Here is a 67,393-nt window from a genome sequence, read left to right on the forward strand (position 1 = left end):
GGAGGACAGTGTGATAAAATGAGAAACAAGCAAGGGAAACACCAAAACTCATTTTCTTGCTAGTTCAAGACAACAAGAAAGATCTACTCCTTCTGTCCAATCTTCATTCCACTTGGCTTAACCAACTATCTGTTTTTTCCATTCCCAAAAAGTAGAACTCATTCATAAATGGAAAAATCAACAAATTCTAAAGTCAAACTGATATATAAACTCCTATTACTATTTACTACTCCAATACACTATTTTAAGATTCACATCATTTCACATATATCAGCTGAACCCTGAATATAATACCTCATTTGAAACATTTTTTAACTAAATTCTGTAACAGTAGACTATACAAAATCGGACAAAGGAGATAGATAACAGACAGACTGAGTTACATCCTGAGCCCACAGGTCCTATAGGCTATAACATGATGCTCATCACAGTTATAGAAAATACACCATAAAGTAACCGAAGTGCAACAGCTAGAATACCCAAAGGGATTGATAGATGCAGAGTTGTGCAGAGATGAATTGACCTTCTTTCACATTACATGCATGAGATAAAACCAAATGTATAAAGGAGAGAAGGAAAAGTATGTTATCAAAAAGAAAACGAGGAAAAAGTACATGTTGGAATTCAGACAATCCCTGTAAATCCACCCAAAAATATATAAAGCAAGTCGATACATACTTGAGTCAACCGAGATAGCTGATATGAGTGAACCATAATGTCCCCTAAGAGGAATGCGGGCAGTGCCCTTGCCAGCCCAATAAAACCGGATCTCCAAGACACTATCTGTTACAGTAGCATTCAAGGATCTGATCACAGGCATTTGGACTCCACGAGCTTCTTCTTCAATATTAAAGTCTTTCCAAACTAGTTTCTCCTAAAATCAAAAGAAGATCATTCAAGAATGTGAATCAGCTAATAACGCTAAAGGGAACTTCATCATTCAAGATAAGCACCTGGACATATATATCAAAGACGCGCCTTCCGAGACTGTTATATGTACCGTCATCTTTAAATATTATCTCAGCGAAGTGCAGACTAACATTATAACTCCCATTCTCTAAGCAATAACGGAAATAAGTAAGTGAAAGTGGAGAAACCCTTGCTCTACTATAGAGTTCAGACAGGTCAGTTGATGGTATAGTCTCAATAAAACGTGTATTCTGATCATTATCATCATCCATGAAGTCTCCAGTGCTACTAAAACCCCAGTACTTATCACTGCGGAAATTTCTTGCAGAACCACCTTCAACCTGAGCATCCCCATCATAATCAATCAATCTATTATTTTCTTTAATAGCCACATCATTTCCTCCACAATTCACATGCAAGGAACACCCATCTGCCATAAAACCAAATGGACTAGCATGGTTAGAGAGAAATCTAGAAACCATACTCCCAGACCTATGTTGCTCGAACTCTTCAAAAATGTCAGCGGGTGCGCGTCGGATTCGCCAAAAGTAGTTTATTTTTGGAGAATCCGACACGGGTGAGGCATCAAAAGTGAAGAGTTCGCACAACTTAGTCCCAGACCACCGCAATCCCACACCACTTCTTTGGCAGTATGATTGGTTTTAATAGAAATGGAGGAAAGCAGATGAGAAAAGGCAAAAGAACTGCAATTTCAGAATATGTGAAGGATTGTTCTTTCTTATGTATTTCTTGATAAATTGTCGGCGAGCACAAATGTACTTACATCTTGGACAAGTTACATCCTCTGCACATGGAAGAACGTTCTTACTGTAGAAGAAAGCACAAGAGAGATTCACCTTAGATATATGCTCAGAAGCAAAGAAACAAATCTTAAAGTAAAGCATTCAATAATCTGTTTAGTTAGCTGAAAAAGCTAAAATGACAAACAAAAAGTATGAGAGGAACCATCTTACAGAGTCCCCGCTGCTGCAGAGCTCTTGTACAGGTTTATGTAATAATTCCTGTCATGGAAACAATTATCAAAACCATATGATACATTGTCACTAAAAGACATGAAAGAGATACGAACAGAAGAATTCACTGACGTGTTTTGCCGACAAGCTGGTTGTTCAGGGCTTTGCCAAGTAAAGTTATTGTAGGAAAGATCACTGTACATACAATTCAAATTCTTAGATGTCATAATCCGAAGTACTATAATGATAAGAATGCAATCCATTATCACTTAAGAGGTGAAAAAGACGAAGAAAATGTGGAACTATACACAGAAATACTAAATTAAAATCATAATTTCTATGAGATTTCTACTTAACTGTGTTTCTGAGAAACTCATACTTCGTACGTGATATCATGAAAGTTTCTACACTTTCATCTCAAGCCAATAAGAGACACAAATATTTAATAAAAGAGAATAAATATATATTACACATACACATTTATTCCGTTCTTCAAGATTGCGGCAGGTATATTTCCGCTGAGCATGTTACCAGATAAAAACCTATAAAAGCAGTATGATAGTTAAATAATTATAATGCACGCAAATAATGAATGTAACTTTCCATGCATTGTTGAAAAAAAAAATCCATCTTAAAAGTACTTGAGAAAAACAAAACCTGATATTATACTCACACAAATTTAAGCATACTTCTTGCACTTATGTCATCTGGAATCGTTCCCATGAGCTTATTGAAACTAACATCCCTGCAGTAAGTTCTGTCACACCACTTTTTTTAACCAAAAAGATATAATTGAGTTTGAAAGGGTTTTTATTATTAAATGACAAAAAAAATGAAATTTTTTTTCGAAGAGGTTTCGGTCCGCGGCTCTGTCATTACATCAAAATGAAAATTACAAGGTCAAACACGGAACACAAGAAATAAGAAGTTATTTTCTGTCTGATCTTTGGAGTCTCATGAAGGGGCAAAGGAGGAGGCCCATTTATACATCATAAAACTTTGCAAGAGTTACATGAATGTTATAGTACCTTACTAAAACTAGATTAGAGATGGCGGTGTATTATACAGACCAAAGGCAAACAATAGGACACAAAGTTTAGTTGATATTGAAATGTTGCCTACAAATGAACTTTTTTTTTTTGTTTTGTTTTTGATAAGGATGCTGAAACTTCTTTTATTTGCTTACGCCCTGTAGATACTTACTCACCATTCTTCAAAATGTTTATGGATTGTGGCCTTGTGGGTCACATCTATGATGATTGTTATACACATGATTCAACTTCTATCTAATCAAAATCAAAGCTATCATGCTCCAAAGAAAACCCACAAAATAGTAAACTGGGCCCTTGCATTCTAGCCCCAGCAACTATGGCTATTAGAATTGGGAGTATTCACTAGCTGACTAGAGCTGAAATTGTATGAAGGTGCTCAATCTTGAAGATTGTGTTTTGGGTTTCTCAATGCTTGTTAGTTGTTATATACGGGCAGCACTAGAAAATATTTTTTTCAAAAATAGTTCTATGATGCCTTTTGAGTTCTGTATATTTAACAGCATTGAGCTTTTGACTATCATTCTGTACCTTTCAGACGCGGGAAGACAAATTTGATGATTTTTAAATCTCTGCCACTAGAAAATATAAAGAAAATAGCTCTATGATGCCTTGTGAGTTTTGTATACTGAACAGCCTTGACTTGTTCCACTCTTTTCGATGCAGGAAATGAGAATTCACAGATAACCCAGAAGAAGACAGTATAACCAGCTTATAAACTCCTATTCTGTTTTGCTTTAATTTGGATTCAAGTCCCAATGGGTGCAAAGTAAAATCATAAGCCAGAGTCTTTCAAGCTTAAATGTCAATCCCCTTGGGTTAAGCGAGTCACATGCTATTAGGATGGACATCACTCGACATTTCAGGAGTAAAGTTATTAGATTTAAGATTTACAAAAGGAGCCTCCTCTAGAGTTCGCCACTTGACAATTGTGGAATGGCTCACCACGACAAGGACTTTTTCAGAAGAGGTGATTGTGAGGCCCTTAACAACAAAGAACCATATTGGTGGAGGAAAAGAAGTGCTTGCTTATAAGATTAGAACTGAGGTGATTGTGAGACCCTTAACAACAAAGAACCATATTGGTGGAGGAAAAGAAGTGCTTGCTTATAAGATTAGAACTTTAGCTTTGTAAAACTCAAAGGCTTTTTCGCCAAATGGAAGGTCCAGCTATAAGTACAAATTTTTCAAGGTTGACTGTCAGTACTGTCAAGGTTATTGCACATCACATGGACACAGTTTACCACTTAGACATGTCGATAATGAATGTAATGCAGACAAGGGAATATTCATTTTTACAAAATTACATGTGAACTACTTACAATGTCTGTATAGTTTTCAGTTTCCAAATATATCCTGGAATTACTCCAAAAAGGTTGCAGCTTCTCAATACCCTGCCAACGATTAAACAGCACTAAGAAGAGATCCACCAAAATTGAGATGCTAATAATTCTTTGGAATCAACTCCCAAGCAGCTTACAGTATCTCTAGGCCTGTCATGTTAATTAGAGGAGGAAATTCATGCATTGGTCCTTTTATGTCGCTAATCCTCCTGAATAAGAGGCTAAACATGAGAAGCCTTCGTGCTGTAAAGAGATTCATAAACTAAAAGAAAGTAGATTAGGTATATATAAGAGTTCTTTACTCACAGATCGGTTAACATATTTAGATGAGATATGCTGGATGGAATGGGACCCTCTAAACCGGTGGCATGCAGCTCTCTTCATTGATTATCCCAAAATAAGTATTAAATACTTGAGACTATGAAATTATTCTGTTATCAAAGATCTCTCAAGATCCTCGGGCATCAAAAGAGAAATTCTTACAATTTTGTTAGTTGTTTCCATTTCTCTATAAAATCTGGAATTGGCCCACTGAGATTGTTATCACTTATCCTACTGCAAACAAAAAATTGTTAAACATAGTCTTCAAATGAATAGCTAAAGAATAATTGCTAGAACCATGTACTTACAAATCTGCTAAATTTTCAAGTCCAGATAGTGATATTGGCAGCACTCCCTCCAGTTGGTTGGAGGATAATATCCTGAAATTAAGATGACTTTTACTCATTGGATATTCAGGTATCTATTTATCCCGCAGAACCACAACTCATATGGACAGATCAAAAAGAGAAAAGGAAACGAAGGTTCTTACAACGTCTTTAAGTTTTTCAATTTCCCTAGTTCTTGAGGAATAATGCCTGAGAATCGGTTCCCTTCGAGGTTTCTGGTCAAATATTGCTATATGGATTAGTGCGCTGCTGAACTTTTTGGGAAAATGATGAAATAAACAGAATTGAAAATGATATAAAGTTTAGATGAATGAACAGGAGCATATTCCGACATTGCATCAAAGAGAAAACCAAACTATAGCATAAAAGCAGTTAAGCGCTACATTAATTATACTTGAAAAGCAAATTTAATAAGTTTAAAATTGGAAAAAAGATTATTTCAGAAACTTTCCTCCAAAAGCTGTCCAAACAGATACATAAGAAATGAAGATGAGAAATCAGATAAGATAATCAAAATTTGATACATACATATAGGTAAGGCTGGTAATGTTTCCCAGTTCCTTCAGTATTTCCCCTGACAACCGGTTCACAAGAACAGAGCTGGATCAAAAATTTTGCAGTTACAATTGATGATTGACAACCTTCATAACAGCTGTTTTAACAATATCTTAGATGGGGCTTACATGAAATTTAACTTGGTTGACGCCCATTCGGTTGGTATACTACCACTGAGAAAATTGTATGCAAAATCACTGAAAATTGAGAATATGTGAATTCAGTTAATTATGCTTATCAAAATTTGAACATTAAATAAGACTCTACGGGAAATAAATTAAATGTAACAATAGCATTCAAAAGGTTCTTACACTTTTTGAATGTAAGGAAGCTTTACCAGTTCAGGTGGAAGAACTCCAGGAAGACTTATACCCTTAAGAGTACTGCATAAACAATTTCAAGAGTCAACAATATAATTTAGTTTATCTAAATACTTTTAACAGATGTCCTATTTCTTTTTAGAAAATGAAACCAATTATAGTCACATAATATTGATAGGAAGCACTCTAAGATTGTGAGGTATATAATGCAATGTACACGAAAGTGAAATTAGTCAATGACATCAACTTGCTCTCCGTACATCTCAGGAGGCCATAAATTTCATCAAATATATAATGCATTGTACACGGTTTCAAGCCACAAAGATAAAAGAGATTTTGTGCAAAGGCACAGCTTATATATTTGGAAAAAATGAAACTGTCTTTTCTCCAAGGGAACGGTTCCCCTTGGAGCAATGGTAAAAGTTGTTGGCGTCTAACTAGGAGATCACAGGTTCAAACCGCAGAACCAGCCTCTTGCATAAATTTAAGATAAGATTGTGTGCATAAGATCAATGTGATCCGAGCCTTCCAGGACCTGCAAAAAATGGGAGCTTAGTGCACCTGGTCTGGCTCCCCTTGATCCATAACTTCCTCCAATATCTTATTCCTTTACTTTTACCAGGATTTAATTTTAAGGTAGTTGCAAATATGTAGGAAATGGAATGCTAATACAACTTAATTAAGCATGGTTATGGCTTCTGTAAGAGAAATGGCAAGGCATCAGTAACTTAGGACTTAATAGCTACTTTCTCCAAATCATCTATGCTGGCTCTCCAAACACATGAAATGCTATTACCAAAGTCGAACAAGATGATGAAAAATTACATAGCTACTATGTGGCAGGCAGTATCATTTCCTATGGTGCAGTTACATGCAACATCAGTTTCGGACCAACTTGGCTGATCAGTTGTCACCCTGACTGCTTCAATCTGGCAAAATTCACCATTGAACTTCCAGTGTGTTGCTCCCATTGTAGTGGCGATTTGTTCCAGAATGTCCACTGCGAAATTGCCAAAGCATATATCAAATAACAGATTGTTAGTTGAATTATGAAAATCTTAGGGGATAGTTGCAAAACAATTCAAGGTGGAGATAATTGCAAGCCCAGTTCAAATGCAGGAAGCAGAATTCCTACATATTCTGCCAGCCTTTCGTAGACTAACATAAATGATCAAAAGCTATGTCCTTTTCGTTCATGCAGGTTCCTCAAATGTGGTAAACTACATATCAATATCCACAAATGAAGAATAGGGTAACTCAATTTCACCCAACCTCAAAAGCAGTGTATGTAGATGCATTGTCTAATATAAGAGAATACGAAGGAGGCTGACGAACCCTTTCAAAAAAAGTGATGAAAAAACTACTAATGCATATTATATTTAGCAGTACGTGAATCGCTATGCTTCAATTAGTGGCTAGGCTGGAGAGGAAACATAGGACTTAATTACTTTCCAAGGGATGGAGGTAGACGGGAGAATTCCTCATGGTAAATTACCAAGATTAGAATTAAGTAAAGAAGTTCAAGCTCAGTGCCAGCAAATCACCCTAAATAGTTAATATCAAATCACCCTAAATAGTTAATATTACCTAACAAATCGGAAATTTCAAACAGTGCAACCGCCACTTCCCTGCCCACATTTTGGAGTTAGGCTACAAGGATGCAGCAATTCCCCCTAGCAAATGTATAGAACCGAGCATCACTTGAACACTCTATGTCACCAGATTGCATTAGCTCCTAGACATAATACTAAAATTTCCACGTCTGTTGCTTTTGTAAGTCAAAAATTTCCAACCATAAAGTAAGATTCTATCACAAGGAAGGTCTTTTAAGTTTCAAGTAGTGCACTACACTTAAAACAAGAATTTTAATTAGAGTCCCCGTAGCATAGAATGATCAGTCATTTGAAGACTAGAATCACTTTACAACAAAACTACCACTGCTCAAACTAATCACTCACACAGCAAGATTAACAGTGCCAAACCTAACCAAAAACCAAGCAAAAAGTGGAAAGCATGCCCCATTTTTTTACTATACAAAAAATTTTAACTGAGGAGAATCTTTCTACTCTTCACTTTACCTCTATTAGAGACTCAAAAATTGATCTTTTCTCAAGAAATTTACTGAACAGGAGGAACAAAAAGAAACAAGTTCAGAATTCTTGCACAAAATTTGACTTTGTAGTAAAATCCCATATACCCTTTACGCACCATCCACTCAACCCAACCACCAAAACTTGAAAAAAAAAAAAAGTACAGAATTTTACCTTCTTCTTGAGCCACTCTTGACTCACCCAAATTCAACAACGTGAAGTAGTAGTTCACTACAAGAATCCATGAAAGTACAACTCTTTTTAGTGTCAACATTTTTTCCCTTCAAGCTCCAAGTGTTATACAGTGCTCTTGTACGTACAAAATGTACAGCTAAACTTTCATACAAGAAATAATTGAACCTGAAAAATAGTTTGTTTTTTCTTTTTTGGTTCTATGGGATGATTCAAAACAGTGTACCATATATATATATATATATATTATAATAAAAAGTGAAAACTATATAGTACTCCATGTGTGTAAATTGAGCTAGCTGTTCACCAACTTCCTATACATAGACAGAGTTTGTCTGATTAACAGAAATTTGTAAATGGGAAAAATCTAACAGTCAGAGGAGAGACACGTCAGATGTCTTAATCTTTATGTTAGGCGTGGACCCTCGCGCCACCCACTTGATAATCTACTTTATGACTATTCTCTTTTCTTTTTTTCTTTTTTTTTCGTAGAACTTTATGACTATTCTCTTTTTTTTTTTTTTTGGTAGAACTTTATGACTATTCTCAGCCTACAGTTTATGTGATATTATTGGTTGACACAGCTACATTAATTTGAATGTAATACTTAGACTATTAAAAGGGTAGTCTCGAACATTAAAGTTTTCTGTATGTACGGAGTTTGAAGAAGAGTCTCACCACATGATGTATTATAAGAGTAGTCTCGAACATTAAAGCTTTCTGTATGTACGGAGTTTGAAGAAGAGTCTCACCACATAATATATTATAAGTAATATTATTTTGTATTTTTATCAAATATTATTTGACGATAAATTTACAAATTGTACTTAGATTATTCTCATCTTAAAATTTATTAAATGCTAACTTTCTGATTTAGATAATAGTTTGACATTATATACATACAAACATTTAAATTTGACGTAAATTTAACAAGTAAGCATTCTAATTTTAAGATGGAGTATCTCTAGACACTTCAATTTATTTCAGTTATGTCAGTTGAACACATCAATTTATTACGTAAATGATAATCTAGACATCTTTAAAATTTATGTATCAACATCTGATGTCCACGAGACATAATATGAATAAGTTGAAGTATCAGTGTTGGGCATCCACGAGACATATGGGAACGATTTGAAGTGTTTAGTTGTGACTTATCAGTTAATATTAATTAAGGTATCTAGATGTACAATCTGAAAATTAAAGTGCTTGTTTTATCAACTAAAATTAACTTCAAGTATCTATTTATTTATTATCTTATACCAATAAAATTGTGAAATTTTTATTCAAGATAATTGAATTATTTTAAATTATTTATATGATTACAAAATTACGTAAAAAACACGTTAATTTGGCAATACAAAAAAAGTAACTGTTGAATGATCCAAAAAATAATAAACGTCATCGTATGAATAGGACAAATAAAACACCAAATCCTAAACTTGACGCAGCATCTTTCATTTCATTCCGTTCAAGTGATCTTGTTTTGACTGCACCATGCATTAGAGATTTATTTATTTACCTTTTAAGAAAAAATAGCTTATTCACATTTGTTATCAAATATATTACTGATGGTTTATTATCAGTTTCAATATTTTTATTTATAAACTGAAATTTAAATTCAAAAGATATTTTTAGACACATAAATATAACATGTAATTAGATTGATATGCATTGTAATTATGGATCTAAAAATCTTACTTTTCAATTCCAAACTCTTATTTAATTGCAATCCTAAACTTTCTTTGTGTATAATAATCTTATAATTGCATTGAATTTTCCTCTCGCACATCCTCAACCCCCATCCCCCACCTCCCACCCCCACCCCACCCTTCCCTCAAATTAAATGAGAAAACAACAACCCGATTATGTCTAACTGATGAAAAAATAAACTTTCTAGATAACGAAAATAAAAAAGCATAACGAACTCAAAGTCAAAATTGTAAACCTATCATATAAATTCAAAATTATGTTAGCTTTATTTAAAAAAAAAAAAAAAGAAAAAAAGAAAAATCAAGAGCCAATATTTAATTCTGTTAACCATGAAAAGAAAAATTATTTGACTTTTAACAACAAATTTAATTCTTTAATTTGAAAAGAATCTTAAAAAATATGTACATATAATTGAACCATCCACACGAACACTACCTTAATTAAATGTAAACATTGCAATCGATGGCTTCACATTCTGCAGGTTTTGGAAATCGACAGACTTTGACTTTTCCATTATGTACATTATTATTATTGTTTTGCTAGCTTTTTTTTTTTTTTTTTTTACAAACTATTTTATCGGGGTCCGCTAAAAAGTGGAGTAGAATTATAATAACGCTCAATACGACTAATTTATTTATAAAGGAAAAATGTGTGAATAATATGTGTACTTGCCTAAATTTATAATTGCGCGTATCGAATTTTGCGGGGTCCTATAATCCCCTAGATTTTATTTTTGTATTTAAATGACATATATCTGTCCACTTAGATCACTTAGTCATTCAAAGGGCGATGATTCACACATGACCTTTCAATAAATAATTATTCCTCTTAATTATGTTTTAACTCCTAATTATATAACCCTGAGATAATATCAGGATGGGGTTTTGAATAGTAAAAGTCGAAATTAAGAGGAATAATTATTTGTTGAAAGGTCGCGTCTGAACCACCACCCTTTGGGTGACTGAATAAGTGGTCCAAGTGGGCAGATATATGTTATTTAAATACGAAAAAAAAAGTCTAGGGGATCATACCCCCCGCAAAGTTCGGTATGCTCAACTGCAAATTTAGGTAAAGTACAGATATTTTTGGAATTATTATCCCTATTTATAATCATAAATGTCATGAAACTGACCTATTTTGGCTGCCTAAGAAAATTACTGTCGATAAAAATGATAATATGCCCTAATAATGACGAAGTTTTCAGCTAGTATATGTTTTTCTCACTAATAAATATTGAAATAAAACTTAAGGATATGATTAAACTAGCTAACCTATGCATAAATTTAAGAAACCAGCTATTGAATAAAATCATTGGACGATATATACTCGAGGTCTTGTAGATAATGATTTCACAATATTATTATTTATTCATCAAGGATAAGACCTTCTGACAAATCAGAATGATTCAAGTTAATCTCGACATTTGTTAGTGCTCAAATATTTATGAGTCAAAAACAAACAATCTAGTTGAAAAAAACAAATAATCTAGTATCATTGACTTTATATAGTATGTAATAAAATTTGGATTAGGCAGTAAGCCATGATTGGTACCTTTTTCATGATATAATAGAATATTCTAAATTGGTAACTATCCAACTAACCCCCACATAAGTGTCGTACACTGTTTTGGGTACAACTTTTTATTTTGAGTTTATTTTATGTACACTATCACTCTATCAGAGCATCTTTATATATTATATTAAGTATATTAATCCTATTTTTAAGGTAAGGAATTACATATTTTAGATGCTCTTTGGATGAGTAATAATATATCCACCATCAGAGCATCTTTATCTATTATAATAAGTATATTAATCTTATTTTTAAGATTAGAAGTTGCAAATTTTAGATGCTCTTTAGGTGACGTAATAATATATCAAGAAATATATATATGTTGACAGTAGTATATATGACTTAATTCAATCATTGGGTACTGTTTTCAAAGGATTTTCCAGACAAATTTGTATAAGCAAAAGGCATATTCATATTCTCAAATAATGATTTCACATGTTCTAGTAAATAAATTATATTAAAGGACAAGGACAAAGCTTGTTAATAAGGATGGTTTTAGATTAATCTCCTCAAATACCCTTAATTAGTATTGTACAAGTTAAGTAATCTTTCTTTACATTTAGTTAGAAGTCAATAATGTGAGAACTAGGTGGTGTTTGCTTGCTTAATTTGCAAGGCTTAAAATGCTTAATATAACTTTAGTTATACTACATCCTTTCATCTTTACTTGTCTATTTTTCTATTGACACATGAATTCAGAACCTGAAAGATAGAATTAATTTCCCCATAATATCATTTGAATGTAATAAATTTAATGCTTTAGAAAATGCATTAGATAATGAATCGTATTTAATATTAAGGGTAAAATGATTAGAAACGGGTAAATTATCCATTGATTTTATAAACTGGACAAGTATTGTTAGACGTTTCAAAATAGAAAAGTGGAGAAATAAAGATGGACAGAGGGAGTAATAAAATCTCTATAAGTTGATTAAAGTTAATTTAGTATGAGAATAGGAATAGACTTGATGATTTTTTCTTAATGAATCTTCTGGTTCCCAAAAATGTAAGAAAATGTGAGAATATGCTTGGTAGATAAATGGAAGTTAGATTGCTAAACAGTTACTTTAATATGTAAAGCATAATACAACAAATACAACTTATAGGTTTGTCAATAAGGATTGTGTATTCCAAGCTATGTTGCTCGGAATCTTTAAATATGTTGTTGCACCCGTGACGGAGGATTGTGTACTTCAAGCTATGTTGCTCGGAATCTTCAAATATGTCGTCGCACCCGTGACGAATGTCCAAAGTTGGTAAGATCGCTTATCAACTCAACTTGACACTACACTTAACAGCAATCCAAAGTCTTCTCAAACCCTATCATGAAAACAAGAAGGATTCAAGACAAAGGGTTGTGAGCGCGTGCACCTATGGCCGTAATCGCATCACATGAGAAGGACATTGAAGCCATCTGTTCAAGTGGCAAGAAGCCAAGTACGGAGTGCTCGGTCATATGGAAATGTTATCCTCCAAAAATGCACTATTTTGAAGGATCCAATATGCACCTGATGACATTTTTGAAGAGTCCGAGCAATATAGATTCCAAGAGATATAGTTTGGTTTGAGACACAAGCTATGTGTTGTTACTCACTTTAAGACAATTAATGCAGCATCTTGACCAGATCAGATATAGTTTGGTTTGAGACACAAGCTATGTGTTGTTACTCACTTTAAGACAATTAATGCAGCATCTTGACCAGATCAAAACTTAGTAGGTTCTCAAAATTGTTAAGAGTTTGTGACCCAAATTCTGTTTATCTGGCCTTGAAAAATTTGCGGTGCGATCCATGTTTGTGATTTTTTGTGGGATTTGCCCGAAGTCCCCGTGGTATGGACCTGCATATTTTTGGGCCTAGAATTTATTTGTAAACACGTATTATATAAGTACAATTTAGTGGGTCGTTTTGGACGTTTTAAATACGACATTGTCCTCATTGTATTCTCCATCCATCATAGTGAATTTCTCCTCCTCCGCCCGTGATTTTTCCCGTCAAGGGTTTCCACGTAAATCTGTGTGTTCATCTTGTTTTTCTTTTGCTTGTGGTATTGCTTATTCCCGCCCGTTCATAACAAAAGTTCTACTAAAAATTTCCAATCTTGAAGAATTGGATAATTTAGATGAGTTGAAATCTAGATAAGAGGTGCAAAAAGCTGAGCTGGAGAAATATAGATCCTAACATTTTTTCTTGGGATGTTAATTTATGTACATTTTATAGAAATCTTACTCACAAAAGAATTGAACAAATAGTTACAACAACCATACCTCGATGAGGGGCTTTGAACCAATGCGGTCCCTCATGAACCATAAGAAACAGCTACACCGGCAAGAGATCAAATAAGAATATGCGATAAAGAATCAGTCAGATCTTGATTCTGGATTGTAATCACAGAGATCAGAGGCAGTTTGACTGCTTGCTAACTGAGCTTGAGTACTTGACGCGCTTTCATTTTGTCTCTCTCGTTGGAAATCTTTCAAGGCTTTAACTCTTAAATCGTCAGTATACATACTGGCTTCTGGGATATCATCAGGGACATCTTGTTTTCCTTCAAGCATGCGTACAACCTCAGACATTACAGGCCTGAGTGATGGTGTTGCACTAGTGCATAATAGTGCTAATTTTACAACCCTTTCTGCTTCTTCTTTGTTGAACTGCAAACCCAATTTATCATCGATGAGCTCCTCTATTTTCCCATTTTGTAGCAAGTGACAGGCCTGCAGTAACGTTTTATAAGTAGCAACTTCAAATGGAGACGAAAGAGTTCATGGTTAAAAAAGTTGAAGGATTCTTAATGTTAAAACTTAGCAGACTGGTCTGTCTTTGTTTTAGAGCATTAACAGAAAAGGTAAAGAACGATACCCAATCTAAAAGACAAATGAAATTGTCGGAAGGTGCATAGTTATAGTTGTTCTTGCCGCTAACAGTTTCCAGGAGGACAATCCCAAAGCTGTAGACATCTGCTTTGTAGGTCAAATAACCCCATAGTGCATACTCGGGTGCCATGTATCCTCTGCATTTATTAACATACAATTATGCTACAAATTTTATCCAACCACACTTCTGAAAAGATAACGACAAAAAAGAAGATCTAATTTGAATTGTACGTTTAAACTTACATTGTTCCAGCAACTCGAGTGCTAATATGGGTATTGTCATCTTCAGTAAGTCTAGCCAGCCCGAAGTCCGAAATTTTGGGATTTAGATCTCTATCTAGCAGTACATTAGTCGCTTTAATGTCTCTGTGTACAATTTTAAGGCTTGATTCCTCATGAAGGAAGGCCAGACCTTTAGCAATTCCAACACAAATCTTGAACCTTGTCGGCCAATCAAGTATCAATTGACTTTTGTCTGAATCTAAAGTTGTCCAACATACTAAAATGTTAATGGACATTTCAGAGCTAGTAGTAGTTTGGAAAACCTTTTGAAAAGAGAGCGAATAGCTTACTACATAATGCACGAGCGAGGCTATTGTAAGAGAATGAATAACTTACTAAATAATGCGCGAGCGAGGCTATTGTTTTCCAAGTATTCATATACGAGCAGCAATTCAGTCCCTTCAATGCAGCAACCATGCAGCTTTACAAGATTTGGGTGTTGCAAACAAGAAATCATGCCAATCTCATTTAAAAATTCGCGGTTCCCCTGTCTTGATTGACGCGAGAGCTGCTTTACTGCAACTGAAGTACCATCAGATAACTGGCCCTGCATCAAATATATGGTCAGAGTTCACAAAACAATAATGATAAAGAAGATACTACATTACTATTGTTACCAGAATGATACCTTGAAAACTGCGCCAAAACCACCTTCCCCTATCTTGTTAGAAGCATCAAAGTTATTAGTGGCAGCCTTTATTTGCTTTAAAGTAAAAGAAACGGTCTGCAGCTCCATGTCCTCTAAATCTGTCACGTAAATAAAGAGACTTCACCCGTTAGTCATCTATTTACAACACACAACTTCTGGATATAGAGTTTTCATTGATTATCATTTCAGTAGAATGTGCTCTTTCAAATCAGTAATGCATGAATCAGCTTGCCCAGTCACATAATTTGCTAGTTAAAGTTACTTCTTTCCAATGCCCATTAGTGATCACCTTTTCTCTGTTTCTTTTTGCATTGAAGATATCCTTTCCACCATAGTGTGCTCATTACCAACAAGAAAATGCATGTAGCCACTACTCCAACAATAACATAAACAGTCACACTCTTTTTATCTTCCTCTGAACAAGATCCAAAAGCTGCACAGAAATAAAGACGATTGTTACGTGTATGCAGCAGTGGCAGGGGCAACAGAAAATAAGGTTCAACCAGCTAAGATTCATCCAGCTAATTACAAAAAAATTCAACATGCATGTCATTCATGGGAAAATAATAACAAAGCGAATACGTGGGTACTCATCCAACACTCCTTCAAACTGAGAAGAAAGATTTCTATTTGCTAATCAACCAAACTTGTAAAAATGGATTTCCTCAGCCATATAGAATGACCCTTTGAATTAGTAACCAAAAAAAGGAGAGGAAACAGCTATAAAATGTAAACCTACATTGGACATATCAGGAGAGATGTAATTCTACCATGAGAGATTTAATTCCTACTTATTTTTTCAGACGAAAAGAAAATAGCAATAGGAAAGGAAAAGAAATTTAGAGCTTAGAACTATATATTGGAAGGCTGAAAAGAAGAGCCTAGTTGAAATAACCACAATACAAATATTCTATCACCTGAGTAAGTAAACATCTAAGTTTATGGATGTTCATTGAGAGCTAAAGGTTCATCGATATCTCTCAGATGCTATACCAAACATACCAGCAGTAGAAGTAATTTTATTTTTTATTAAACTTGGTGTCCAGGCCACTTGCACGCACCTCAATTAATTCCACGAGATACCTGCTACCTCCCACTAGCACAGGTGGTAACTCTATCTTGGGATTTGAACCTGAGACCTCATGCTCTCAACCCAATTCAATCTAAACCATCAGCTTACAAACTTTCACATGGATATAAATATTGAACTTCCCCCCTTGACATTACTACTGAAAATTTACCGCCTTCAACTCTTTTATGCACAGATTTCAGAAAACATATTTGTGTTGTATTTAAAGTTCTAATATAGTAATATTAGCATCAAACTTGTCTGCTGCAACTCCGAACTTGCAAGGACAAATTACAGTTAGTTTCGGATTGTCCATAGTTCATACAAACCAAGAGCTGGAAAGAGATGTAGTCCATGTATACAAGAGAGGTAAACAATTTCAGAATTCCAGGGAAATAAAAGCTACCGTCATCAAGAACTGGAGGCTTGTAGAATCATAAATCAGCAACATACTAATACTTATAGTTGGTACAAAACCACAAGCAGATCAAGCCAGGTACGTATCTTAATAGCCTAGTTCAACGCAACTAATTTACCCAATAAAAAATTAGACAAACTATTGAAAAATTACTCTTTTGATAACTCGGAGCAGGCTAATCAAAGGAACCAAAGTGATAAGTGTAATAGTACATATACTATGATGTTCCCCTTAAAGTGATGAAGGTTGAGGAAACTTACTTGGTTTGAGTGAAATAGCAGATATTAGGGGACCGTAATGCCCCCTAAATGGGATTCTGATAGTTCCTTTGCCAGCCCAGTAAAATCGAATCTCCAAAGTATTATCTGTTACACTGGTGTTAAAGTGACTAACCACGGGCTTTTGAACTCCACCAGCCTCATTCACAATATTGAAGTCTTTCCAAACTAATTTATCCTGAAGTAGAAAGAATAATGTGTAGGTATCTTGTTGAAAGTCAGGAAATCAATTCAGTGAGATGTTAGAATATATTCTTCCTATTAAAAATCCTCAGTTTTAAAGAAAGACAAATAAGCCTGATTGGATGAGCTTATAGCTTTTGGCTTGTTTTTGTCTTTTTGGCTTAAGAACGAGTGCTTAAAATTACTTTTTTATTTACCTAAAACCTATTAAAGTACTTAAAAGATATTTTTGCTTAATAGCACTTAATAAGCCAATCCAAACAGGCTCGAAGTTTTATGTTCTAGTAATCTAAACTCCTATATAAGGAGACTACTTTCTTGTTACAGATCTAATAGCTTCCATTTAGCTGCCTGCCAGAAAGTTTTTCATTTTTTTAATAATAAGGCTTGTCTCTTTCCACATCCAGCACCACTTTTTTCCTCTCTCTTCCAGGATCCCGACATCTTTTGGGCAGCATGTGCCACATAATAAAAGTTCACATTGGGTTGATATCATCACCCCGAAACTGTTAAACTGTCAGTCAGTCTATATCTGTCCAGCTAGCTGATGTGTCACCACCCAGACAGCACCATGTCGTTTTCTAGAGAATGTTTCTAGTTGAGTTTAGTGCTTGTCAACACATGTTTAATATATCATCACCAAGTTAAACACCATGGATTGTCATCTATCCAACCAAGCTGGCACAGTGCTTGCTTCTCTTTAGCCATCTAGATAAGCTGGCAACACTAATGTCCTCAGATTCAATCATGACTACTACACGATTTTGTCCGAGTAGCATCATGTCACTTTTCATTTTTAATTTGTAAATGCAAGTTGTTGTATCACCTTGAGTTTGGAGGGCGTGTTGAGGTAGCATTCATGCAGCGATGTGTGAAAATATATTCTTGGTTAGTAGTAGAGAGCATTTTTTCTAATTCTGTATGGGTAATCTACTTTATTTAATACCTTTTCTAATTTCATTTAGGTTAGTTTACCATATTTATAATTGTCTGAGCTTCTACATGCGGAGGCATCTTGTATATCATCTACAATTAAATTCTATACAAGTTCTCTCTTTTTTCCTCTACTTTCACAGATCTAACGTAGTATAACAGTGTAGAAAGTTTTTCCTAATTGACATACCAACCTGGATGTATATATCAAACACTCGCCTTCCAAGACTGTTAGAGGTGCTGTCATTTGTAAAAGTTATCTCAGCAAAGTGCAAGCTGACATTGTAGCTCCCATTCCTCAAGCAATAGCGGAAGTAAGTGAGTGAAAGTGGAGACATCCGTGCATTATTGTACAATTCAGAAAGACCTTTTGATGGTGTACTTTCAATAAAGCGTGCATTTTGATCGTTGTTATCATCCATAAAGTCCCCAGTGCTACTAAATCCCCAATAATTGGTGCTAGCTTTGAAATATCTAGCAGAACCACCATCAACATCTGCATCTCCTGCATAATCAACTTCTCCATCGCTCTCCTTTACAGTAAAATCATTTCCACCACTATTAACATGTAACGAACACCCATCTGCCAAGGAAAATAACAGAATTCAATGCTCAAAAATATTGTCACAACTCACAAGTAGGCAAAATGATCAAGCAGAAAATATTTCCCGTGATTAGGTTGTGAATCCTCAAATCACCTAAAAACCTTTAGATACATGACTTTAAGACTGAATCCAGCCTTAGAATGTCTCTCTGCTTAATACCAAAAGGAAATTAATTTGCTTCAGTCTCTTGCATAGTTGAGCAGTTTGCTATTTGAGTTGAGGATAAGGCCGTCAAATGGCTAAAGACATATTTTCGTATTCTTGCTACTGTTGGGTTCATATTCTATATGAAATTGAATAACCGTCAGGAGAAGAAAAGAACATACTTACACCGAGGACAAGTGAAATCCTTCGTACATGGAAGAACTCTCCTTCTGTAGAAGTTGAAGCATAAAGCAGTTAGACCCAAATCTGAATCAGATAGGAAAGCAACCACTTCGGTTTTGAACTTTCCTTTTTCCCTCAGTTTCATCATAAATCAGAATTTTAATGTTTCAGAATGATAAGAAGAATCATCTTACAAGGGGCTTACTGCTGCAGAGCTCTTGTACAAGTTTAGATACAGATTCCTGTAGAAGGAATAATTATCAGAACCACATATGCTTATCCAATAAATAATGTAAGAGCATGAATTAACTAAAGTGAACCAATCCTTACATGTTTGGTTGACAGGCATGTTGGTCAGGCCCTTGCCATGTAAAATTATTGTAGGACAGATCACTGCATGCAATAGACACTGTTAGATGCCATCTTTCCGATTAGGAACCAAGAAGTTGTGAGATCCACTTGAGACAAAACGTGGAAAAAAATAATGCCAACATGAATGAATCAAAATTGCTTTGGCATGCCACTGCATAACTACTATGTTTATGAATAAAAATTATGACATGTTCCGCAAAGACAGTGTCCATCATACACCAGCAGAAATTGTTTATGAAATTAGAATATTAACAAACATACACTTACACATTTATTCCATTTTTCAAAATTGAGTCTGGTATATCTCCACTGAGCATGTTGCCAGTAAGAAACCTATGTATAGAACATAAAGCAGTTAGGCAAGAGCAAATCTGGAAGTATAAGAACATGCTATACACTTCATAGTCGAAGATGTTCAGCATGAAAGAAGATTGAGAAGAGACTGCTCTAACTTGCTAATAGAAAAATAAAAAGTACATCACGCTTAAGAGAATCCACTTTTAGTAATTCAACTTACACAAACTTCAGCATACTTCTAGCACTAATATTGTTTGGGATTTCTCCGACTAACTTGTTGAAGGTAACGTCTCTGCAGAAAGTTAAACAGAGAATCATGATTATAAATTTACCATTTGAACTCTCTCAGAAGGAGGAAATTGAGGAGATGAATCTGTGTGCACAAGCTATTACAACCGACACATGTATATTGTAGAAGCAAAATGTATAAGAGCCAACTCTATATGTTAGACTAAATAATGAACTGGGACAAGAAGAGGAAGGATGAGAAGTTCAATGAAAATCAAAGAGCAGGCATGAAACCTCTTAAGAACCAACACCTTGTTTCTCGATCAGCCTCAATTATCTTTCAAAACTGGAAATGCTAAACATTTTTGTAAAGATATGACACCTGGGCCTAGCTCATGAGGGGGGATTGCCTAAATTCATATAAGCAGACCACCAGTCCATTTCCCAAGCAATGTGGGACTCTTAACACCCCCCCCCCCCCCCCCACCCTTTTTACCCCCAGGCCCAACTAGAGCATGGACCGAGTGCTCAAACAGGGATAAGCCTGACTTAGATACCATGCAAAGATATGGCACCTGGGCCTAACTCAAATCCCAAAATCTAGCTCACGAGGCGAAGATTGCCCAAGTCCATAAAAGCAGACCCCAATCCACTCCCAACTAATTTGGAAATCTGACCCCCTCTAACAATTTTCAAGTCACACGGAGCAAACTAGCTGTGATGAATTTCAACCTTCCAAACAAAGACATTAAATGGGGCTTTATGTTTCTACAGGAGTTCTTGGTAGAGACAAAATGATCTCCAATGTAGTGTTAACTGAAAGAGGCACCAATAGAGGACAGTAAACAGTGCGACATAAGAGAATCCAATGGTCATGGACGTAGGAGGAAGAACAGAAAACCATGTAAAAGCTTTCTCTCTATTTAATGCCACGTAATTTGGATGTGGCGGAGATGAGGATGTTGCGATGGATGTGTGGTCATACCAGGAAAGATAGGGTGAGGAATGAGATTATTCGGGAAAAGGTGGGAGTGGCTTCGGTGGAGGACAAGATGCGGGAAGTGAGGTACGTTGGTTCAGGCACGTGATGAGGAGGGGCTCTGATGCTCCAGTGCGGAGGTGTGAGACACTGTCAATGGATGGTTTTAGGCGGGATAGAGGTAGGCCGAAGAAATATTGGAGGGAGATGATTAAGCATGATATGGAGCAGTTACAGCTTACGGAGGACATGACCCTTGATAGGAAGTTGTGGAGGACGCGGATTAGAGTAGAGGGTTAGGGGGTGGGAGTGCGTCGGTAATAGTAGGGGAGCGTTCTTTATTTGTGTCGGAAGTTTCTTGTTCGTGGTGTTGAGCGACGTTTATGGTTTCAGATAGATAGTTTTAGTATTAGCTTGTGGCTGTAGTATTATCTTGTGGCTAGCGGTGTAGGTTTATTTTGCATATTTTACTAGTTTATATACATCTATATTTTGTGTTTGTTATACTGTTATTGGTCCTAAGCCGGGGGTTATCGGAAACAGCCTCTCTACTTCAACTGAGGTAGTGGTATGGTCTGCGTACTCTCTACCCCCAGACCCCACTATGTGGTAATACACTGGGTATGTTGTTGTTGTTGTAATTTGGAACGCAGCTGAGGAAGTTTGAATATTAGGTGGAGAAAATTAAGTCCATAACTTACAATGTTTGCAGATCCTTCATCGCCCAAATATATACAGGAAGCTCTCCAGAAAGGTTGCAGTTTCTCAATACCCTGTATCCATATTTAATTAGCTCAAGGAAAGCTAGAGTGCTTAATAGCACACAGTAACTGTACAATGATTTACAGTATAATTTGACATACAAGTTATGCAAGCCCATGATATCACTCAGTAAAGGAAATGCCTGAGCTGGTCCACCTATGTCACTGATCCTCCTGTATACAAAATTGACTGTGAGAGAGCTGGCAAAGAGTAAAGGCTCGACAAAAATCTAACATAAAATAGTTGAGACAATGTTGAAAGGTTCTCCACTCACAAATCTGTTAACTTATTCAGAAGAGATATGTTTGATGGAATGGGGCCCTCTAGTCCGGTGGCATGCATTTCCCTTCATATATTGTCAAGAAAAAGTTTAGCAACACAGCCAATTCTCTTTTTTGAAATTAAGAAGGTATTTCCAAAGATCTTACAGTTTGGTAAGTTGTTTCCAGTTCTGTATGAAATCTGGAATCCGTCCACTGAAATTGTTATCACTTATCCTACTGCAAAGTTAAATTATACTGTGAGATATTCTATTTCCTGAAAATGATAGGAGCTAAAAAGGGCTGGGGTAGAATGTATGCTCTTACAAATCTGTTAAATTTATGAGTCCAGAAAATGAAGTTGGCACCTCTCCCATCAATTGGTTGGAGGATAAAATCCTGAAATTAGATAAAGAATGAATCACCCACTCGTCTATGCATCAATCATTCAGGTGCCAAATGCCAATTTTTCTTCAAGTTTTCTTTAGGAGAATATAACAAAGTGGCTTTGAAAAGAGGTCTTACAGGGTTTGCAAGTTGATCAGTTTCCCTAGTTCAGACGGAACCCTGCCTGAAAACTGGTTTGCCTCGAGATTCCTGGTTTAAAACATTTTAATGGATAGAATAAAGAGAGCAAATTGGAAAACATAATGAGAAACTTTTGTCTAGTTAAGAGAATCCAATCTCCAGACAGATAGCATATAAGTAAGTTCAAATAGAAATTCAATACATACAGGTACAAAAGGCTGCTGATGTTTCCCAACTCCTTTGGGATTAGCCCTGACAACCGGTTTACAATAACAGAGCTGGATCAAAAAGTGTGCAATTACAATTTGCAAATGAAGCCATGACAAAGAAAGCTGATCGGCCAGAAAGAAAGTAGGTTATTACATGTTAGTCATCTTTGTTGCGGCCCACTCAACTGGTATACTACCACTGAGATAGTTGTATGCAAAATCACTAAAGATGGGAAAAGAAAGAAGAAGGCAAAAGATTTAGTGACTGATGTTGATATTGGCATGAAAAAAGAAGCTAGTGACATCAATTAGGAAAGGTTCAATTGTGAAAATGGTAGAGAATAGCTCTTACATTTCTTGGATGTAGGGAAGCTTTACTAATTCAGGTGGGAGTACTCCTGGAAGACTAAGACCCTTTAATACACTGCATAAGTGAAAATAATATAAAAGACATCAATTATGGAACCAATTTCAATAGAAATAAAAAATTTGCGACACAAATGAAGAAAAACAGAATGAATGCTTGTGATAAAAGAAATAAGACTATGAGTGGTATACTTAGTCCATTTGAGACAGAAGAGTTAGTACGAAGTCGCTAGAAGGAAACTTTTGTATTGATATGGCTTTACTAAACCCGATAAAAGCATAACCTATATTGTTTCTCTTTACAAGCTCCCGGAATACTTAAGTTTGAATAAGCCTTTTAAGTAACCATATATATTGATTATGGGGAAAGGAAGTTTATGAAAAATCTGAAAACCTCTTCACTTCCGAATTCCTTAAGTTTGTTCATTCAATTTTACTTCTGACAAACATCAAGTAGGATTTTCCCCAAGCTGTCTTTGGGGTGATAGTTGATAGTCATGTGGATATTGGTCACGCTCATATCTCTTTGGGGTGATATTTGATAATCACGTGGATATTGGTCACACTCATATCACTATTGTTGCACTAGAAACAAAGCATGCATGACAAGCTAAAAGGTTAGAAACAACTTAATCAATCTCGATATAGTAATAAGGAGTAAAGGCCTCACATTTTACTGATGTGGTGGACTTCATCGCTTCCGTTGCCAAGATGACATCCAACAAATTTCTCAGACCACTGTGGCTTACTGTTGACTATAACCTCTTCAATTATGCATGAATCTGCATTGAAACTCAAATATGTTGCACCCATCGTCTTGGCTATTTGTTGGAGGACATCCACTGAAAAACAATCAGTAAGGTTGAAATCAACTAGTATAGCTTGCACTATGCAATCTTCAATACTATTTGACAATTACAACTGGTAATAACCAAGAAGTTCATCAGTCGAGGAAGTTCAGAAAAATTGATTTCTATTTTGTGCTTCCATCAAATTGAGAAGAACTATATAAACTACTGGACACTTTCTATCTGTAAGGCAAACAGAAAGATTCAAGATTAGGCTGCTCAAAAAAATGTTTCATCCCTTAATATGACCTAGATACTATGAGTGTAAGCTGACTATCCACCCTGACAACTTACACCTACAAAAGAGACCTAGATGCACTCAATCAGAAAAAACTACTGAATACATCAAATCTTTCAAGAGAATAGGGGGACATGTAGTACATTTCATGCAAAAGTAATCATATAAGAAAAAAAATATCCTCTTCATGCACTTGATGCTAGTCTAAGACTTGTTATTTTTTATATCGGTGGTGTCAGAGCCAACTTGCATACAGTTCAACTATTCCACCAGTTCAGATGCCAGGCAACTTGCATTCTCTGGACCTCAACTTTGTACTTGTAGTTCAGGACAGAAATGACTTGTAAAATAGTGCAACTCCAGATGTAGAATACAAGGCTCAGCCCTAGAGGGGCTTTACACACAAACGTCACCAGCTTTCTGCGCATAATTTGTATGTGAAAGATGGTCACATAGTATTCGTCAACCTTACAACATAATCTGTTTCACTTTCTGTAGTTTATTTCAGATACAGCATATGAATCCTAAGATTCTGGCAGCCTAACTTCTTGTTAGATATCTTCTTTTCGAGAATAACTATTTAATAATTCAATTGCACAGCTAAAAGCTTGCACTGAACATGATCTATATCAGACTATACCCGGTCCACGGCCATGATGCTACCCAAAAATGCCTAATAACAGTACTACAAACCATTTGCACTAGTACAGTCTACAGTTGAGAATACTTGAAGACACTGCAGAAACTGCAGCCTTAAAATTTTAATCCACTGGACTATAGTTGAGCTACAAAACTACAATTTGAATAAATTTCGACTAAAAGGAAAAGAATAATAAAGCCAACACTTCCATGGCAAAACAAACAAATCAGAATACCACCTAAATTGGAAGAATCCAACTACTAGACAGAACATTAAGTTCAGGAAATTAGTAACTAACTTCAATAATATATGATTTTATCTACCTGAAAACATTAAAGATCACACCTTTTCAATATAAATTCACTAAATTGAAGTAATTCCACCTATTTCTCATCTTTTTAAAACTCAAAACTCCTCGTCCTTCTTAAGGTTATAGCAATAGAGAGGGAGCTGTACTAAGAATTTATTACTTTCTCAGTTCCATTTTACTTGTCCACTTTACTAAAAAAATAATATTTGTTACAATTTATGAAGTCAAAGAGAAGTTTAGCATTTTTCTTTCGAGATACAACACTATTATCCCTGAACTGTAGTCAAAGTTGCTACGACACACCTTAACTTCACGGGGTCCTATTAACCCTAAACTCAATTTCACAGCATTATTGTCCATCTTCCGTGCTTACGTGGCCTAAAAAAACTTGCACGCTCAATTTCACAGCATTATTGTCCATCTTCTATGCTTACGTTGCCTAAAAAAACTTGCACTTAAGGTGAGTAGTAAAAGGTGTCACGTAAGCACAAAAGGCGCCACATAAGCACGGCGGACAATGATACAGGTAAATTGAGTTTAGGGGTAATCGTGTCCTATAAAATTAAAGTGTGTCATAGCAACTTTAACTTTAGCTTCGGTAGGTAATAGTGTCTTTATCTCTTTTTCTTGATTATACTAAAGTACCCCCTCCGCACCCACCCACCCCTCCCTACTTTCCTATGGAGTATAAAAATGTCTATTAAAGAAAGAGAAAAGAGCAGCAGCATACCTTCTTGTTGAGGCACTTTGGAGTCTGTAAATATGAAGAACAAGAAGCAACAGTGTAATCTCAGAATCCAAGCTGTGATGCTGTTTCCAGATGAGTACATTTTTCAAGATTCAACAATGTGGAAAAGAGAAAAAAAAAAGAGGATAAAAAATGCACTTCACTAGGAGGAATATATGTATGAATCCCACAATAAGATAAACAGCAGAAAGAATAATAAAAAAAGAAAGTGGGCATCAAGTTGGAAAATGAAAAATGATTGGTGCTGGAACTGTAGACTAGTAGTAGCTATGATATGTTCAGAGAAAGTAGACGTGATATTTTATTATTTTTTCCAAAACGGATTGGACAAGGAATATTGGAGGCATGCATACATATATATATATATATATATATATATATATATATATATATGTGTGTGCCATTATTCCTACATCAATCAATCAGCAAAATCCGTCACTAATCTTATTAAGCAACAAATTACTAACAAATTATCAAAAAAATTGTCTGCGAGCTACAAGTGAAATTCATATGGCTAATTTTGAAATTTTCTTTATAGTAAGTTATGTGATTATAAATGTATTTCATTTAAAAAATGTGTTATTTTTTAACGAACTAAAAGAAATACGTATGTCACTAAATAAAATGAGTGAGCACATTATTAATTTGGTTGAACTACTAGAAAAAAAATTATACTTCCATAATTATATGCAGAGTTTGGTAGGTGTATTATGCCGGAAATTATAAAATATATATATTATGTAAGTATAATGTGGAAAAAAGAACTAGGTGCATTGAAAATGCCAATGTAAATTATCCGTTCATAACATTGCACATATTATAATTTTATATATATATATATATTCTGTCAAACCCTAGTTTTACAATTATTTTATACCGTATATACTACAAAGTTTAATATTCAAAAATGACCCAAGTTTACTTTTTGCCACAAACTGCTGTGTTAAGAGTTAACAATGACCATGTAATGTCGTGTACAATATATTATTTACGTATGAATATTCTTATATTATTTCAGCTAATCAACGCATGTGTCTGGTGAAATTTCCACCATGAAGAAAGCAAGATGCAACATTAACTATTCAATGAATTACTTATCAAATTAGTCCATGATATATATTGTTATTTTTTATTTGTGAATCGATACCTTATTTAACTTAAAGCAATAATAAAAACGACAATAACCTATTTAGAGTAATTCAGCATTAGCTTATAAAAAACAGTATTTAGTAGTTTTTTTAGTTGGTTAACTTTGGAGTTAATCATATTTGTTAAGTTATTTCAAAAAAGAAATACATTGATAATGATCTCTTGTTACATTTGGTTAATCCAAAAAAAAAAAAAAAATGGAACAAAATTTTTATCCTTTAAAAGATAAAATTAAAGAAAAATTAAAATACGCTTTCAAATTACATAATAATGTGGCGGGTACAATATGTGAATTACGTGATTTTATGGATGTTAAAATTCGTTTCAGATATTTGTATCAAACTAATTTAAATATTTATCATAATTAGATGTTTAATAAAGCGAAACTATGCATTACTTGCTGGAAATACATATCATGCATATTAATTGACATAAACATTCGAGATGGAAACAACACATGGCGACTTTATCAAAAAACTTTAGTATGATAGTAATGACACATCAACACTTGTTGACATATCACTGGTTGGAAATTTTTTTTGAAATTTTTTATAGTTGCATCGTTGATATATATTTCCACGGTTGAAAATTGAAAATCTTTAGGACCACACACCATTGACACTTCAAAAAAATAAATATCTCAATATTTGTTTGTACGTAATCTACGCAAATATACATACCACTGGCATCACCTATTGGAAATAAATTCAAATATTAGAACAAAACACTTAAAAACAAATAGAAATAACTGATAAGCAAATACTCCCTCTATTATTTTTTATTAAGAAAATCCCTTGAAAAACAATTTTTAAAAATAAAAATTTTATTTTGTCGCTCATATTTATTACTGTAAGTCATCTAAACTAAAAGTAATTACTAGTACTTAATAATAAGGATAAAATATATATAAAATAATAAATTATTTTTTATTTTCTAAGTTGAATACTCCATTTATTTACAGATAGTAAATAAATAAACTTGAACAGAAGAAGTAGCGCACAGCCTAAACTAAAGATAGATACGAGTTTTTCCCTAGGATGAATAAAAATCATTACCAATTGTTTGGTGTTACATTTGCCCTTCAAGGATATTAAACTAATCAAGGATTTTGCTCTAATTAATTACGTAAAATACCTTTACGAAACACTTATAGTTGGAACTTTTATGGAGTATGTAAATATAAATAAATGCTTAGTCAAAAAGCCCAGCCAGACATGAAAACAATAACACACACACAAAAAAAAAAATATATAACAAAGGTTGACTATTAGAAAAGTTTGGTAGGATTAATAACAGATTATATATTCTCCGTTAATTTTTACTTGTCTCGCTTTACTTCTCGAAAATTAAATTGCATCTATATAAAAATTTTGATCAATATTTTAAGATGTATCTTTTCATCATAGTAGTATGAGAAGGATTGCAAACTATAGTATTTTCATATAATTTTTAAATATTTAAATTTAAAATTTAAAATTTAAAATATTAATCTACTTCAATTTAGCTTTAAAGTTTATTCAAATTGATTTTGGTAAGCGAAATGTAAAAAGTAAAACTAAATAAATGAAGTATTTTATAGTACTCTAATATATGCATTATTGGAGTGTTGTCGTTTCGATCCCACCCAAAAGATTAGTAGCACTAACACATAGATCTCATTGTTGACTTTATTTCCTAATTAACTCTTTACACAAGCAATTTCTTTGTTCTAATTAAACAGTATGCCGCATTAATCATGTTTTTAAATAATATTATTATAATATATTGGTGTTTACAATGACTGTTATGGCTTTGCCGCATTAATCATGTTTTTAAATAAGATTATTATAATATATTGGTGTTTACAATGACTGTTATGGCTGCTACTAATTATAGATTCCACTTGCTACCTCTTTCTTTTTTATTTAGAATAAAGTCGTGATAGCTTATTAGCACATATGATTGTTTAAATAAATAAATGAAAAGAGTTAACTATAATTATAAAAGACTGTTGAGTACATCTTTTGACTTGGACCAGATAACTTATTGTAATGCAAGATAATCACTTTTTTCTTTTAAAAATACGCATTTAATTCGTATTTCCAACAATAATTCAAATGCGAATTTGAAGCTTTATCAACAAATGGTTATAATATGCGGAAAAAAAAAAACTTTCCCATTTAAGTGGTCAACAAAATTATATCTTAAAAAAATATAAGAAAAGTTTATCTTTATTGAAAGTAAGTTTCTTCTCTATATAAAAAAAAATACTTTATATAACATATTATTCAACGATATTAAATCACATGAAGCACAAACATATTCATTCAATATTTAAAATGATCATGTAATCCATCTCTTGCTTTTCTACTAATGTATTCTCGTTTTATATAATTTTTGAGTATCCCTTTGCGCCAAGGCTCTTGTTCAAGAGCATAGGAATGACAACAAGGCAGGTTGGTTATATGAGGCGATGTTGATTTAGGGTTAAACGGTACGGTGCAGGTTAAAATGACTTTTTAAAAAATTGATGCACGGACATGACGAATTGCGGATTTAAACAAAACTAATTTAGAATTCTCCCTTCATGTTTACCCTCATCAAATATTACGTCTACCTTCTTTATTACTTATATTTTTTGGTAACAAAATTTTTATCCTATTTATCAACATTGTAAATAACTCATAATCTTGTTGATATTCCTTTTCTAACAATTTGATTTTCATTGGGTCTAGACCCCGAGTGGTGTTCACGAAATTGCATGTCATAGACCCAAATATGAGTGTCTTTAGATATGTGACCTCAAATAAGAATGTCTTTGAAGAATAATTTCTCTTACTTTTTAATATACTAAAAGTATCATTTTGCCCCTTTACACCTCAAATATATTTTTAAACTATTCATACTCATTTATCTCTCAAAATTTATTTTTTATTATTTTCACTTTTTAATTTTTCCTTTACTTTTATTATTCTACTTTTTGCACTCTTTTTTTTTCCTTTAAATTTATTATTGTGATTTTTATTATTTTCAATTTTTATTTTTTTCTTTAACTTTATTTTCATGTTTTAATTTATTTGTCTTAACCTTTATTTTTTTTTCTCTTTTTTTTCCAACCATTATCTATTTCTTCATTTTTTTTCTTTTTTAAATTTATTTGTCTTTAATCTTTATTTAGAGTTTTTATTATTTCTCTTTTTTTCCCAGAATTTTCCTCAGATATTCATTCTCGTTCATCTTTTTCCCTCATTTCTCAAATACCGTTTCTCTTGCTCCTCTGTCTCTTCATCCGGTTTCTCTCAAATTTTCAAACTTGATTAACAGAAAAAAAAAATGGATGTTGTTTCTGATGAAGAAATAGAGCGTCTCTCAGTGGATGTTGCTTCCGATTCTTCGGGACTTTTGCCTTCAAACTTAATTGACATCATTATTGATGTAAGTTTCTACTAAATTAAGTTTATCATTTACATGTAATTTATCTTTTTTTTGTGTGTGTGTGTTATTTTTTAATTGGGTGTTTGAATCTTTTTTTGTTGTTTACGTTTAAGGTTTTAGCTCATAATACAAAGTTGTTATATTTTTGAGAGTTATGTTTAGGGATTTGTCAGATTGGTGTTTGTATAGTTAAGAAGTTTTAATTTTGTTAGTTGTGTGTTACTAAGTGAATTTTGAATAACCCCACATTCTTGATTTCATGGAAATAATAAATCTTGATTGAAATTTAAAGTTTTATGTTACTAGAAAATTTTAGTATTTCGGTTGATTGACTATTTGAACTTTGTGCTATTGGGAAATCTCAGTAGCTTAGTTGGTTTACCTGAACTTTGTGCTAGCAGGAAACCTTAGCAGCTCAGTTGGTTGGTTGGCGAAACTTTCACCTTATTGGTGAGGGTTCGATTTCCCATCTTGTAATACCCTGTCGCTAATTGAACCAAAAAAGTTTTGTGCTACTAGATTTTAGATCTTTGATAATTTCTACTAGTACTACGTAATTTCTATTGTGTCAAGTTGGAAGTCTTGTAATAGGCTGTTGCAGTGTGGATATCTTTATCTTGCCTCTTAGATGATGGTTCGATTTCTTTTGATGAAATGCATATTTTTTTTTTCGATTTCCGCACTTGTGGGATTACACTGGATTTTTTATTGTTGTTGGAATGCAGATTGTTGTTTTGATTTGTTATCCAATCGCAGTTACTTTCGGTAGTTCAGTTTTTAATTAAAGACTTTATGAATTTCTATTAAAGTCAATCATTTGATAGAAAAGAGTTAATCGTTTCTACTTATTTAATCTTATGTATAAGTATTACATGTAATTATAGGGCATATTTAGTGCTCCTACTAGTTTTATACATAGTAATCATGAAATTAACAACAGGAGTACTATTCTTATTCAAATAAGCCCTATTAAGTACTATTCTTATTCTAACACAACCTATTTGTTAAATATAAAAAATCAAACCGTCAATAAAAGATAATGTCAACTTTACGAGTGCACCCTACTAAACGACCCATGAGTGTATAACTTTTTAAGGGAAAACTTGAATGAGGGATCTTAGACAAAGAAAAAGAATAATCTTGTAGCTCATGAAGTCAGACTCAAGGAATAGCATTTCCCATTCTTTCTCAGTTCCCTGCACACACACACATACCGACAAAAAGCAGCGTCATCAGTACATCAAAAAGGAGCTTCACTTCAGTCATGTCTGCTTCATCTTCATCTCTATTCAATACCATGTCAATGATAAGGACCTTCTCTTTTCTTCCTTCATTGTTATACGTGCTAGCTTCTCTGCATCTCTGTAGTATCTTCACACAATCTTCGTCGCTCCAATTATGCATAACTAGCTGCAAAAAGTCGTATTTTCTCAAACATCATAATCAGTGACCTGTAGCCTCTAATATACAAACTAGAAATACTCAGTGCTGCAATAGTTCATTAGAAAATTACACTATGTATACAAGATCAAAATCGTATTTTATTTCTATATAGTAGATGTTGAATCGCGTTAGCTTTTTCATGTGTTTACTTTTTCTATTTTGAATACCTTTAGCATGAAGCAAAATAAAACTTGGAAGGACATGTTAAGAATAAAAATTTTGTACATACCTTAAGCAAAATAGGATCAGCATGGGGAATAGACTGAAACATATCCCCTCCTACAAAGTTTAAATTTTCAGTCTGTGGTATGTTTGCAACAACATGTGGAAGATCAAGAACGGTGCATTTCATGTGGAATAGAGGTTGTTGTTGTGTTTATTTTCAAAATCTTGTTGTTTGCATGACGACTTTCCCATGTACATTAGTATTTGATCAAAAACACTATCATTGTTTAGTTTCTGAATAATTGTACTTCTGGATAGTGCTGCTGATGAGTTCTGAGGACTCTCAAGAGCCTTATGGTAATTCTTTTTCTTGAACACACGGCACACCACCCACCCTTCTTCCTGGTTACTTGATTCTGATGCCTGGATATTAATGAAACAATATAAGTCATATATATCGTCAGTAAACTATAATATAAGGTCGTCTTACTTATGTATGCACTATAGCAAACAGGTTACTGTCTTAGTTTCAAAGATGAAAAGGGCACACCATGCAAAATTTGTTTGCACAATCAGGACATTCTTTCTATACACATACATTATCGTGACATGATATGGATGCACATTAATGTTTAGGGAGGGTGCTTACATGGTATGAATGCTTAAATTCTTTCTATATCATGTGCTTACATTAATGTTGAGGGCTCAAACCAAACAATCAGACACCAACTTCACTTACCATACAATGCCTAAAATTGGGTCATCTAAATAGTCAAATAAAAGTTGTTATTATGCCCAAAATCTACCAACGCTAAAAATTTATCCCCCTAACCTCCAAAATCCAAGACATAAGCACAAATCATATCCTTCAAAACTTTACAAATTTGCTCTGAATGCCTATCAATCTGGGGATAAAAGTCGGTGCTAAAGTCAATTTAGGTACCCAACTCCTCCTGAAATGTCATCTAGAAGCTAGAAGTAAAATGAGAACCTCCATCTAAAATAATGGATGTGGGCACTCTGTGTAGGTGAACCACCTCTCAAATATAGATATGTGTCGATCTCTCTACAGTGTAAGAAATCTAAATATGAAAAAATAGGCAGATTTGGTGAATTGATCCATGATGATTCAATAGATATCAAAACCATGAGAATTTATTATTTTACTGTTAAATCATAATTCAATGTTGAGTTTGTAACTTACTTTAGAATCCTTTTTTTTTTTTTTGCATTTTTCATGCAGAGAGTGACATCTTCTATTAAGACTCGTCTTGATACTTCTTTAGATGGGATTATGAGCCGTATTATGGTAATTTTCACATTAGATTTTTTACTAAATAGAAACAACATCATTATATCAATAATTGTGTTGATTGTGTTGTTGACATTATTAATTTTTTTTATATAGTCTCTAGAATCCAAGTGTGATTCTATTGTAGAGCTTATTCAAGAATTACATAAACCATGTGACGAGCGAGGAGTGGGCATTGCGAATTTCAAGAGGGTGAATGAAATGCAGGAACAAGATGTGCCTATTCTTGAAGATGAAGTCAAGTTTGAAACTGGTTTTCAAATTTGTGCCAAACTTTAAAGCGGAGAAATTGATCTTTCAACACCTCCTGATGACTTGCTTTCTAGGAAAAGAAAGCGGTGTGAAGTATCAGATAAAGATTATAGTCCTAGTTTTACTCTAATAACTCCAACGCCACCCGATGTGTCTAGAATTTTGTACGGCTGAAGACGTGAAAAATTCTTAAGAGGACTTAAGTTTGTCTTTTATTTTTTTATGATGTTTAAAGATAGTCACTCAAGTTGTAATTGATGGTGTTTACTTTCAACTAATTTGCCACGGTTTCTGCTTATCCTTTTGTAAATTGTTGCATTATTTTTTCTTGTTTATTTTTCTTATTAGTTTACTACTTGCTCTTTCGACTTTTTAATATCAAATTTTGAATTTTGATCTTTTTTTACTTGTGAGTTAATTTTTGTCAAGTTATATAAAGGTCATGATATATTCTCTTTTTTGAGTTATCAACTTATGTTAGAGTATCTCATAAGTTAGACATAGTGAAATGGTGTAAATTGTTTCACATACATTAATTTTTTGAAAAATTTCTAAGATACATTTTTCCTCTAAGGAAAGAACTACATAAAATTCAACTAGTTAGACTTAGTGAAATAGTATAATTGTTGCCCTTGAAATGTTTGCTAATATTTTTAAGGACCTTGACCTATGTTTTGTCTATAAGGTAACCATTACTACATGTTATGTCTATGGGTCTCAACTTGTTCCTTTAAAACTCTTTGGCGAACTCTTCTCGACATGATTCATAGAGTATCTCATAAGTTAGACATTATAAAATTATGTAAATTATTGTCCATGAGGCATACGTTGATTTTTAAAAAGTCAACTCTTGCCCATGGGGCACAACTTGTTCTTTTGTGATTTGAAAATTTTGCCTCTAGGGTAAGAGTTATAGATCATTTGTCAAATCATTACAGACTTAAGGCAAAATCAATTCTTACCCATGGAGCACAACTTGTTCTTTTGTGATTTAAAATTTTTGCCTCTAGGGTAAGAGTTATAGATTTGTCAAATCATTACAGACTTAAGGCAAAGTCAATTCTTGCCTATGGGGCACAACTTATTCTTTTGTGATTTAAAAGTCTTTCCCCTACGGCAAGAGTTATAGATCATCTGTCAAATCATTACAAATTTAAGTATAAGTCAACTCTTGCCCATGGGGCATAACTTGTTCTTTTGTGGTTTGAAAGTCTTGCCTCTGGAGCAAGAGTTATAGATCATCTGCCAAAACATTACAGACTTAAGGCAAAGTCAACTCTTGTCCACGGGGCACAACTTGTTCTTTTGTGATTTAAAAGTATTGCCTCTAGGGCAAGAGTTATAGATCATTTGTCAAATCATTACAGACTTAAGGCAAAATCAACTCTTACCTATGGGGCACAACTTGTTCTTTTGTGATTTAAAAGTCTTGTCTCTAGGGCAAGAGTTATAGATCATTTGTCAAATCATTACAGACTTAAGGCAAAGTCAACTCTTGCCCATGAGGCACAACTTGTTCTTTGTGATTTAAAAGTCTTGCCTCTAGAGCAAGAGTTATAGATCATTTGTCAAATCATTACAGACTTAGGAGAAAGTCAACTCTTGCCCATGGGTACAAGTTGTTCTTTTGTGATTTAAAAATCTTGCCTCTAGGGCAAGAGTCATAGATCATCTACCAAATCATTACAAACTTAAGGCAAAGTCAACTCTTGCCCATGGGACATAACTTGTTCTTTTGTGGTTTGAAATTCTTGCCTCTGGAGCAAGAGTTATAGATCATCTGCCAAAACATTACAGACTTAATTAAGGCAAAGTCAACTCTTGTTCATAGGGCACAATTTTTATTTGGGTGGACTCTGTGTTAGACATTATAAAATTAGACATCGTAAGTTAGACATTATTAAATTATGTCGATACAAACTAATAATGTCTACTCTTACCCGCGTGGCATAACTTATTTTGTTGGGTTTAAGTTTTCCTCTTGCAGAACATTAGCTAATTTAATACAAATTAATAGTGTTAACGTTTACCCATGAGGCACAATTTACGATATATTATTTTATTGAAAATCAATTATTTTTTAAATGACATAATTTATTTGCACCAAGTTTAAGTTATTTGTACCAAAAAAAAAAAAAATACATTTACTCTCTGCACAAAGCTAAAGGCAAGACAAATTTCATCTCAAAGCTCGAAAGCTCGGATTAATATAGTATATTTTGTACCAAAAAAATAAAGTTAGAAATATTTGCAAAGCTTGAACTTTGAATTTATGATAAATTTCATAAAGCTACAAAAAAAATTTATTTCAAAGCTTGAACTTCGGATTTACGATAAATTTCTTAAAGTTACAAAAAAATTTCATCTCAAAGCTTGAGCTTCGAATTTACGACACATTTCACAAAACTACAAAAAAAAATTCATCTCAGAACTTGAGCTTCGGATTTATGACACATTTCATAAAGCTACAAAATATTTTTATTTGGGGTTAAAATTTGAAAGTCACCCTGATTTTGATCTATTTTTGAGATTCTCCCTTCACTATTTTCGTTCATTAGAAAGTTAATAAAATTCAGTGGTTCAGTTCATATTTCAAAACAACTACTTGGAGTCAGCTTCTGCCCATGCTTCACAAGCTTATCAGCTACACTATTGTGTTTCCTAGATTCATGCAACATCATTGGGCTCCCCAGACTGAGAAGACGATCCCTACAAGAGAGGGTTAAGTTATTGTTAGTTTGTGTGAGTGAATCCAAAGAGTTGATTACCTCTAGGGAATCCGTGACAATTTCCAGATAAGAGACCTGAACATTAGTAGCAATAATAAGGCCAAAGAATAGACTGGTGCGTTCGGCTTCTAGAGGTGAATGGACATTAATTCTAGTGCTCTAACCATTCACCTAAGATCCAAATGAGTCACGAAAGACCCCCCGGCACCCCCCAACCTTAGTTAAGTGATTATATGAACCATCAAAATTTAGTTTTAGGCCTTTATCAGGGGGATTTCAAGTTGTGTGAGGTTTTGGGCCTACATGAGGAGGATTTGTAGCCAGGAAGATGAATTTCACAGCTCGTGCAAATGGGGTTGAAAGAGGGATATTAATTTTTGAGTTATTGTAAAGGTTGTGGTTTCTAATAAGCCATATTTTCCACATATAAAAGGGGAAAACGTCTTTTCAGGCTATTAAATTATTTACTGGAGGTGCATGGATTTTGCTACACATTCGTAACCAGTCTACACGGTCAGAGGTCGCGATTGACAAGATATGTGGGAGAAGGTGCATTTGATTCCAAAACTTTTAAACGTTGGTACATTGAAGAAAGATATATTGCATGGTTTCAGGCGTATTGCATAGAGCTCAGTTAGATTAGGCGTATTTCAGACTGGTCAATACTTAACACAAAAAATGTTGTGAAACATACCAATGAGAAAGTATTTCTAGCACATTCAACATTAATCAACACTGCCCCATTATTTCATTGTAGCACTAATTCAAACAATCTTACAAAATTATTGAGTCTAATTTACAAACTAACAAATCTCCTGGAGAAAGAAATACATAATTTAGATCAACACTGATTACATGTCATTACACGTCGATTGAATGATGATCAATCTTTAAAGGAACTTTATTTTTCTATGTTCAGAAATCCTACAATATTAAAGACGGTGAAAATATTAAAATCATTTTCACACGTTGAAGTGAATTGGGGTTAGTCAAATGAAGATGTCTCTTCCTTAATCTCTAATGTTGAACCATTATCTGTTAAGCAACTGATCTTGTCAAGAAGAGACACAGAGAATAATAAGAACGACGCAAAAATCAAATGACTAACCAGAAATCTAATGTTACTGATACATGGCAAAATTGAGTGTTCATGACAGCTAAAAGTGGCAAAGATCAAAACTTTTTCAATAGATTAGACTACTGGAGTTTCGAAACAACAAAGAAACTAGGATATACTTACGAATTACCCCAATTGGAGTATCAAAAACATCATTATTATTGATTTGAATGTGGCTCGTTTCCAGGTAGAAGTCGCTGAAGGAGCAAAGCTCAAGTCCAACTGAATGACTATTGGTTTCTTAAAAAAATATATCCCTAATATAACCAACATACCGCATAATAAAATCTCACCATTGAATCTTGCTTCCTTGCAGCTAATGGCTACTTTTTGAAAAAATTCCTTGCTAGCATCTGTAATATAGCAGTAAAAAGCAATGAGCAGTTAACTTCTAATCAATGGGAATGGCAAAGTCAATAAGTTTACTATTGGTAGCTCATGAAATCAAATAGTTATACGGCAAAATTTATATTTTTTTGCAAATCGCTGTAAACTACAAAGGAATGTGAAATTTTCAGTATAACAGTCCGTATGAGCCACAGAGATATTAGACTAGTGAGAATTTACTGGTCTAATATGTCAACTCTTACTTATTCAAAGAAATTAGAAATAATTCTAGGAAAAAATTCTTCTCATAATGACTTTTACTTCAACATTACTAAACATCATCATAATTTGATGTTGTATAGCCATTACCTTTCGTTTTCTTTTCACTTTCAATCGTATTTCACCTTTATGTTTATGTTTAAAATATTCATCAAGGATCCCATTTGTTTTAATTCACGACATCTTCTAGCTTCCTCACGTTTTGACATTTTTTCTGCATCTTTATAGTAAAAAAGATAACATCAATCTGTGCAATAACTACCCTGGAGCATTCCTACCTCCCTCATATTTCCAAACCTATATTAAATCGCTCACTTAAAATCAAAATGAGTACTAACCGAATATTTCACTGCCTTTCTAGGGAAGGGGTTAAATGTTTAATCTCTTTTCTCCCCCTTATTGTTCTCAATATTCATGTGGACAAGCATATGTAATTTAAATAAAGCAACTCCAATAAGATATTCCAAGAAAACCTTTTTTCAGAGTCAGAATCCTCTCTTTTAGAATCCTTCAAGATCCAAAACAGCCTAATAAAGATCCATCCTATTGTTTCTCCTCATTCCTTGAGTAAATACAAAAAGCTAACTATTGCAAGAGAGTTCAACATTTTTTTCCCCTTCTTCACAAACAAATCAGTTTCTACTTCGATATACATGCATGTGTAGCATTATCATAACAAAACTAAATGCTAAAGCCAGTTTCGAAAGAAAAGACTATACTGCTACTAAAGCAAAACATACCATGCTTTATATTTAAAGATGGATCTTGATCATCTATATAACCAACCACCTTTGCTGGTATTCCTGTCACCATACTCTAAAACCAAAAGAAAGGCACATCACAATCAGTATTCCATGCAGTATCAAAACTCCTATACAGATAAACCAGAAGTTTAAAATATATAGTACTCAACCTGTGAAGACTAACATCCTCCATTACAAGAGAATCTGCACCAACCATTGCACCTTCCCCTACTTTTATATTTTCAAGTATAGTTACATTAGCTCCAATGAGTGCACCTTTACCTATTTTGGGATGTCTATCACCAGTTTCTTTCCCAGTTTCTACTAAGGTTATACCCTGCACAAAATATATATAGCTGGCTAAGAAATTCAGATTATCTTCAGGGATTGAGGGAGTACATATGAACTTCCATATGAGAGTCAAGTTGCCCAACTTATATAGCACAAATTGAAAACAATCTAGGTGATGGAATGAATTACTTAGGTAATAGATGCATAATATTTCCTTCTCCTTTCACGTAGAAGGATCCCACTAGTTACCACCTCTGTAGATCGTTAAAGATTACTATACAAAAACTATACTATTGTCCTCCGGTGCAAAACTTTGTGATAGCTTCCCACCGTGCCCACGACAACATTTCCTTTTGGGTGGGTGTATAAGCTGATTCTTATATATGCAGTTTGGCATGAGAGAAATGCAAGACTGTCCAACAAACTGAGACAACTAGAGAAGTTTACAAGCAAGGTAGCTTTGTAGTTTGTGTTCAAGCTATAAAAACAATCAAACTTATATTTGTACCACCTTGACATTATACATTTGGCCTTCTAAAACAATATTACGATCAACGTTAACTCCCATATTAAACAGCCTTTCTGTCCAAGACCAAATCCCCGCAACTAGTCAAATATAATTATAAACGCAATAACAAACTCCCCGCAACCTGTTCGACACAATTCCTTATTATCTTCTAACAATTCCTCATCATCTTTTAATGCTAATTATACCACTAGTTTGAAATACTTGGAACTAATTTCTTGTACCACCTTGACCTTATACGTTTGGCCTTACCAAAAAATGTTGCGATCAACGTTAAATCTCACATTAACGGCCTTTCCCTCCAAGACCAACCCTCGCAACTACTCAAATACAATTATAACCGCAATAACAAACTCCTCAAAACCTGTTTGACACAATTCCTCAATGAAAAGTATGTTACTACAACAACAACATAGCCCAACTTCAGCTTGCGTTCACCTCCCCAAAAGTCAAATCAATATGTTAATTATATAACGAGCTAAAATTTACCACAATGCATCAATAAGTTAAAATTACCACAATGAATTTTGATGATGAAATTCATACCTGAAGAAACCTTACGACTAAAATCGATTTTGCGAATTTGTTTGAAAGTCGGTTCTGCAAATTTGGAAGAAAAAACGAAAGAAAGAGATTTAACAATGAATATATTGAAGTATGGGTAATTTCATCCATAAAATATCAGTTAACAAATTAAGGCTATTTTAACAAAAATTTTTTAATTTGGGGCTAAAACTTAAAAGTCAACTAATTTGGGTTTATTTTTGGGAATAACCTAGTGGTCTCCAAATTACAAGCCCGAGTCATTTCGTCCCAAATCAGTTTCAACCCGCCATTTTTAACGTGGGTTTTCTTCTTCGTCAATTGAACCATCACCACAAAGTCCACAGCACACTCTCCCCCACCGCCACCGGCGACGTTCTGCTCAGCTCCATCTCTTTCTCCGGAGACTCCTCCTCCTTCTACTTCTAGGTTTAATTCCTATCTAATCCTTTTTTTCCAAATGCTCATTTGTCGCACTTGAGTGAATGCCAGCATGTTAATTACTCCAGAAGATAATGACTCTGTTTATATGTTAATTTACGAGGATTATTGATGTGTTAGAGATTAGAGTCTGATTTTGATTTGTTATCAGAATGGACTGCAGAATTCTATCATTCAGTAGGTCCTGTAGCTTGGCTAGTAATCTTCCGGCAATTCCTACCCGCAATACTCTATTTTATCGGAATTATTCTTATCTATCTGCAGGTATTACTTTCGCAAGTTCCTTCTGTTTTGTAGAAAGCTAGTATAGAATTTAAAAAAAAAAATGTTATTTTGCATTTCAGATAGGTGTGCATTGTCTTGTTGCCCTTTCTAGTAGTTGTAGTATACAGTTGTAGTTTCTTGTTCTTCGGTTACTGCTACTATCTTGTTGTTTTGTGTGGTGCGATTATAGTAGTATTTTGTTGTAGTATTTACTATATGTTGTTCTTTTAACTATCTATTGTCTTTTGTACTACCATTAAGTCCTTTTTTAGATTGTTTTGTATTGAGCTGAGGGTCTATCAGGAACAGCCTCTCCACCTCTGAGGTAGAGGTAAGGTCTGGGTACACTCTACTCTTCCTAGACCTCACTTTGTGGGACTACACTGGGTACGTTGTTGTTGCATTTTGTGCGTTGCAGTTTTTACACATTTAACTAGTTGCTTGTAGTTGTTCTTATTGGTGAAAACCATTGCAAAGTTCTGAACTTTAAATTAGACGTGTCTTCCTAGAGATTTATTGTTGGGTTAATGTGTCATATTGTTTTTGATGGTTATTAACAGGGTTAATTCGTAAGTCAATTAGGTGCTCAATGAAGTCGTATAAGTTATCAGAGCTTACAACTTCTGAGGTTGACAGCCTCAAAGCTCGTCCTCGCATTGATTTCACCTCCATTTTTAGCACAGTGAGTTAACAATGCATCTTGAATGATTTTTTTTTTCCCCTTAAACTTACTATTTACAGTTCAGTTTAGTAGATTTGTTCTGAAAATAGAATGAATTGTATCAGGTTCAACCCATTGTTGATGATGTTCGTAATAGTGGTGATGCTGCAGTTAAAGAGTTAGTGCTTGTTTTTTATTTATGCCTTACTGCATTTGTTTCATCGACAAAAATATTCTGTATCTGCTATATCAAGATCCCCTTATTTTTACTTCTATTTCCATAAAGAATGCAGAACATGAGTTTACCTTTAATGATTTAAGGAAAAAGAATGCAGGACGTGTGTTGTTTTATTCATAGAAAATGCCAAAGAAATCCTCCATGTGGAGGTGCTGGACTATCAAACCATATGTAAACAATTTTTAATATTAATGTATGAGATAAAGGGCATCTCTCCTAACATATTATTTTGTAGAAAATTATGTTGTGTGTCCGCATTCCTATTGCATGGAGACCAAAATGCTTAAAATAGTAAGTGAAATATAGACGAGGTTCATCATGGCTCACATTTCAATAATTCAAGCTCTGGTGCAGTGTTTTTAAAAGTGAAAAGCTCAAAATGAACAACAAGGTTCGATATAGCAGATCCAGCTGTATGACCTTTGTGCCCTTTCAACTATTAGCGTAAACATAAATTTTTTGATAACTGTTATTAGCCTAAACATAAATCATCAAATTAATGATTCTATGTTACCAATTATCAGACACTCTGTCCCTCTCTCCATCTCCTCTCTCTCTCTCTCTCTCCTCCTCCCTCTCTCTGTCCCTCCCCCCCCCCCCCCCCCCCCCCCCCTCTCTCTCTCCGTCCATTTTTAGTTTCCTTTGGAAACACTGGACATTGTGTAATTTTCTTAATTATACTTTCTCTCGTTAATTAAAGCTAATAACACAAGTATCTTTGGAGTGTGTTTCTACTCTTTCTGTAATTGATTCTTATCAACTTTAGCTGACATTTTTTTAGTTTTGGTGGATGAGCCCCCTTTTCAGTAGATGAGAATTTTCAAACCTTTAGAATATCCTGAAGTTAGATTAACTTGCTGTAGAACTAACAAAAACTTTTTTTTTTTTGCTCCTTGTCACTTATCATCCTGTAAGAGTTAATAGTTCCATGTGAAAGTAAAATTTGGCACTATAGTTAATCTTTCTTGTTGTATTGATGTTAATTGGTTATGATATCTGTAATGCGTAGTTACACATCGCGGTTTGACAAAGTTGTACTGGATAAGATAGTTGAAGATGTCAATGAGCTTCCAGATCCTGAGGTATGTATTTCAACACACATTTTTGTATTGATGACAGCAATGTGGATTATAGAGATATGACATTTTCTAAATAATTTTTTCTTGAAAGACAATTGGCTTCAGCATTTCTAATTTTCAATCTAATTACTTCTTTATTTGAGTCAGCTTGATTCATCTGTTCGAGAAGCATTTGATGTGGCATATAACAACATATATGCCTTTCATGCGGCTCAAAAGCCTGTTGAGAAAGTTGTGGAGAACATGCATGTAAGTTTTGTCGATATTGTACAGGATTGATCTTAGTTGTGTGGGCTTATATAGCAACATTGTGTTGACACTCTTACTTCTCCTTTAATTTCTGTATTTCCTACTCTGTCAGGGTGTCAGATGTAAACGTGTGGCGAGGAGCATTGGCTCTGTAGGGCTTTATGTTCCTGGTGGAACTGCTGTTTTACCTTCTACCGCTTTGATGCTTTCAGTTGTATGGTGATTCAATTTTCCGTGTTAATTTTCTTCTCTTATGAATCATCTCCTTCAACACTAATTCCCTGAGTACCAAATGACTAAATTTTATCTTTGGCCAGCCAGCACAAATTGCTGGATGCAAAACAGTTGTACTGGCAACTCCACCTTCTCGGGATGGCAGCATTTGCAAGGTATTTGTTTACCATCTCGCTTTGTTACTATAACTTTTAAGTATCAGTGGCCATTTATTTGGATGCCTTTCTTGTAGGAAGTTCTTTATTGTGCCAAGAAAGCAGGTGTGACCCACATCCTTAAAGCTGGAGGTGCTCAGGTATATGATGATAAGCTTCCTTGATCTTGCATTCATCAGCTGATGTTGCATCTGTCTCATTTCAATTAATTTCTTACTTTTGCAAACTTAAATCTTTTACTAACCGGGCCATATATTGTGACTTTCTTAAATCCAACAGGCAATTTCTGCTATGGCCTGGGGCACTGAATCATGCCCAAAGGTACAACTTTCATCTTAAAACCTGGCATTTATCATACGAGTTCTAGTATACTCTGTTGCTTTGCTGAGTTACACATGAGACACAGAATAATGTTGTAATTTACACGAGTACGTTCAGGCAATAAATCCTGGCCTGAGTAGACAGTAGACTCACATATTGTATCTCTAAAGTGTTCTTGCTTCTTCTTTTTTTTGGTTGATAAAGTAAGAGATTTCATTGCATGGGCATCAGGAAAGATGTTCCTAAAAACATTTTGGCTTGTATAGGCATGCATCTGTTCCTTATACATCTGTAAAGCTGCTACCCTTGATGTCCGTGAAACCTGTGGTTACCTTGTAGATACCTTGATGAAGTTGGTTTCCTTTCTTATTGGCCTTTGGATTTTTGTTTCCCTAAACATTGCATTCACTTTACACTCAAACTGTCCTCTTCTTTCTTTGGTATTATATAAAGGGAAGCATAATGTATGTTACCATCTATGCCAGGTTGAGAAGATATATGGGCCTGGGAACCAGTATGTCACCGCTGCAAAAATGATTCTGCAGGTATTGGTTTCAAGTAAGAGTCAAGCTTAGGTTAGCGATAGTTGCGTTTGCAACGTAATAAATGTCATTTGAAATAGATATGCTGCTGAAAGACTAATGTCCTCACCTTAAATTGTGTTTCGCTAAGTAGTATTCTCTCTCAACAGAACAGCGAAGCAATGGTTTCAATTGACATGCCTGCTGGGCCTTCTGAAGTCCTTGTTATAGCTGACAAGGATTCCAGTCCTGTCCACGTGGCAGCAGATTTACTTTCACAGGTATTAACTCCATTTTCCACTGCTTGATTAAGTTCCTTTCATACTTTATGTGTCTAGAATCAGGCGCTCTTGTATTTCACTTTGGGACTGCTTATATCTCTTCTGAGATCATAGATAAGAGAAGATTTAAGTTTTTCACAGTGAAAGAGATCAACTGTTAACACAGATTAAACTAAAACTTCTATCAATTCCTATCTATCATTGAGGCAAAGACTGTCAATCTCCATTTATTCTATCACCTGAAATGCATTTTATCAGGCGGAGCATGGGCCAGATAGCCAAGTTGTGTTGGTTATTGCTGGGGATGGTGCTGATCTAAATGCCATTCAAGAGGAAATTAGGAAGCAGTGTCAAGCGCTTCCAAGGGGAGAATTTGCGCTTCAGGCACTAAGCCACAGCTTCACTGTGTTAGCACGGGATATGTTTGAGGTATGTTAGTTGATCTTGATTGGCAGCAATTTGCATAGACTTGGATGTATACTTGCTGTCATTAAGTATGCCTGAACATATTTTAAAAAACTAATCACATCATTTATGTGAATGCAATATTCCTTATAAATTTCTCTGTCAGCACAGCCTTTTCTCTTGGACTTAAATCACAATCTTTTTCAGGCAATTTCCTTCTCAAACATGTATGCACCTGAGCATCTGATTATTAATGTGAATGAAGCTGAGAAGTGGGAAAGTTTAATTGAGAATGCAGGTACTTTAGATCCATGTGTTTGCTAAGTTTTTCCTTTTCCATTTGGCATGTCTACTCTTCTGTTAGCTTTTGCTATTGGGGCTGCTGATTGTGTATGTGTATCTGTAAAATGTTCCGCAAGCTTCTCTTGGGTTTTTGCAATGTGGAGACGAGAATATATAGTTGTTCCCCATTTTATTCTTCTTATCTTTAAAAAATCCCTTGTCTGAGCTTTCTTCCTGCCCTTTGTGATCATCCATAGAACACAACTTCTCCATCCGATTTAACAGCCGTTTTTCTTTACCAGAGATTTCTGTTTCATTTTCTATTTTTCCCCCATCTCATCATCCAGCTGGTTAATTTTAGTGGTTTAAGGGTCTATCTGTATTGAACTGTATGAGATAGTTTTTTTCTTATTCCTTGAACGGTATGATTTAGCTCTCAAGATGACAAATAGAAGGTTCATGGTGGCTGGCCATTTGGTGAGCCGCACAAGTTCTCTTCACTAGTAATCCTGTGAAATATTTGCTTTTTTCTTAAATTATTCCACATCTCCTTTTCGCGTAGAAGATATTCGGGCATGGGTAGAGAGTTAAGGTGCCGTCATTTCTATTAGATGATGTAGTTGTCGTTTTTTTTCTTTTTCTGGGGTGGGGTGGGGGGTGGGGGTCAGTCAGCTTGGGTTCTGATGGTGGCTGGAACTACAAATGGTGCTTTTGACAGACATGCCATATTTTTCTTCTTCTGAGTTCTGTGCTTAGACAAATCTGGATTTGTAATATTGTAGATAAGGCGAAAAGAAATTACTCCCTGCACTCAACTTCTATAGGGTATAAATAATAAGTAGTCTGCACACTAATAACCTAGCTACATTAGAAATTAGGCCTTCTTATATGGCCTACAGTCAACTGAAATTATATTTTATGGATGGAGCCTTTTTTTTTCAGATAGACGGATTGATGTTTGCCACTCTTGAGAAATTGGATGATGCTACTTTCTCAAGATAAAAGAATCAGACGTAGAAAGTAAAATTTAAGCAAACTCATTTAGTATAAAATCAACTGTATGTTTGTTATGGTCACAACTGGAGAACAATCTCAAACATTATTAAGAGAAGTTTCAGAACTTCCTCTGAAGAAAAAAAGGGAAGAAGAGAAACTGTTTGAGACGCCTTAAGGAACAAAAAAGAAGAAATATTGCAGAAACTAGAAGAGGGTATGATAAATATTGAATTACTGGCCTTTTGGTCTGTGTTTACGTGTATGTCTATTTCTGTAATTCTGTTTATTCCCTTACGAAGTTGACACACTGTGAAACATCAACTGTTTGTGTTGATCAGTGGTGATAAGTGCTTTTTCCAAGACTTAATTGTCAAAGTTTGGTTTGTCCAACTTGTGGGAGCTGTCTAATGCATGTCCCCACTTGGGCTCCGTATTATGCAACCTAAAAATGTGCATTTCATGTGCTATTTCTGACATCCTCAATGTTTGTTGAGATACCAGGAAAATTAGGTTGGAGCCTTGGAGGCTCATATTTTACCATCAATTAGCAACTTACTACTAATCAATCATGACTTACTCCGTAAATCTAACTTATAAATAATCAACTCTGAATACTTGCAGGTTCTGTATTTATGGGACAGTGGACACCTGAGAGTGTAGGAGATTATGCAAGTGGAACTAACCATGTTCTTCCAACTTATGGTTATGCACGGATGTATGGTGGGGTCTCTTTGGACTCTTTCTTGAAGTACATCACGGTGCAGTCTTTGACAGAAGAAGGGCTGAGGAATCTTGGGCCTTATGTAGAAAAAATGGCCGAAGTTGAGGGTCTGGATGCCCACAAGAGGGCTGTAACCCTCAGACTGCAGGACATAGAAGCGAGGCAAGTATCATACTCGAGATGATCCCTCTATTTGTATACGTAAAAGAATAAATATTGAGCAATTCAACCTTCGTGCAAATCTAAGGGCGTTTATGGTCTTGTCGAGGTGGTTTGAAGCTCTATTACCTGCACTCTGGTTATTTTTTCCTTCCAAGTGTCGAATCAAACACACACTTGGAAGAAAACTAGTAATGGTAATCAGTACCATGAATGAGCGAGTTCACCCACTGTATTTGTTAGAAATAAATTCAGATCAGGTATCTGAAAAGACGATTTCATCAAATCTACCAGTCTTGAGTTTGAGGGTTGTATTTTATTTCGTATTTTTCTATGTTTTGTAACAGAAGTTGTAATATTTTGGCTTGTATGTGTAGTTGTGGTGACAAGGGGTTGCTTAAGCCCCAGATAACGAAGAGCTAATTTGAATTTGCATTGGACATACCCCAATTATTAAGGGGTAAAATGCTTCTACCAAGAGTATTCCATAGACAACGTGTTTCAACGACTAGTTAGATACCTATTCAACAGCTTAAGTTAACTTATCTGTTGGCTTCCATACTTCATAAAGATACCTTAAAGAACATCGCCTTCTATTAATGAATAGATATTGTATAATTGAAAATTGAGTTACCAATTAACAATGATTTATCTTTTATAAAATTAAAGAAACATCTTTAATTTTGTCTAAATGAATAATAGAGTTAAAATGACATCCTTTCCGCACAACTCAAAATCACCAAAAGCACTGAGAACAATCACACACAAACAAAGCTGTTTGGCGGTTAACTTCACAAGTTATGTGCTTCATTTTCTCGTTGCGCGTTTGTTGAAAAATGTACAAATATTATAGCTAAATGTACAACCTGTGTGCAACAGAAACCCATTTATTTTTGTATTTTGCACGCGTATTAGTAATTTATGTCTTGAAATTTTCACTTCCTTTTCTTTCTTTCTTTGTTCATCATCAAACCCTTCAAATTCCAAAATACGAAGTCCCCAATCGTTGAATTTCGTTTGTTATGGAAGATACAGAACCAAATAAGCAACCCAACGACGGAGACCTATTCGATAACGCCGCGGAGAAATCCTCCATCGACGATTGCAACGACATATTTTCCGACGCCGAAACCTGCGGATCGGATTATGACGTAAGCCACAATCAGTCGCCGGGAAATGAAGATACTCCTTCGGCGTCCCTCCGGCTCCGGCGACCTTTTTCTAGCAATGATTCTGGTGACGAGTCGGGTAATTGGCAACCTTCGGTAAGTTCCGAGAGCTATTCGAAATCGAAAGAGAGAAAGTTAAGGTTCTCAAAGAAATTGATGGCAGAAGAGAAGGATCAGAATGGAATTTCCAACTCAATGCAGCGTGATTTGAGCACAGAAAGTCAAAAAGGTACCGTTGATGAAGAAAATAAGGAGATTCCGAATGCAAATAGTGTAATAATAGATAATTCTAATGATGATTCTTCAGTGTTGAAAGAGGAATCTGTAATTACGGATGTGAACAATGATGGAACCGGTAATTCAGAGGAAGTTAATTCGGATTCCAGAGGAAGTGATGATGCAAGTTCGAATATTTTGTCTGATATAGCGAATTTAGTAATAAAATCTGTTGGATTTCAAGTGAATCTGTTGATAACTATTGTGAGTTTGATGATAAAATTGTTAACTTTTCCTGTATGGTTAATTTATAGCTCGTATATGTTTGTGATGGATCCGTTTCAAGTAATGAGGCGTGGGAAACGATATGTAATCCACAAGTTTACGAGGAGTTTTGGGTTTGTGTTTGAGAATACATTGAATTATGTATCTGGATGGTTGAAGGAACAAAGTTCAGTATGGAGGTTGGGGATGCAATTAGGATGGGGATGTTTGTGGTCTGTGTATGTTTGTTTTGTTTTGGTTGGATTGCTGGTATTGGCTTTTATAATGGGTGGCATCTTGATGAGAATTTTCGTGGAAGAGCCAATCAGGATGAACGAGCCTTTGAATTTTGATTATACAGCAAAGAGCCCAGTTGCATATGTGCCGATAATGAAGAGCCCAGGTGTGACCTGTGGTGTAGATAGTGAGGATCAAGTGGAGTTTGGAGCGGTTGATGGGGTGCGAGTTATACCACCTAATCATAAGTTGCAGGTTACGATCTTACTAACGTTGCCCGAGTCAGATTACAACAGAAATTTGGGCATTTTCCAGGTATGAGCCCAAGGACTAATGTGGTTGATACTTGATGGATTTTTGCTGCTAGATACAGAACAGTGATAATTGGAGCTTTTTCTTGTTAAGAGTTCATTAACATGGGTCCATTGACCAGATTGTGATTTTTTTGTTTTTGAAGTTATTGCTTTAGTTTATGCGTAAAAAGTTATCCAACAGCTATGGAAGCTGCTTGACTGTGTATATGTATGCCTTGTTTGTTATGTTTTGTGCTTTCTGCAAGGATGAAGTTTTATTGTAGTTTCAGATGGAGGATATAGTGTAGGCATGGTTTTCTATTGCAAAATTATTTTAAACTGCTATCTTCCAGATTAGTTTAATTTATGCACACAAAGTGGAAATTGGAGTTGAATAAGCTTTAGACATCTGATTTTACTGGCTGTCTATCTGGTTTCTGTATGACATGCCATAGGTTTTTAAACTAGTGCATATTTCAATTTATATAGATCTAAAAATAAAAAAGCAACGGGCACCCAGGGGGGTGATGAAGGGAGATAGTTACATAACAACATACCCAGTGTATTCTCACATAGTGGGGTCTGGGGAGGGTAATGTGTACGCGGACCATACCACTACCTCAGATGAAATAGAGAGGCTGTTTCTGATATGAAGGGAGATAGTTGTAAGAATAAAATGTCGTCTCACAATGATTTGACATTAATCTCTTTCTCCTGTCTGGCGTCTATTTACCAAGTTAACATGTCTGCTCCTCCAATTCAAATTTCATTTTGTCCGTCTCATCTATGGATTGAAGAACTTACTATGATTAATTTCATTGATTCACTCCTGGTTAAATTCAGGCCTACAACCTATTTTAGGAAAGCAAAGTTGAGATCTTCATTGTTGACCAAAAAAAATTCTTTATTTGAATTGAATTGTTGGTCTGTTATGCATTCCACATGTTCACTTGTACCTGAATGATTTAGTAAATTTTTTTGTATGTTACACATGAAGGTAAGAGTGGATTTCCTCACTGCTAATGGCAAAGTGCTGGTTAGCTCCAGGCGACCCTGTATGTTGCAATTCAAAAGCAATCCTATACGCCTTTTTTCTACTTTCCTTAAAGCAGCCCCTCTTGTCACCGGATATACATCAGAATCCCAAAAGTTAAAGGTAGACCTAAAGGGCTTCTCTGAAGGTTTCATTCCAACTGCATGCTTGAGGGTGATCATTGAGCAACGAGCTGAATTCCGCCCTGGAGCTGGAATTCCCGAAATATATGCTGCCTCTTTAATACTGGGGTCTGAACTTCCTTTTCTGAAAAGAATGCTATGGTATTGGAAGACAACATTGTTTGTGTGGGTTAGCATGACGTTGTTTACAATGGAATTCCTTTTCGCTCTTCTTTGCTGCAAACCTCTTATCATTCCAAGATTAAGAGTGAGGCATGATCCGAACAGTCATACTGGTTCACAGAACAATCCACCTGTTGGAAGGAGGTAAAAGCATATGGTTATCTCTTGGATTTTGCTGCCATTCCTTTTTTGCTTGTACATAACAGGTAAGTGTCTGTTTATTCTTTTTTCCCCAAGTAGAACTTATGTTGACATGTATGTGTAGAGAATGGTTTTTATTGTTGAAATTACTCTCTGAAAATATACACTCTCATGAACTTCCAGTTTCTCTGACCAGTATAACATTATGTCCTGAATTCTAGTATTTTACAGAAGTCGGATACTTTGCGTTTCCTAAAACTGTCCTTTGTAGTTCATTGTTTAGAAATACTGCCGATATAGTCATTTCCTTTATGGACAAAGTTCTGGGAAATTTAATGTGTTTATGAGACTACTGCCGTTAGTGTGCTCGTGAAATTATTTTCTTATGGGAAAACCTCCAAATGATTCATTGGAGAGCCTCATGGAAGCATATAATCTAAAGAGTAGCTAAACAATAGATATCCAAAAATATAACATAAAACAGATGGTGGCTGCCAAATGCTTCCATTAATTCTAAATAACTGCATAAATGACCAGAACAGTGGTTTATTCATTAAGCTCTTTTTGGGCTAATCTTCTGCAGAAAGAGTTAAACCTGGACCTAAGAAGTGGTTGATTAATCAGACCGGGATAGTAGTATTTGTTGTTTGTATTTTGTTCTGGGCTAGTCGTCTGTGAAAGGGAAAAAACTTAGTGACTTCATCAAAGGGCTTAACAGACTTCATGGCGTTGTAAAACCAGATACCAGCTATAGCTCCTGCTGTAGGACCCAAAATGTATATCCATTGTTTCTTGTAACAATTTGATAAAATTGCTGGTCCCAAACTTCTTGCGGGATTCATTGATGCCCCTGAAATAGGCCTGCTCATCACAATAGCCAAATGTCCCCAGTTAGGCAAATATGTAGAATGAAGAAGAGTTAAGACTCCAAATAACGCCAGTAGAAACTTTTACCCCGGGGCGTTGGCCCAGTACTTGTTTTATATGTTAAAATCATGTTAATTATATAGGTTCATCTACAAGTTCCTTTGTTGTGGCTTTCCACTTACTTTTAACTTCCAGTTGCTGATGATAGTCTGAACTATGAAGTATTCTTCCACTTTGAGATTCTGAAGCTATTTTAGGAAATCATTTACTTTTTAAACTCTCAGCTTTAGAAATGCATTCTTAAAGGGGTCCAAAGTAAGCAGGAAAACAAACGATATCTATTTAGCATACCCAGCAAGGATAGAGTTAATTGTGACTACAGCTCCAATAACAAGTCCAGTGAGTTCTCCAACCTGCATCAGTTAACAGAGAGAAGGGTGGAATAAGTCAAATTCTATCCTAGCAGCTTTACATTTAAACAAGCAGTAATTACTAACGGCGGGATTATCCATTGCGGTGCCTGCAGCAGCAAACATGAGATAGAAAGTGATCAAGAATTCTAATCCAAGAGACTGCAAATCTGAGCCAACTGGAATTGTTCCCAGAAACTGAGATTGATCTTCCTTGAACATCGATCTCACGGTTACAGTTGCTACAATTGCTCCCAGAACTTGTGCTAACGTATATGCTGGCACCTGAAAATGGATTAGCCCAAAAAGTGAGAGGCAACATCCATAATTTTTTTTTTTGGATGCTGTTTAGTCCTGTCTTGCTCATGCTTCTTGTATTTCGGGAACTTACGTATTTCCATGCTATCCTCTTACATGAAGCAAAAGCAATGGTGACAGCAGGGTTCAAATGGGCACCAGAAACATGCCCAACGGTGTAGATCATAACCATCGTATCCAAACCCCACAAAGCTGCTATTCCTAGAACTCCCATGTTCTTGTTCACCACCATGGCAGCAAAACCAGCAAACATCAATAAGTAGGTACCTAAAAACTCTGCCACTAACTGCATTGAAAACAAAAGATTATTCATCAACTGGCTCCATATCCTATGTGCTTTATATGCATGTTATATTATATAGAAACTAGTTTGCCTTACGACTCTGTCAGTGTTACATCAGACGTTCATGGCATTAGGCCGGTCCAAGTTTCTTTCAACATGTTGTGAACTATCTGCTTAAGGCTAAGTGAGCTTTTTCCATAAGGTCCCACACCATTATATTTTAATGTGAGACTTTACTCGTACACATAACAGTGTGCTATACTTAACCACTTGTTAGAAAGTGAACCTACATTTGTAGGTTACTTGTACCGTTATCTGCAGCTCAAAAAAGTTGATTTCATACAAATGAGATATCTTTAATTTTGAAGATGTAGAATCCTTTAGTAGAATGAGAACTAGTTATATGAAGCTTCAAAGAATTGTCGCAGTGAGTTTTACCTTTTGAGTAAAGCTTATAGTTTTAGAGTAGCCTGAGGAATGTGAGGAGTCGTCACCAAGTTCCTTGGATGCCAAACATGGACAAGAAAGAATATGATCCACATTTTCATCTTTAATATCTGAAGCTGTTGAACTGATATCTAAAATCTCAGCCATTCTTTTCACTCTCTCAAGTATTAGAAAACTATGGATTTCACTCAATTCCCCTTAACAATGTGGAGAAAGGAGGAATTTATTTTCATTTCCTTGAGGTGGGGTGGGGGAAATGTGGAATTTGGGAACATGTATTTACTACAAAGTTTTTTAGTGCCCTTTTGGAAACACTATTATTTTACCCTTGCTAATATATACGTACTACCAAAGAAATGTGAAATGGAAAATGAATAATAGGTTTACTTTCTTTGTAATAAACAAAAATTAGAAAAAGCCACGGAGTAGTTGAAAATATTGCAAAAGTTCAAATGCTCAAATAGAAAATCCTGTACTTTGTTCTCTTAGTGCCAATAATTCTTTTGTTTGGGTTAATTCTTATGGTAAAGTGACAGTGCCACTAAAGTTTCACTAAATTGTGTGTGTACTCGAAGCTCAAAAGATGTCAATCAACCACATTTAAGTTGCTTAATGCATTGAACACTCCATTGCCCATCTAAAATAGATTATTACATCTATTACCAAATTGTAAACTCTTGTGTGTACATAGGAAATATTTTTTATAAAACGTGCCCAACTCCCTTTCCTTACCCCGGACCGCCACCTTTCACCCTCATAGTGTTTGTCTAGATTATACGTAAATGCTCTTGACATAATATTTTTAAGGAAAACCTTTTCCTTCATACCAGAAGGCACCCTGAATATATATATATATATATATATATTGACTTAACATTGACCATGTATTTGATTATGTTTGAAACGAGAATTCTATACTTAGCTACATGTTATTAGCTACAAAGTGTAATGTGTTATTAGTAATATGGAAGTGGTAAAAGAATCAAATACTGTAAGTTAAACAGAAAATATAACCTTGAAATAGACTTGTTGCCAAAAACATCCAACTACACCTACAGTCAGAGCAAAGATGGCCCATCCATTCTTACCACAAAAGGAAAGATTTGCATCGGGATAAGGAAATTGGAAAACAATTGTAGGAGGCAACTTACTTTATTTTATTAATTAATGTTAATAAACGACACAAAAAAGTTTTCCCCAAGTTAAAATCAAATGATAATGCATGCACTACTACAACGGTAAATGGGATGAATCATCATTCCAGTTTCCAATTATGGAAAAGGGGAAGAGCAGAACATATATATTTGGAGGCAAAGAATGGAAAAAATGGAACTCGAATTTAATAATTGATGTTTATCATCTCTTACTTTCTTTTTTGATTTATTCGTTTTTAACATTTTCTTAATAATTGTAGTTATTAGAGTCCACTTTGATGTAGATTGTCAAGAAATATATAGTTACTAATGCGGGGGTTAATTACTCATCTGATGATTAGCATTGGTCGGACCGTTGACACAGACTTCTTAATTAACTTTAGGTAGACTAAAAAAAAAATTTATCCCTAATTTACTACCTCCTTTTGCTACTATGTGTTTGAATTTGGTATCGTCGTTAGCTAGAATATCGAGAGTATTTTTTCTTTAATTGATCTTACGTGCCACGAGTTCGAATCATGAAAGAAAAGAAACCTTATGATTTTCGAAAATCGTGCATGCTGTTGCATTTTGTTAGTGGAAGTAAAATGATGCATTATTACTTCCATTGTTCTTGTGATTAAACATGAATTGCTCCCAATATTATTACAGTAATTACTTAACTATGTACTACAAAAACTCTTTTGATTTTCTCATTTTCTAGAAGAAGTTTCTTCTTGGCTCAATAGGTTATATGCATAATAGATAAGCATGCCTTTTAACTTGGTCTCAATTCACATCTATGACCTTCAATTTTAAACGTGCACAAGTAGACACTTAAATTTATATAAAGTTGAACAAATAGACACATGCGTCTTATATGGCATAATACATGTAGGACTTGAATTGACCGTGTAAGATGCCATATAGGACGCATGTATGCACTTGTTCAACTTTATACAAGTTTCAAGTGTCTACTTGTGCACACAAAGGTGAAGGCGTAGATGAAAGTTGTACACAAGTGACGTTAAAGATGAAACAAATCCTTAAACAAGCCACTGTGAAATCCACTGTTGACAAAATTAAAACTTCATTAGATTATTTTACAAACTATAACGACTTTCTTTATGTATACAAAAGTTGAAGAAAACAGATTTCCTTGCTTTCTTTATCTATTTCTCAAAAGAAGAAAATGAAGACAAAACAGTTTTTAACATTTTGTTTTCCTTTTCTAATTGGAGGGGTTACGTGGTAGGGTTTTGGATTTGAGAAAAGACCCACTTTTAGTAATCTCACGTAAAGGTTTATCAGTGAATCTGATGATGTTATAGACCCAAGCACCTGCTATGGCCCCAGCTGTTGGGCCTAACAAGTAAACCCATAGACCTTTGTAATGACTTGACACTATTGCTGGACCCAAACTCCTTGCTGGGTTCATTGATGCTCCTGATATGGGCCTGTTCAGTTCAGCACATTAATGTATGGTTTATTAGAAAAGAAAGAACAATTGCATGACAATTGACATGTAATTGCGAATGAGAGGATGGTAAGCACCCGTTAATTCGAAGGTTGTGAGTTTGAGTTGTCAAGGGAGCAAAAGGGATGAGAGACCCGAGGGAGGGGTAAAAAAAAAAACAGACAGTAATTTCTTCTTTATTTTTCGAGCAAGAACCCCTCAATCCTTCTCAAGGTTGTGAGTTTAAATCTTCAAGGAAGCAAAAGGAATAAGAGCTTCGAGGGAGGGGTAAAAAAAAATAGACAGTAATTTCTTCTTTATTTTTTCAGAGGTTATGGATCTTAGTGTTTATTTGGCCAAACTTTTAAATTTAATTTTTTTGAAACACTTATTGTCAAAAATCGATTTGTAAAATCCTGAGGGTAAATCATTTGTGTTTGACTAATTAATTTGAAAATCAATTTTGTTAATATACTATAGCAGTAATTTGCACCTGACCAAAGCTCCAAAAGTGCTTCTCGAACAAAAAGAATTTTTTTTTCAGCTTCTGAAAAACTACTTTTACTATTATTTAAAAGCTTAGCCAAACATAAGTTTTAAAATAGATTTTTTTTTTCCCCAAAAAATTCATCGATAAGACTATTAGTGAATCTCTTAAAACCCCAAAAAAGAAAAAGGAGTTTCTCATAAGTCAATAATATATAGAAAAGGAAAAAAGAGATTTACTTTTCTAAAACAAAAAAAAAAGCCGTGTGTTTTTTGTGCACGAGGATGTAGGTAATCACAGCCTAATAGGCAAATGGTCAAAGATTTGAACACCCTTTATCCAAATATTTTTGGGTCTTGTTCACACTATATAATAAAATTTTTAGTATATAGTTTTAAAATAATCAAAAAGTAATAAAGATACTACGTAATTTACCCGGCAAACATCACATTAAGCAACACGGTTGCCCCCACAGCAAGACCAGCAAGTTCTCCAATCTACAACAATAATTAACCACCACAACAAAACAAATCAAATCAATCATATATTAATAATGATGCTTCATAAGAGTCCACGTATAATTAAATAAATTCAGATCATTAAACAAAGTCACAATCTTCTTACTAATTTAATCAATGATTACTGACTACCTTTTGCGTACGATAGTCGATTGGTCAATATTTTATTACCACATTAACAATGCAGATAATAAATATAAATTATATATTACATTCACAAGTACAGTACGTAGATAGGAACCAATCAAGGTTGTGTTAGAGTAGTAAGTACTCGTTTATCCTTAATCAGAGATCTCATATTCGAATCCTACTGATTACAGAATCGTCTTTGCCAGACTTTTCGACACGAATTTGGATTTAGTCGAGCTTCAAATATGGATACATGACACCGAGTGAAAAACCAAAAAAAAAAAGAAAGAAGCGTGGGTAGGAAACTAGCTGGATTAATTGGCTATTCAAGATCTTGTTTTAAACTGTTTTTAATTAATTAAGTTTAAACAATAGACTAATTATAGAAGAAAGAGATTAAGAAAGAGTACTTACAGCTCGATTATCAGTAGCAACGCCAGAAATGACAAACATAAGATAAAATGTGATTATAAATTCAAGAACAAGAGATTGGATGTCTGATCCAGTGGGTGATGTTCCAACAAAGTGATCATGTTTCCCATTAAATATTAATCTTAGGGTCCCACTTGCCAACGTTGATCCAATCACTTGAGCTGCCACGTAAGCTGGTACCTATAATAGAAACCTCATTAATATAGGTTAGAAAAAAAATTACTATCTTTAATGTTCTCAACTAATCTAAACTAACATAACGAGTTTGGAAAGTTTAACAAGAAAAAGACTAGAGGAAAAAGTCATACTGATCACTATTAGTACAAGTACGTAGAGTCGATGTGTAGGTATAATTAATGAAAAGAAATAAATTCATAATCGAAAAGCTATTAGTTATAAAGAGACTCGATCGTAAAGTTGTACTAATAGTAATAGTTATCAACTGTAAAAATAAATGCAGAGAGTACAAACTACAAACCTACATTTTCTCATATGAAAAATAATTTCCTTTCTAAATTGCAAACATTGTTTCTCATGACGAAAGTAGAATTTTAACTAAAAATGTTCATCACACGCTCTATATATATTATTTTTAACTTGTACATTCATATAATGTAATTTTCCAGTGAACGGAGTGCCAAAGATAACCTCTTTCGCACCTTTAGCTTTCACCCTTGATTGTGACGAATCATTTAAATATTTGTACTTTGTGAATTGTGATGTTGGTTGATACGAACATTGTATTGAAATTGTCACACATGTAATTGAGTACAAGTTTGAGAATATTCATTACCTTAAAACTAACGTGGTTGCTATGTTGTTAAAAGTGTCGAGACTTTGAATTGAACTGAACATATTAGGGAATCTCAGTGGCTTAATTGACTAACAACAAACTTTCACCTTATGAGTAAGAGTTCGATTCCATCTCGCAATCCCCTACCCAATTGGAAAAGAAAAAAAAAAAAGCGGCGGGTACCTGTTTCCAAGGGAACCTTCTGTTGGAAGCAAAGGCAATGGTAACAGCAGGATTGAAATGAGCACCAGAAATGTGACCAACAGAATAAACCATGACCATCACCACCAGCCCCCACACTATTGATATCCCTGGAAATGTCACCATTCCTTTGTCTGCGTTCACCGCCACTGAACCACACCCCGCAAATATCAAGAAGTACGTCCCTAAAGTCTCCGCTATTATCTGCGTTTTTCCAAACAAAAAGAAACACACATTAATAAAACTACGTGTTGGGCGAAGCTAGAGTATCAAACTCTTTATTTGTCTTTGAAATTCATTGAATATGTACAAACGTCTCCGCTATTATCTGCTTTTTCCAACAAAGATAGAAAATATAATTCCATAAACTGCTAGTTTTTGATAGTGTACACGCAATTCAATTGAATTTCAAACATCAACTTATACAAGATTCCACATTGTTTTTTAAATTTTCCCAACTGTTTTGAAGTTTTTCATTAGGCCTTGCAGTCGTTTACTTTGAAAAAAGTAGACTTCTATGTATTACAGAATGAAAACCACGTTGATTTCTCCAAGGCCACTCAACTAGTAGTTATTATCTGTATGAAAATCGCAACTAACATCTCTTCTTAATTCCATTTTCCACCGACAAAGAAAATGACTTTTTGAGATAATATATACAAACTATTAGTTGAGTGACCGTCTGAGAAATTAACTCGACAAAGTTTACGTGATAAACGTTTAGCATAGAAAATTAAGAAAATTGCTGACCGCCCTTAATATTCATCATTATTCAGCGACCTTTTAGTTAGAAGAACTATGTTTTAATTTAATTTAATTTAGAAAAGAAATTAAGATATACTTATATAAACAAGAAAATTACCTTTTGGATGAAGGGAAGAGTAACAAAGTTGCAGGTAGAGGTAGATGAAGAATCATTAGCATCACTAATATTCAAACTCACTGATGATCCATTAGCTACCTGCTGATGATCACCCATAGCTTCAACAAAAGAGGGGTGAGTAATATTATGATTCAACTTAATTACTATGATTATTTATAGTAATTAAGAAGTTAGCAAACAACAATCTCACAACTCCTCCAATTTATAAATTTATAGAAACTATACAAAGTTCCAGAGATGAGTACAATAGATATATATGGAAAATAGAGAGAGAGAGGGAAAGAGAGAGAGGAATGGGCCTTTTTATTTTATATTTTCATTTTCTTTTCGGCGAGATTAATGCAGCATTTGACTTGTGAGATTTTCGATCAGATATTAAATTTTATCGGCCATACCAACTTTTGGAAATTTTACTCACAAAAGTTTTAAATTTTTTTTCACAAAAATGTCTATTCAAACACAATTTCAAATTTTAAAATGTAATTTAAAAACTTCAATCTTTAAAGTTTTAAATTTAAAATTTATGATCCTTTCGATTTATGTGACACATTTTATTTTAATATAAAAGTATATATTTATGTAAAAAAATTAATTTTATATCTTTAATAAAATTATTTATAATTATACTAATATTTTAAAAAAATAATTATATTTTTTTTTAAAAAATAAAATATTACTGTCAATCAAAATGCATCATATAAAATGGTAACTTGAAAAACATGAAAAGTGACTTCTGAGTTGTGAAAACAAATAAACTGCAGTGATAATACTACTATACCAATGCATAATAATTTGATTTGTAATTTTAACAAGATGCATAATTTTTTTAAATTATTATTATCATCATCCTGATACTATTATCACCGTGACATATTTATTAAAATTAAATGTGAGGCAGTAAAGGCTGATCCAACAACCCACCGGTAATACAGAAAAGTTATGAATGCAAAGGGCGCAAACTTTTAATTTTGCGCAACCATTAACCAACTTCCCTATTATCCATGTCACAAATGTTGCTACTCTTTTTCTTCTTCCATTTCCATAATTATACATATGACAATCACTACCAACAACATAGTAGTACTTAGTAAGTTATAATTAAGATAGCCAATTCTTGTCAAACTCCCATTTTTCACTTTTATAGTAGTTTCACTTTAGAACATTTTTCATGAAATTAAGGGAAAAATGTTCAAAACTAGCCTTGAAAATGTCCAATTTTTTTAAACTTTACGCCTTGTGCTCCGTTCCTAAAAGGCTTTTTAGCTAAATAAAGGCATTACACCATTCATTTCGCCTGAATTCCCTTTTAGCTCTGACATTCGCCACGTACATACACAAGCAAAAGATTCATACGTATCAAAAACACATCTAAATTAATTTTACACCTAAACTATTAAAAGAGTGAGAAACACATCTAAACTAACACACTACAATTGATTAAAACCATGTCATATATAAACACTATGAATTGTCTCAGTAAATTAAAGTACTTTCATTCAGTAGTATATGCACCCCAATGTTGAATATGCACAGAATTTATCCGAGTTACTGAACATATTACTCTTTGGTATAATCGGGTTTTGGGTTTTGTTATGGCCGCTACCCTGGCCAATATTCTTCAGGTATGCGCCGGATAAATCAATTTCATATAATAATCCATAAATTATACGGGAGATATAAATTGCACACTAACAGGGATGACTCAAAGATAAAATTCCTACATCCTTTGCTTTAAGCTCTCAAAATAGAGGTTCCAAAAAACTTATAATGGTAAACTTTATGGATATATATATTTTCACGTAAAAAAATATTGAAAATTGTAAAAAAAATATTGATTCAAATTTTATATATAAAAAGAAAGAGAAAAAAAATATCTATCTTTTATCAAAAATATTTTGAAATTTTAAATTAAATAACTTGGATCTTCATATTAATAAATATATATTTTTTTACAATAACATCCAAGGTGATGTTTCAAACACATGACCAACATCTTATTTAGTAGAACTAATCATTAGATTTGTATTACTAGGTGAGATTAACTAAAATTTTTATATATTTACGTGAAAAACAAGTATATGAAAGTAAAAGGGATAATTCTAATTGATTGTTTTGTTGCAGTATTTGTAAATATTTAAGCCTCTAATTAGAATTTTATTTTAGATTACTAATTTTATTGAGACGCTCTAAATAAGTCTAATATAACAATCTTTTACTGAAAATCTAAAATGACTATGATGAGGAGAATCAATTGCAAACCAATTCATCCAATCTTTGTGCGTTTTCATCTATTACCTTTTTTTCTCATTTTTCTTCTTTTAGAGATTTTGGTCCGCCATTACGTAAGATGATTTTACAATATATTTAATAGTATTATCCCAATAATAATTACACAACAAGAAAATTATCAAAAAGCTAAAAAGGAAATGAGTAGAAATGTGTTTAATATGATCGGAGCAAACTGACAGAGCTAATTGTAAGAGAATCCTGTCTCTTTATCAAAACATTAGAACAAAATAACTTTTTCATAATTTAAATTCATGTATAAATTGTTAGATTGTTTAAAATAAATTAAAAAGTAGTATAATAGTAAAAAAATTGTTTAGATTATAAGTTTAAATTATTCTTATTAGACATTATATATCCTAATAAATAATAATTAAAAATACTTGACATTCTAATTTTTTTTTTTTGAAAGATGTGACATCCTAGCTTTGGTTTCAACCTGATATTTGTATAAATAATACTATTGGACATGTACAAATTATTAAATTTGGATTAATTAAGTTATTTTAAAAAATGGTAATTTCTAAATTCATAAACTTCAAATCATGATTAATATGGAAGAACTATCTAATTTAAAACTCGGTGATTTTAAAACACTCCTTATTATAGTCACCGCCCAATCATGGAGTACATGAGTTATTTAATTTTTAAATAAACTAAGTTCTTATTTCATGGTGGGAGGTAGCTGATCAACTGCTTATTCAGTTACTTTAAAATCAAGTTAACGAACTTGATATCCTCCTTGATAATCTATAAATGATGCTTCATTAGCTGACTATATATTTTAAATTTTTGAAGTTCTCTTATCCAATCATTCAATTTATATTCAATCGTGTCCACGAATTGTGACCTACTAGTCAAATATTTGTGTATTTATACTATGATCGTGATATTATACAGCAAACTTTTCTAAGTGTAGGTAAGCAAATCAAATATATCTTAGTTTAATTTATAGTAGAGACTAGTTGCAAACTTGTAATATAACTTTCCTCGTCTAGACATGGATTAGAAACGTTGTGCAAAATATAATTATTTTTCATCAAATAGTTGAAGGAGAGACCCTTGACGACCTAGAAAAAAAGTACGCAGAATTTTACGATACCAATGTCGATTTATCGTCTTGTAATCATTTTGGTTAGTATCTAGAAGAACAATGGTTTTGAGTTTTTGTTTTCTTTGCCAATTTGATACTATTTACTTTTCGAATAAGAAAGATTCAAAGTTTTAGTGCCGATAGATAATTAATGGCTAGCTAGCTATATATATATATATATATGTAGCTAGGGGTGTGCATCGGTTGGTTCGGTTCGGTTTTCACGTGTTATTGGTTCGGTTTATCAGTTTTTGATTTTTAAATATGTAAAACCAATAACCAACCAATAAGATATTTTCTTATCGGTTTCAATTTATCCGTTTTTGGTCCTTAATGGTTCGGTTTTCGGTTTAACCAATAAGAAAATACTTATAAAATTGAAATAGTAACAACTAACATAAAAAAATAAAATCTTAATTACCGCCAAAACTTACGCAACGCATTTTAGTTTACAAGAATCTTCAAACTTGAACTGAATGTTAGTTAGGAAAAAAATTAAATCCTACTTGTTGGAAGCTATAAATGCTTCAAGCTTTTTATTACGATAATAGCCAAACTTTATATTGTTCCTTTGTTGTCCTAAATAGGTTAATATTTTGTGAATCACTGAATTATGAATTAGTAGTGCATATAATCTATATACATACACACATATATAGAGAGATAGATAGATAGATAGATAAAGAGAGAGAGATTTATAACATAAATAAGGATAAAATAATAACTTAGTGTATCCTTATTAGGTTATCGGTTTAACGGATAACCCAATAAGCTAAAATCGATATCGAACCGTTTACCCAATAATTTTTTTTATAAAATCAATAAAAAACCATTTACCCGATGACCCAATACCAATAATCCAATAACATTTTTATCGGTTCGGTTTATCGGTCGATTCGGTTTTTTCACATCCCTATATGGAGCTGCTAAAGTCAACCTTGTTACAACTTTATAAATAAAATTTTGACAAAATAATTAATTTCTTCGGACGCATTTATAGGTCAATTTTGATATTCTAGCAAAATATATAAAATTTTTGAGTAATGTGGGTTGAAGACATTAAAAAGACAAGGGGATGGACTAATAACAGAGGAACTAAACAAGTTGATCAAAGTCTTTATATATTAAAGTGCATGTACGTACAACCTTGAAAATCTTGGTGTGAAACTAAAACATTTCACACCTTACTACATTCCTTGATAGATGTGATCTCATAATTTCGTCAAGGATTGCATGATCATAGTTCCATAAGTGTTTACTACTTGGTGATCATTGATTTTATAGAGAGCTATATACGTCCTTCGTCCATCTTTACTTGTTTGCTTTTCTATTGATACAAAAATTAAAAAAATGGATAAGTAAAGATGAGCGGAAGGAGTAAGAAACAAAGGCGTTGGAAGTTTTTGAGTAGAACGAGCTAAGGTGGAGGAGGAGAAGAAAAAATAAAAAAGAAACAATTTCTTTTGAAATTTTTTTGACTCTAATACCATATAATACCATAGGAAACAAAACTCTTTACTAATTCGATATATATTTTTTGACGGCTCTTATTGCACCCTACATTATATCATTACCTAAATTCTGAATTTGAATTACCTAAAACAACGATCAATAAATTTACTTTTCTTTTTACATAAAATAAATAAAATATATATTCATAGCTTGTTTGGCCAAACTTTTTGTTTTTTTGCTAAAATTGCTTATTTTTCTCCAAAAGTGGGTTCGAGTGATCTGAGTTGATGACGCTTTGTAACAGCCTGTCTGGAATTCAACAACTCTCTAAGGTTTCGATGTACATGCAAGTACCTACCACCAAAATTACCATCGCGTGAAGGATTTAGTGAACATCTAGAAACTTAATAACACAAGACTATTCACTAAATGGTTATTGGCTCTATCGAGAGTCGAAAATGTTTTTAAAAAGGAAGGTGTTTGATCAAACTTTTGAAAGAAAATAAGTGATTTTGGGGAGTAGAAAACTAAAAAGTAGTTATTCCCAAAAAACTTTTGAAAAAAATACACTTAAATCACTTCTAACAAACTTGTAAAACACTAGTTACTATTCGAAAGTGATTTGTAAATTTATTGATCAAATATAAACTATTTTTTTTTTAATCAAAAATACGTTTTTGAAAAACACTTTTCAAAATGTGCTTAAAGTTTGACCAATTAGACTACGGAGTTATTTCCAAAAACACTTTTGAAAAAAATACACTTAAATCAATTTTAACAAGCTTGCAAAATATTAATAACTGTTCAAAAGTGATTTGTAAATTTATTGGTCAAAACTCAAACATAAACTATTTTTCATCAAAAATACGTTTTTAAAAATTACTTTTCAAACAAGTTAGATTTTAAAAGTTTGACGAAGTAAGCTAGGAATTGTGCAAGTAGTAATTAATAGCAATTAATAAGTATCTTGGTAGGAAAAGTTTCCCATTGTACAAAATTTAACAACTAAATTTGAAAAAAAAAAAAAAAAAAACACTTGTTCAGTGGATAATGGTGGACGTAGTATTGCTCAAAGCAAAAGTAATGAAATGAAAATGTCAAAGCATGCAACCCACAAAACTTGGCACAATTAGTGCTCATGCAAGAATATTATGGTCTCCAACTAACTGCTCTTTGTGACTTGCTAGTCAAAAAATAACAAGATTTTCATCTTAACTAACACATGAATGATATTTCAACTTAATTTCCAATGCCGTTAGTGGAAGATAATTCATAGGATTACAAGTCTTATCAATCAAAGATTAAATCTGTACGTACACCATGATAGCAAAAGCAGAAGAGACACTATGAAATATATGAATACACTGTATAAAATTTAAAGTCCATTCAATGTAGTATAACTTATTTGTTCTGAAATATTAAAGATCCTTTTTTAATCCTAATCTTGATGACATGCACCAATAGATATCCTTGGATCCCCCACATGTGGTATTACTATATTGCTTTAATTTTAGGGTGTCATAAAGTTCATGTGAAATGGACAAATACATGGAAATTCTGGTTAATATAGTAGGACTAGATAAGGCAAAGTTAAGGTGTTCTGGTCATAATATACCATGATTCCTGGAGTTTTGGTTGATTTAGCTTTTTTTTTTTTTCTTTTAAAGGAGACAAGCAAATGACTCTTGTGACCATAGGCCCCTTTTACTTTTTTCTTGCTTCACATCACATGGAAATTATTAACGCGTTTTTTCAGTTGCTTTATGTAAATAAATAAAGAAAATAAAACTTTTTAAAATTTGTTATTCAAAACAATAAATCATTTCATTAGTAATAATTAAAGCTACATTGTTACTCCTTTCGTCTCATATTAGTTGAATCTTTTTTATTTTGTATGGTGCTTAAGAAATCATTAATGGAATGATCCATTTTATTAGTATATACTTTATCCATATTAATGGATGTAAAGATAGTTTGTTTAAACTTTCAAAGAGGATATTAATTATAGGGGCAAGATGAAATTTTAATTAATTCTATCTTAATTTAATAGGTGATCAACTAATTTTGAATCTTTATCTTTAGTAAGCTGACCAACTAATATGAAATAGATAAAATATTTATTATATATAAAAATATCAAATTTTTTTTGAATTGATTAAAAAGAAAAGTGCGCCCCAGATACCCAGAGGGAGTCTCGTCAATCGTCATGGCGTACTTCCTTTCAACTTTAATGAGTTTATGGACCAAGTAAAAGTTGCAACTTGCAACCTTAATTACTGCTGAACGATGCTAAATATCCACCCTTTGAGGGAAAAGATACCAAGGTCCAAGAGTGTATAGTGAGATTATTATTAATAATACACATAAATAGACAAATAATGAAGAAAATGGATGTGGCACTGAGAGAACAGTATGTAATCTTTATTTTATGGAGCTAAGTTCTGTTTAAATAGTGTGATATAATTTAGAAAAGAATAAAACAATAGTGTGCTAATCAGTGAGAAGATAAAACAATTAGAGAAAACTTCGAGTAGTTCTGATTCCTAACTTAAAAGTTAAATTTCCTTATTTAAATTTTCTATTTAATAAACTAAAAACAAAAAACTAGCGCTTGTAAAGAGAAATCAACGCTTCAAAAAATAAAAACAAAAATCTACACTACGCATCTGAAGAAAAGTAGTGCTTCAACCAGTGGCGGATCTACATAGGGTCCAGGGGTTCATCCGAACCCCCTTCATCGAAAAATTATACTATTTTTACATGGTAAAATCTTTTTTATGTATAAAGAGTAGAGGTTGAATCCCCTTCGATTAATCCGTGTATGTACTACTGAACCCCCTCACTGAAAATTCTGAATCCGCCCCTGGCTTCAACCTTGGTACCATGTTTTAACTTGCTCGTGGAAACGTTGGGTCCATGTTCTGAAAAAATTTTGGTATGTGATGATTGGTATGTTTGATTTCAACCCGTTATCTTATGAACTTTATGTTTACTTGTTTATTTTTCTAAACAATGTCTATTTGTTTGCTGTGAACTTTATGTTTACTTGTTTATTTCTTTAAACAATGTATATACTAGATATTTGACAACACTAATGTACAAAAGAGATTCAACTTTGGGAAAGATTATTTCTTACTTGTTTTAATTGTTTAGTATAAAAGTAAAACAAAAAAAATGTAGTACAATGAATCGATGTTAACATAATATATACATTCAGTGCAGTCATTTAATAAGGAATGAAAAGATATTTATAAAAAAAATACTGTCATGTATAATTCAATTACAAAGGTCTAAATAAAAATATTATTAAAATAATATATGAGGACAAACTAATAAATATAAGCAAAAAACAATATGCATGTGTAACTATTTTATTGCACCATAAAAATGAGAATAAAAATAGTAAATATAAGGAATAGGTTAATACTTTGTAAATCACTGAATTGTGAATAAGTAGTGTG

General features: G+C 33.7%; 6 protein-coding genes across 10 annotated transcripts in view; 2 read left to right on the top strand and 4 right to left on the bottom strand.

The window, feature by feature from the left end:
* The window catches only part of LOC107859211 (probable LRR receptor-like serine/threonine-protein kinase RFK1), an 11,087-nt gene extending 2,705 nt beyond the window's left edge, over positions 1–8,382 (bottom strand). The window contains exons 1-18 of one of the 3 annotated variants that reach the window (XM_047406810.1): positions 8,083–8,377; positions 6,644–6,818; positions 5,810–5,881; positions 5,627–5,695; positions 5,472–5,543; positions 5,087–5,158; positions 4,905–4,976; positions 4,759–4,830; positions 4,582–4,653; positions 4,413–4,484; positions 4,255–4,326; positions 2,557–2,640; positions 2,360–2,425; positions 2,016–2,078; positions 1,884–1,931; positions 1,694–1,737; positions 954–1,339; positions 679–874 (exon numbers count right to left, since the gene is read on the bottom strand). In XM_047406810.1, the coding sequence (XP_047262766.1) occupies positions 679–874; positions 954–1,339; positions 1,694–1,737; positions 1,884–1,931; positions 2,016–2,078; positions 2,360–2,425; positions 2,557–2,640; positions 4,255–4,326; positions 4,413–4,484; positions 4,582–4,653; positions 4,759–4,830; positions 4,905–4,976; positions 5,087–5,158; positions 5,472–5,543; positions 5,627–5,695; positions 5,810–5,881; positions 6,644–6,818; positions 8,083–8,182 (1,807 nt within the window). In that variant the 5' untranslated portion in view covers positions 8,183–8,377. Of the gene's footprint in view, positions 1–678; positions 875–953; positions 1,340–1,693; positions 1,738–1,883; positions 1,932–2,015; positions 2,079–2,359; positions 2,426–2,556; positions 2,641–4,254; positions 4,327–4,412; positions 4,485–4,581; positions 4,654–4,758; positions 4,831–4,904; positions 4,977–5,086; positions 5,159–5,471; positions 5,544–5,626; positions 5,696–5,809; positions 5,882–6,643; positions 6,819–8,082 lie in introns of all 3 variants that reach the window. The other 2 variants (XM_016704136.2, XM_047406811.1) reach the window with 2 other exon arrangements.
* A 5,163-nt stretch (positions 8,383–13,545) lies between these two features.
* On the bottom strand, positions 13,546–26,114 carry LOC107859212 (probable LRR receptor-like serine/threonine-protein kinase RFK1). Of its 2 annotated transcripts, none has more exons than XM_047406813.1 (24): positions 25,772–26,114; positions 23,676–23,847; positions 22,992–23,063; positions 22,794–22,862; positions 22,637–22,708; positions 22,428–22,499; positions 22,230–22,301; positions 22,071–22,142; positions 21,917–21,988; positions 21,744–21,815; positions 21,582–21,653; positions 19,894–19,965; positions 19,644–19,709; positions 19,335–19,397; positions 19,199–19,246; positions 19,008–19,051; positions 18,267–18,655; positions 16,939–17,134; positions 15,481–15,624; positions 15,171–15,289; positions 14,879–15,089; positions 14,504–14,759; positions 14,247–14,397; positions 13,546–14,101 (listed from the first exon to the last, which is right to left on the bottom strand). In XM_047406813.1, exons 1-24 carry the CDS (start codon positions 25,869–25,871, stop codon positions 13,745–13,747), a joined length of 3,033 nt encoding a protein of 1,010 aa, XP_047262769.1. In that variant the 5' UTR covers positions 25,872–26,114; the 3' UTR covers positions 13,546–13,744. The 2 variants fall into 2 exon arrangements, with proteins under 2 accessions (XP_047262769.1, XP_016559625.1); XM_016704139.2 differs by having other exon boundaries at positions 14,504–14,741; positions 25,772–26,113.
* A 14,202-nt stretch (positions 26,115–40,316) lies between these two features.
* LOC107859210 (histidinol dehydrogenase, chloroplastic) lies at positions 40,317–47,564 on the top strand. 2 transcript variants are annotated; one of them, XM_016704133.2, is made up of 15 exons: positions 40,317–40,508; positions 40,672–40,784; positions 41,345–41,466; positions 41,571–41,623; positions 42,693–42,765; positions 42,910–43,011; positions 43,124–43,225; positions 43,329–43,400; positions 43,478–43,540; positions 43,680–43,721; positions 44,207–44,266; positions 44,413–44,523; positions 44,782–44,952; positions 45,136–45,226; positions 46,828–47,564. In XM_016704133.2, exons 2-15 carry the CDS (start codon positions 40,673–40,675, stop codon positions 47,109–47,111), a joined length of 1,458 nt encoding a protein of 485 aa, XP_016559619.1. In that variant the 5' UTR covers positions 40,317–40,508; position 40,672; the 3' UTR covers positions 47,112–47,564. The 2 variants fall into 2 exon arrangements, with proteins under 2 accessions (XP_016559619.1, XP_016559620.1); XM_016704134.2 differs by lacking the exon at positions 40,672–40,784.
* Positions 47,565–47,816: 252 nt separating this feature from the next.
* On the top strand, positions 47,817–50,967 carry LOC107859208 (seipin-2). The gene is made up of 2 exons (XM_016704132.2): positions 47,817–49,287; positions 50,263–50,967. Exons 1-2 carry the CDS (start codon positions 48,109–48,111, stop codon positions 50,749–50,751), a joined length of 1,668 nt encoding a protein of 555 aa, XP_016559618.1. The 5' UTR covers positions 47,817–48,108; the 3' UTR covers positions 50,752–50,967.
* Positions 50,968–51,241: 274 nt separating this feature from the next.
* Positions 51,242–55,133, bottom strand: LOC107858088 (aquaporin NIP1-1). The gene is made up of 5 exons (XM_047406814.1): positions 53,061–55,133; positions 52,413–52,625; positions 52,109–52,306; positions 51,963–52,024; positions 51,242–51,605 (listed from the first exon to the last, which is right to left on the bottom strand). Exons 1-5 carry the CDS (start codon positions 53,214–53,216, stop codon positions 51,365–51,367), a joined length of 870 nt encoding a protein of 289 aa, XP_047262770.1. The 5' UTR covers positions 53,217–55,133; the 3' UTR covers positions 51,242–51,364.
* A 142-nt stretch (positions 55,134–55,275) lies between these two features.
* Positions 55,276–59,466, bottom strand: LOC107859207 (aquaporin NIP1-1). The gene is made up of 5 exons (XM_016704131.2): positions 59,081–59,466; positions 58,201–58,422; positions 57,207–57,404; positions 56,581–56,642; positions 55,276–55,659 (listed from the first exon to the last, which is right to left on the bottom strand). The coding sequence occupies exons 1-5, from the start codon at positions 59,195–59,197 to the stop codon at positions 55,434–55,436; spliced, it is 825 nt and encodes a 274-aa protein (XP_016559617.1). The 5' UTR covers positions 59,198–59,466; the 3' UTR covers positions 55,276–55,433.
* Positions 59,467–67,393: the final 7,927 nt, after the last annotated feature.

The sequence above is a fragment of the Capsicum annuum genome, chromosome 2 (assembly GCF_002878395.1).
Source record: "Capsicum annuum cultivar UCD-10X-F1 chromosome 2, UCD10Xv1.1, whole genome shotgun sequence".
NCBI classification, from domain to species: domain Eukaryota; kingdom Viridiplantae; phylum Streptophyta; class Magnoliopsida; order Solanales; family Solanaceae; genus Capsicum; species Capsicum annuum.

What these genes read in the sequence shown, in the direction of transcription:
- LOC107859212 (XM_047406813.1), bottom strand. Translation starts at nt 25,871, where the DNA reads ATGTACTCATCTGGAAACAGCATCACAGCTTGGATTCTGAGATTACAC. An exon ending in CTTCCCTACATCCAAGAAAT is followed by an intron (nt 22,863 to 22,991) that starts GTAAGAGCTATT and finishes TCCCATCTTTAG; the next exon opens with TGATTTTGCATACAACTATC. An exon ending in ATCAGCAGCCTTTTGTACCT is followed by an intron (nt 22,500 to 22,636) that starts GTATGTATTGAA and finishes GTTTTAAACCAG; the next exon opens with GAATCTCGAGGCAAACCAGT.
- LOC107859210 (XM_016704133.2), top strand. Translation starts at nt 40,673, where the DNA reads ATGGACTGCAGAATTCTATCATTCAGTAGGTCCTGTAGCTTGGCTAGT. An exon ending in AAGTTGTGGAGAACATGCAT is followed by an intron (nt 43,012 to 43,123) that starts GTAAGTTTTGTC and finishes CTACTCTGTCAG; the next exon opens with GGTGTCAGATGTAAACGTGT. An exon ending in CAGCAGATTTACTTTCACAG is followed by an intron (nt 44,524 to 44,781) that starts GTATTAACTCCA and finishes GCATTTTATCAG; the next exon opens with GCGGAGCATGGGCCAGATAG.
- LOC107859208 (XM_016704132.2), top strand. Translation starts at nt 48,109, where the DNA reads ATGGAAGATACAGAACCAAATAAGCAACCCAACGACGGAGACCTATTC. An exon ending in GAAATTTGGGCATTTTCCAG is followed by an intron (nt 49,288 to 50,262) that starts GTATGAGCCCAA and finishes TTACACATGAAG; the next exon opens with GTAAGAGTGGATTTCCTCAC.
- LOC107858088 (XM_047406814.1), bottom strand. Translation starts at nt 53,216, where the DNA reads ATGGCTGAGATTTTAGATATCAGTTCAACAGCTTCAGATATTAAAGAT. An exon ending in AGAGGATAGCATGGAAATAC is followed by an intron (nt 52,307 to 52,412) that starts GTAAGTTCCCGA and finishes ATCCATTTTCAG; the next exon opens with GTGCCAGCATATACGTTAGC. An exon ending in ATTAACTCTATCCTTGCTGG is followed by an intron (nt 51,606 to 51,962) that starts GTATGCTAAATA and finishes TGTGATGAGCAG; the next exon opens with GCCTATTTCAGGGGCATCAA.
- LOC107859207 (XM_016704131.2), bottom strand. Translation starts at nt 59,197, where the DNA reads ATGGGTGATCATCAGCAGGTAGCTAATGGATCATCAGTGAGTTTGAAT. An exon ending in CTCTTCCCTTCATCCAAAAG is followed by an intron (nt 58,423 to 59,080) that starts GTAATTTTCTTG and finishes GGAAAAACGCAG; the next exon opens with ATAATAGCGGAGACTTTAGG. An exon ending in CTTAATGTGATGTTTGCCGG is followed by an intron (nt 55,660 to 56,580) that starts GTAAATTACGTA and finishes TGAACTGAACAG; the next exon opens with GCCCATATCAGGAGCATCAA.